General features: G+C 55.1%; 3 protein-coding genes and 1 long non-coding RNA gene across 7 annotated transcripts in view; all 4 read right to left on the bottom strand.

Annotated features, from left to right (window-relative positions):
• Positions 1-19,107: 19,107 nt before the first annotated feature.
• On the bottom strand, positions 19,108-29,935 carry ARHGEF19 (Rho guanine nucleotide exchange factor 19). The gene is made up of 15 exons (XM_035019702.1): positions 28,637-29,935; positions 27,949-28,230; positions 27,690-27,798; positions 27,537-27,613; positions 26,984-27,246; positions 26,052-26,212; positions 25,783-25,935; positions 25,384-25,513; positions 25,164-25,238; positions 24,922-25,011; positions 24,583-24,743; positions 22,504-22,662; positions 22,103-22,182; positions 20,367-20,471; positions 19,108-19,979 (listed from the first exon to the last, which is right to left on the bottom strand). Exons 1-15 carry the CDS (start codon positions 29,184-29,186, stop codon positions 19,822-19,824), a joined length of 2,553 nt encoding a protein of 850 aa, XP_034875593.1. The 5' UTR covers positions 29,187-29,935; the 3' UTR covers positions 19,108-19,821.
• A 282-nt stretch (positions 29,936-30,217) lies between these two features.
• Positions 30,218-35,977, bottom strand: LOC118019962. 2 transcript variants are annotated; one of them, XR_004681783.1, is made up of 4 exons: positions 35,825-35,977; positions 35,159-35,290; positions 34,719-34,932; positions 30,218-30,264 (listed from the first exon to the last, which is right to left on the bottom strand). It is a non-coding gene; the product is annotated as an uncharacterized LOC118019962 (long non-coding RNA). The 2 variants fall into 2 exon arrangements; XR_004681782.1 differs by lacking the exon at positions 30,218-30,264 and having other exon boundaries at positions 34,564-34,932.
• A 9,171-nt stretch (positions 35,978-45,148) lies between these two features.
• On the bottom strand, positions 45,149-49,154 carry CPLANE2 (ciliogenesis and planar polarity effector 2). 3 transcript variants are annotated; one of them, XM_035019699.1, is made up of 6 exons: positions 49,057-49,154; positions 48,500-48,649; positions 47,134-47,286; positions 46,467-46,603; positions 46,094-46,230; positions 45,149-45,864 (listed from the first exon to the last, which is right to left on the bottom strand). In XM_035019699.1, the coding sequence occupies exons 2-6, from the start codon at positions 48,609-48,611 to the stop codon at positions 45,615-45,617; spliced, it is 789 nt and encodes a 262-aa protein (XP_034875590.1). In that variant the 5' UTR covers positions 48,612-48,649; positions 49,057-49,154; the 3' UTR covers positions 45,149-45,614. The 3 variants fall into 3 exon arrangements, with proteins under 3 accessions (XP_034875590.1, XP_034875591.1, XP_034875592.1); XM_035019700.1 differs by having other exon boundaries at positions 46,479-46,603; positions 49,057-49,153; XM_035019701.1 differs by having other exon boundaries at positions 48,500-48,613; positions 49,057-49,111.
• Positions 49,155-62,228: 13,074 nt separating this feature from the next.
• Positions 62,229-64,777, bottom strand: part of FBXO42 (F-box protein 42) — a 100,001-nt gene continuing 97,452 nt past the window's right edge. Inside the window, exons 9-10 of the mRNA XM_035019696.1 lie at positions 64,454-64,570; positions 62,229-63,454 (exon numbers count right to left, since the gene is read on the bottom strand). Coding sequence (XP_034875587.1) covers positions 62,339-63,454; positions 64,454-64,570 — 1,233 coding nt within the window. The 3' untranslated portion in view covers positions 62,229-62,338. The remainder of the gene's footprint in view (positions 63,455-64,453; positions 64,571-64,777) is intronic.

Here is a 64,777-nt window from a genome sequence, read left to right as displayed (position 1 = left end):
CCCTCAGTCCTCTCTGTCCACCCACGCTCCCTTCTCTCCTGGGCAGGTCTGAGTCCCCAGACCCCACTGCTCACGGCAGCCCAGGGCCCCCAGCACCCCCCTCAGGGGGCCCGGGGGAAGGGACCTCCCACAGGAGGCCCTCTCTCTCCTGGGTCTGTCCCTGCAGCTGGTGTCTCATCTTCCTCTCTGCCTTCAGTGTGCTTTTCTGTCTCTGCAAGGGGTGTCTTGAGCACAGAGGAGCCTTGTTCATGGAAAAAGCCCTGAGTGGGAGCCGGGTTACCTGGATTCACACCCTGGTTCTGTCTCTGACTTTCTCTGTGACCTTGGACCAGTCCCTTGCCTTCCCTAGCCTTTGCTTTTCCCACCGTCACCTACCTTGCCAGGGCCCGTGAGGACTACCCAAGATCAGGAAGAGCCCAGCACATAGTAGGGAGTCCCATGGGAGCGCCTCCAGCCAGCATCCCTGGCCTCCCACAGCCTCCTGTAATCCCCCTAGATCTGCCGGCCTTTGATACTCCTGTCCGGGCTGAGCTGGGGCTCTGAATAGGAAGCTGAGGGCTCAGGGGCTGTGGGGAAGCAGGCAGGAGCAGAGCCTGCCAGGCCGGCCTGCAGGAGGGGGCTGCGGGCCCCTCGCCATTCACCACTAAGCCTGGATCCGGACTCCTTTGTGCTGAGAACAAAACCCAGGGGATCAGCTGTTCTCAGACCTGCCTCTCTCAGCTCCGGAAGGGACCGGAGTCTGGGCCTGAGGGTGGACTGTGCCCCCTCCATGGGCCCAGGAATGCAGGGGGGGTGGCCCCACACCCAGAAGCTCCCCACTACCTCGGGGTGTGGGGCTGTGGTGGGTGAACAAACCTGGGTTCAAATCCTGCATCTTGTGACACTTGGGTAAGGGTATGAGCTCCTCTGAGCCTCAGTTTCATGATCTGTAAAGTGGGCATTATAATGGCTCCAGCCTTGTGGAGCCTGAGGATTTGCTAAGATGATGCATTCGGGGCTTGGCAGGGCCCAGGGCCCAGCAGGTGTTCTAGAAACGGAAGCTGCTATGAAAGTACTTTTCTTCTTGCCCAGGTACATGGGGCTATAAGCCAGATCAAATCTTGGCTCTGAGTGCAAAATATATGTGGGGGAGGGGGGAGGAGATAATGGGGGGCTCTGAGCAAGCCTGGCCAGGCCCTAGATCCACACACCTGCCTACTCTGCCTCCCAGAGCACCCTCCAGAATGCCCAGGGCACATGGCTCCCTCCCAGCCAAGTGCCCTGGGCCTGGGGCTGCAGGCACTGGGGATGGGTCCCTAGAGAGGAGGGCTGGAGGGACTCTGAGCATCTGGGGGATGCCGGGCCCCTGCCGACTGGGCCCCAAGGTAAAGTCGAGCCTGAGCCTGTCCCTTCTCAGGCTTCCTTCTGGCCCTCAGCCCCAGGCCTCATGGTGACCAGTTGCTCCCAGTCTGGAATGGTCAAAATGCTCTGGCAGGGGCTGCCCCCTGAGGTGTAGCTGAGAGAGGCCTTGGGGGCTCTTCCTGCTCCGGGGGTCTCTCCCGGGACCCCCGGGCCTGAGCCGCTGTCAGGGGACAAGGCTCTGTCGGAGGTGGCTGGGATCGGGCCCCAGGCAGTCATTGCTTGTGTTCCCCAGGCAGGGGGCCAGGAGGCCTGTGGTCACACTCTGTCTGGGGCCTGGGCTCCGGCCAACCATCAGCAGCCAAGATTGTTGGTTCGGTTTTATTTTAAATAAGAACTTTGAGAGAGACATGTGTCTCTCCTTCTCCCCCTCTCCCTCTCTTTCTCCCCCCAATTCATTCTCAAGTATTTCTCTTTTTTTTGTGTGCCTCCTCTTCTGTTTTGCCCTATCGCTGTCTTCTGTTTCTATCTCTCTTTGTCTTTCTATCTCTTAACTTCTCTCTCTCTCTCTCTCTCTTTCTCTCCAGCTATCAGGGGTCTAAAGTGGTGCCTGACTTCCTCCCCTGGGGTATGGCCCAGGCCCCTGGCATCCCACGGCTCCCTGCTGAAGGAATCCCCAGTGGGTACCATGGCCCCACGCAGGCATTCTGCCCCCAGGGAGGACTAAGAGTCTCCTCCAGGGAAGAGGGGATTTGAGCCGCCGAGGCTCTGGAACCCAAATCCTCTCCTCCTTCCGAAGCCCCGGCGTCTCCCAGATCTGCCCCTCTTGTATCTATGTCTTATACTAGGCATCTAGGAAATAATTCTGCAGCTAAAACAAGTTTTCAACCACTGATCTGGTCCAAACCTCCCATTTTGCAGCCAGAGAGGCCGGTGTCAGGAGGGACAGTGACTTGTCCAAGGCAACACAGAGAAATAGGAGCAAAGCTGGACAGACCTAGGTCCCCATTTTGGGGGCAGCATCGCCTACACATCAGGAAGAGGAGTGTCCCACCCCCGGACTCTCAGTCACTGCACTTCTCAGGCCCCAGGTCTTCCAGAAGGGTGGTCTGCTTCCTAGGGGGTGAGAGACCTCCCCTGAGGGGTCACCAGCACAAGGGACCCCCCTAGGAAATGGTAGGCCTTGGCTGGTCACCCCTTCCCTCCAGGACAGCCCTGTTACTGGGCCCCCACCTTCCAGCCCCTTCTGCCACTCACCAGGTAGCAGAGAGATGAACATCCAGACACTGGGTCCATGTCCCAGCTCAGCCTGAGTCCTTAGTGTGACTGTGGACATGACCTTTCCCCTCACTGGCCTCAGTTTGCCCATCTTTGTAGCAGAAGGCTTGTTTTTGTCACTAGGCACCATTTTACCCTTATATTTTATTGTGTTCTCGTCTCTTTTCATGGAAAGAAACTTCTGGAACACCTGTTCTGGTATGCAGTTTTCCCTCCCAAAGTGGGAAGGACCCTTCCCAACATGACCAGCTCCCTTTAACCTCCAGGCTCACCGTTCCCTGGGTGCAAATGCCTTAGATGCCACGAGCAAGAGGAGAGATGCAGAGTGGGGACTGTCACCATACCTGGCACCCCTTGTCAAAGGAGTGCCCCTCTGGGTGCCTAGGGTCCTGCCAGAGCTCAGGTAGGAATAGGAGGAGCTGCCTGGGTGGCAGAGGGGAATTTCTCCCCTCTCCCATGGTGCCAGGAGGTCAGCCAGTGTAAATGAGGGGGATTAGCCAGCCGGGGGTGGGTGAGCTTGTCTTTCCAGATTTGGGCAAACTCTGTCATCGCCACCGGGCAACTCAGGAATCCCTGCCCAGGAGCCCTGGGTGGGAAAGAGATGAGGTGCTGGCCCCCCACTGCTGATGCTCCTTTCTGCCCCCCGGGACCCCACCCACAGGTCCCAACCAGGCGCCGAGAGGTACAACCTTCCACAGTCCCCACTATGACCTTCCACTGTCCCCACCAGTCTTGCGGATCTCCTCACCTCTGGGTTGGAATGTGGAAATGATTCACTCTACAGATGAGGGAGGAACTGAGGCACAGAGCGGGGAAGGGTCTTGCCTCTGTTGTACAGGCCTAGTGTTGAGCTGGAGCGGGTTCCTACCGCCTCAGAGAGAGGGGCTTGTTCTGTTCTCGTGAATTCTGCAAGCCCCATTTCATTGTCACCTTGAAGTCAGCCGTTGCTGGAAGTATCGATACCACAGCAATGGGCAAGCGACACAAACCAAGGTTTTGTGTTTTATTTCTGTTTGTTTGTTTGCTGTTTGTTTTGTATCTTCCTTTCAGACAGTGGGTGGTTAAACATTTCCCAGCGCACCACTGACTGAAGGCCACAGCTTTTATAATGTTTCTAGAAGGGTCCCTAGCTTAGAAAGTTGGAAGAGCTCCGCAAGACCACGCCCTTGTCTCCAGATCTGTCACAGATCTGAGGCTGACTCCAAAGCCAAAGAAATGCCTTCCTTCCCTCAGGATGCCAGGAGTTAGCTTCTTTCCGCTCCACCATAATAACATCCCATCCAGGGCAGTGGACTGTCCTGGCTGTCCCTTGGGGCAAGGATTAAAGCCACTGCAGGGTTCAGAGTGCCTGGCCAGCCCGCCCTGCCCTCTGACACCACGCAATCAATTCCATAAATATTTACCAAGCTCCTCACTTAACCTCCCGAAGCCTGTTTCCTCAGCTGGGGGTAAAAAAAAAAGGCTCATCAGCCTAAAGCTGTCCATCCGCTCATTCAGCCAGGGGCTCCCGTGTGCCAGGCAGGTGACATCTTGGAAAGATTTCTGCTAGGAGTCCTGGCTCTGTCACAGGCTTCTGGGGTCACCCTGGGCCCCGGCCTTCCCATCTCTACCTTGACATCGTCTGTAAGGTCTCCTTCTAACCTCTCCCCACCTCGGGGCTGTTGCAAGACCCCAGGGGAGGCCCTTGGTGAGAGAACTCTGGGAAATGCAAACATGGCCATCAGGGGACTACCAGGCTGGGGACACAAAGGATTAGCAGTGGCTCACACCCTGGAGACAAAACACACCCATGTGATTCACGCCAACAGTGGTCCCTGTTTCTGTTTACTTGAATGTAGAGTTCAGAAAGCAGGGAGGTGTGGGAGACTCAGACAGGACTTCCTGATGGGGTAATAAATAACATGGTAACAGCTAATGTTTGATGAGTACTTACTATGTGCTGGGGCCTGTGCTGAGCACACGCTTGATCTCATTCAGTCCTTTCAAAAAACTCCCGAGGCAGGGACTCGGACGATACCCATTTTGTAGATAACAACACTAGAGCCCAGAGCAGGGGAAGTGACCTGACCAAGGTCACTCATGCATTCAAAAATATTCATGGATGGGGAGTTACTGTTTCATGGGGACAGAGCTTCAGTTTGGGAGGATGGAAAAGTTCTGCCAAAGGATGGTAGTGACAATTGCACCACAGTGTGAATAAAAATGGTTATGGGCACCTGGGTGGCTCAGTTGGTTAAGCGACGGCCTTCGGCTCAGGTCATGATCCTGGAGTCCCGGGATCGAGTCCCGCATCGGGCTCCCTGCTCAGCAGGGAGTCTGCTTCTCCCTCTGACCCTCCCCCCTCTCATGTGCTCTCTCTCTCTCAAATAAATAAATAAAATCTTTTTAAAAAAATGGTTATAATGGTCAATTTTATGTTATGTATATTTTACCATGATAAAAAATTAATTGAAAAAGTTGCTATTGATCCCTAACTATGTTCTAGGCGCCGTGCTGGAGCCTGTGGACAGCAGTAAATAAAGCGATTATCTCTGCCTTCATGGAGCTGACATTTCAGAACCTTCTGTGGACGGAAGGATAGACGATGGCAGTGTTCCGCATCTGCTCTGTGCCATATGATGGCCACCAGCCACAAGCGGCTACTGAGCCCTTGAAACGTGGCTAATGCCCCTGGGGAACTGGCTTTAATTTTATTTCATTTAAATTAATTTAAATTTAAATAGGCACCTGTGGCTGGTGCTGAACTAGACAGTGCAGTTCTAGAAGGTTAGTCACATGACGGGGGAACCTAACCTACCTGTCTTATTCAAGCTTTCACCGCTTGAATTCCAGCAGCGTGGGCCTCCTGTGTTAGAATGGCCGGGGAAGCATGCTACAAATTCAGATCCTCAGGTTCCACCTCAAAGCCACTGAATCAGAAGCTCAGGGGGTGGGGCCCAGGAATCTGTATTTTTGTCAGAGTCCAGGACAATTCCAATGCACAGTAGTTCCAGTTTGAGACCCACCGCCTTTCTTTTTTTTTTTTTTTTAAAGAATTCATTTATTTATTTGACAGAGAGAGACACAGCCTGAGAGGGATCACAAGCAGGGGGAGTGGGAGAGGGAGAAGCAGGCTTCCCGCGGAGCAAGGAGCCCGATATGGGACTCGATCCCAGGACCCTGGGACCATGACCTGAGCCGAAGGCAGACGCTCAACGACTGAGCCACCCAGGCGCCCGACCCACCGCCTTTCTTGTTCAAGACTCCCAGCTGGGGCAAGTTTGACAGGTCTGAGCCTCCTGGGCGGGGGCCAGGCCTGCTTAGGGGACCAGGCCTGTGCCCAGCTCAGGGCTTCCCCAACCCAGCTAACCCAGCCTTGAGGATAACTAGTCCTGGCTACCAGCTGAGATTCCCTCCCACTGTTCCCTGCAAAGAAAAGACGTGGCTTTTCTATATCGTGTGCAGAGGGGCTAGGGAGGGCTCCTGAGCTCCTTGTCTCGTGTCCCACGGTCAGCCAGCTCACGGCTCTGGCCCTAGCCGGTGGGCAGCAGGAAAGAGAGAGACTTGGCCTGGCACCCCACCCTGCAGACCAGCCTGGCCCAGCAAGGGGAGGAAGGAAGCAATGGCAAGCCAGGCCAGGGACCAGTGGGGACAGAGGTGGGGGGTGACACAGGCCTCAGGAATTTGAAAACAAACATTTAGCCAATGAAGGAAGAGGCTGCTGTGGGTTGCTGAGCCAGGGCGGGCCCAGTTCCCTCCTTCCCAGGGCAGAGGGGCCCTGCCGACAGTGGCCCCTGGCTGAAACCAGTGCCTGGAGGGTTTCCACTCCAGTGGGATGGGAAGGCCTTTGTGGGGGGTGTAGGGACCCCGTGGGCTCTGCCCAGACACCGGAGCATCCTGGCGGGAGCGAGGAGAGGAGGCCACAGAGAGCAGGGAGCACCGAGAATACCCAAGAGGGGGCTCAGTAGCAACATTTTCCTCACCAAGCATTTATTGAGCACCCACGGCATACCAAGAATTCAGAGACAAAGGCACTGCCCGGCTAGGGAAGGAGGCAGACACAGGGGAAGATAATACTGACAGAAGCCCAGGAGCTTGTGAGCCCTCGGCAGAGGAAGTCAGAGAAGGCTTCCGGGAGGAGGTGGTACCTAAGCTGAGCCCTAAAGGACAAATTCTGCCAGGGCAGAACAGAACCTTATTAATCTCACTCCTCCCTCTCCTAAGGCCAGCATTCGGTGAGTGGATAAGTGAGCAAGTGACCAGCAGATACGAGGAATGAATGAAGGAAGGAAGGAATGAATAATGTGAAGTTTGAAGTCTCAGGGTCCAGACGGCAAAATCCATCTTCCCACCCTCAGCTATTAACTCTCGCTCTCTCTTTTTTTTAAGACTTTATTTATTCATTTGAGACACAGAGATACAGAGAGAGAGAGCGCATGAGCAGGAGGAGAGGCAGAGGGAGAGGGAGAAGCAGGCTCCCCGCTGAGCCAGGAGCCGGACGTGGGGCTCGATTCCAGGACCCTGGGACCAGGACCCGAGGCAAAGGTAGACGCTTAACCAGCTGAGCCACCCACGGGCCCCTATTAACTCTCTTTATAGCCCCGGGGCTCTGCTCCCATTTACATCCAGAGACCTGAGCCAGCCTGTATGGGTTCAAGTCCCAACTCAGTCAATTACCAGCTATGTGACTTTGAGTATATTACTTAACCTCTCTGTGCCTGGGGGTCCGTTCTCCATAAAATGGCAGTAACAATACTACTTCATAAAGTGTCTGTGAAGACTGTGTGCGTTCAGACAAGTGGGGTGCTTAGAACAATGTCGGGCGTGGAGTGAGAGTGACAGTGTTTGCTAACACGGTGCGGGCCCTGGCTTACTCATTCACTCGTTCACTCACTTATTCACGGATTCATTCCTCTGTCTGATCCACCACTCACTCACACACTCCTCCCTCTCCCCGTTGCTTGCTGAGCCCTCCCCCAGCCCAGATCCTCTCCTGCCGGCCTTCCCAGCCCCACTCTGACAGTCCTGGATGCCGCCCACCACACTGCTAATAACTGTAACACTTGCATTAATTCCCCCCAAACTCAAAACAAACCAGAAGAAGCTATCTGGAGCAGAGGTGACGTGCTACCACCAGAACCAGGGTATGGGCACGAAGCCTCCGGCATTGGGTCCTGGACCGGGGGCCCTCCCCGGGAGCTGCCCCAGCGATGGCCGGATTCTTCCAAATCCCAGCCTCGCCCACTCGGCACCCACATCTCAGGCCCCGTGAATGCCAGGAGCCCCAGACCCGGTCCTCAAGCCAGCTCCGCCGGAGCCAGGAGCCCATCTCACAAGTGAACGATCAGAGAGCTGTGTGTTGAGCAGAATGACGGAGTGCTGATTAATGTTAGATGAGCAAGCAGAAGATTCCATGGCTTCCTTCTTTCCCACGGGCCCCGGAAGAACAGGTCATGCTGGGGAAGAGTCCGGAAAGAACATTTCCTGATCACCTCCAGCATGCCGGGGTCCCTGCTCAGCACTTTCTATATTTTGATGGCACGACGTAGTGGGCCTGACCGCTTCAGTCATCACCGAGGGAAGTGAGGCTCAGAGAGGGAAGGGGACTTGCCCGAGGCCACCCAGCCAGAAACTCAGTCCTGGAAATCAAACCTCTACCGAGACTGGGGCTCCTGGCCTTGATGAAGCCTAAGGTGTGGGTGAGGAGTGGGCACCGCCAGGGGTCCTGACACCCCCGCCCACCCCAGGGATGAGCAAGGTTGGCATCTGGGGAGCTGGAGAGGGGCTGGGTCTGGGCAAGAGGAAGAGAAGGGGAGTGAGAAGGGCCGGGCCAGGTGCCCAGCAGGAACAACAGTACGGGGCGGGTAACGGGAGCCCGGCCAGGTCTGGGCTCTTGGGCAGGCCCTCCTGGGCCCTGGAAGCAGCAGGCTCATCCTGTAGAGCTGCCAGGCCGATACCAGCCTCGATCAGCCAACTCAGCGATTGTATCGGCCGTTTCCTGGAAGACTGCAGATGCAGTGGGGAAGTCCAGAAAGGAGGCACCTGTTTGGGAAAAGGGGGTGTGGGCACCCCGTCCTGCGCTGCCACGGCTCCACCAGCCAGCCCACGTGTATTTGCCTCCAGGCACTCCGCCAGTCGCCCCCTGCATGCGTGGACCCCAGAGCCACTGGATCAGGCCGTCAGAGCGGGCTGCGGGGGCTGCGTCCAGGTGCCACCCGGGCCTTGAGTGACCTCTGCTGCCGGCCACTACCTCAGCCAAGCCGTACAGCCTCCGGGGGCCCGTCCACACCTGCCTTCTACAGCACCTTGTTTCATTCGCCCCACCCTGGAAGGGGCAGGCACAGACGGGTGTGAAGACGAGACTGATGCGACACCATTTGGTGTCCTCCTTCTTCGGAGAATGTCAGTGTCGCTCTGCCATGGGTCGCAGCTGTAGGGGCACCAAAGGCCTCCACGGGATGAGGTCCAAGGCATTGCACTGCCTAGCTGGGCAGAAGACTTCGCCTGGAATCCAGAAGAAGGACTGGGTCAGGAGCAACCCCTGCCCCCTCCACTGCCCCCCCCCCAGGCCTGGAGGAGCACCGGGTGGGGGGGCAGGGAGCCCGGCAGGGCCCGTCACACACTTGTCACTCCTCATAGGGGATAACAGGATCAGGGGCTCAGCCGCTGCAAACTGCATCATCCCCACACCCAAGCCAGGCGTGAGCAAACAGACGGAGGGCAGAGGCATCAGGAGGGACAGGCAGAGGGGCCGAAGCCTGGTCAGGAAGCAGAGACGGCCTGTGGGCATCTCGGCATCATCACTTCGCCGTCGGCCCACCTCCCGGAGCTGCCGCAAGAACCATGGCTGGTGGACCGGCATGGGCTTCCTGAGCTGGGAGGAGGTGGTTGTTCCAGTAAAGGGCTTCGGGGAGTAGGCTCGGGGTCAGGTGGGCTTGGGTTCAAAGAAGCTCTGCCTCTTATTTGCTGTGTGACCTCAGGCAAGTCACTTCTCCTCTCTGAGCCCTAGTTTCCTCCACTGTAAAATGTGGATGCTACAAACAGAACCTGCTCAGAGGTTGTGACAGTGGTTAAAGGAGGTGATCAGTGCTGACCAAGTGGCAAACAACATTCAGTACTTGGTGGTGGTGATTTTTATTGTCCTTGTCCCATTATGTAGCCAAGAACTTGGCAAAAGCCTGGGACGTCACAGGCCCAAGGGGGTAGTCTCCAGAGCCTCTGGGGATAAGCATCTTTCAGTCGTAGGAATCCTCCCTTGCCCTTCTCCTCACCTTCCAGGCAGTCTCAGAGGGAAGGGGCTCTGGACTCGGTGCGGACACACGCTCGGACATGTATTCAAGACATCTTCAGCAGCCCTGAGTGCCTGGCCTGTGTGGGGATCCCTGAAGGGGTCAGAAAGCACTGACTGTCCGCTGGGAGTAGGGAGACAGCCACAAGCCCCGTGATGCTGATGCCCGGGAGGCGGGGCTGTGAGGAAAGGAGGGGGCTCCGCACCCAGCCCTGGAGTCAGCCTGTCGGCTTCCTGGAGGAGGTGGCCACGATCAACCACCACTTGCTTGTCAGACCCCTTCCTCTCAGAGTTGAGACCGGAACTGGGCACGTGCTCTTGTTTTCCGGAGGCTGTGTCCTCCCTTGCCCCCTGCCCGGCCTGCTGCCCCGTGCCCCTACCCACCCGCACGGCTAAGCTTCGGGAGGGCTCATCCCCCTGGGCCGGGAGGAGTAGGCGGGACGCCCCCCTCAGGACCCCTGCGTCCCAGCCCGGGGCTCTGCTGCCCCCTAGTGGCAGGACTGAGGAGGACGCTGCGCTCACTAGGGGAAACCAGTTCAGGGACAGCAATTACCATAAACAATAAAATGACGACGACAATGATGATGATGATGACATTCATCGCTTTACAGTTTGTAAAGCGCCTTCTCAGTCAATCACAGGCTGCATGGAGTAGGATGCAGGATACTGGCCTGAGATCAGAACCTGAGTCGGGTTCCAACTGGCTATGTGACCTTGGACAAGTGTCACCTCTCTGAGCCTCAGAGTCCTCCTGTGTAGAATGGGGGATAAAATAGGGCTGTTGTAAGGATTTGGTGACCTAACGCCAGGTGCACGGGTTTTTCTGGGAACAATACCATTGTCATTATCTTCATAACATGCCCAATCAGCGGGCCGTGCATCACCTCCCCTTTGAATAATGCTTTTCGCAAACTCTTTTTTCAAGGTATCCCCCTCTTTAATCGGCACTACTTTTTAAAAGTTCTTTATTTAGGGGCGCCTAGGTGGCTCAGTCAGTTAAGCATCTGCCTTCAGCTCAGGTCATGATCCCAGGGTCCTGGGATCGAGCCCCCGCATCAGGCTCCCTGCTCAGCGGGGAGCCTGCTTCTCCCTCTCCTGCTCCCCCTGCTGTGTTCCCTCTCTCGCTGTGTCTCTCAATGTGTCAAATAAATAAATAAAATCTTTTTAAAAAAAAGAAAAAGAAAAGGAAAAAGCCTTTAAAAAAATAAAGTTCTTTATTTATTTAAGTAATCTCTACACTCCATGTGGGACTCGAACTCACGACCTCGAGATCAAGAGTCACGTGCTCTTCCCACTGTGCCAGCCCGGCTCCCCTAATCTTTACTGTTACTCCCATTTAACAGATGAGGGGATTGAGGCTCAGAAAGGGGAAGTCACTTGCCTAGAGCCTCCTGACTCGTAAGTGGTAAAGCCGGACTCAGAGCCAGATTGGTCTGACTCCAATCCCAGTGCTCACTCCCCACACCCTTCTTTGGAAACCCCCATGTCCTCATGGCCTCATCTGAATAAGCAGGCACAGCCTCTGCCCCCTTCAGCCTTTTTCTCCACCTTCTCCTACAACCCCAAGCCCAGCAGCTGTCCCCTTCCCTCCTTCCTGACCAGGTCCCCAGCGCTCAGGGAGGCTCATGAGCAGAGAGCTTGGGAGTGTCTTCCAAAGATCATGCTGTCCATCCCCCTGCACCCCGCCCAAGGAGATGACTGTTCATCCTGTTCTTCATGCTGCTCAGGGAAGGAGATTCCATAAATCCACTTCCCCTACCTACCCAGCAGTGGCAGTTCCCACAGTCGGGAAGTTCTACCATCGGTCTCACCAGAGTCCCTCCTGCTGCCGCATCAGCTCATTTCCTTTTGTTCTTTCCCCCCAGGAATGTCAGAAACACAATCTGGGGAGGACCCTTGAGGCCTGGAGAGAGGAACTCTGGAATGGGGAAGGGTCACTCAGGGACAGCAAGTGAGAGCTGGGCCCAGGTTCAAACCCAGGTCAGGGTGGCAGGAGTGGCCAAGCTGGCCTCCTGGTGTGCAGGGCAGCCTCAGCCCAGGTGGGGCAGCCTCGCCCACGACTGAGGGCACCGAGACCCACCCCCTGCCTCACTGGCACCATGTGGCTCATGCGCCCAGCGTGGGAACTGAGGAACAGAGCGGTCTGAGGGCATGTGAAGCCCTCAGGCTCAGGGGCCACCTGGCTGGGTGCAAATCCCCTCAAACCCCTCAAGAAACATTTGCTGAGCTTCTCCCCTGTGCCAAGCACTGCATTCAGCGCTGAGGCCAAAGCCAAGGTCCCTGCCCCATGGAGCTCACAGCCCAATGTGGAGATGACAGGAAGCAAGTCAATAAATGATAAACAAGACATCCAGAGTGGCAGGAGGGAAGGTAGGGAGGCCACATATTTGAGAGTGATCAGGGAGGTCTCCCCAGGAGGTGGCATTTGGGTCAAGACTAGGATCACAAGAAGGAGCCAGACCTGAAAATCTGACAGGAGAACTCCCCAGGAAGAGTGAATGGTCTGGGCACAAGTCCTGAGGTTGGAATGAGCTTGGCATCTAAAGACCCACTGGAAAGCCGGCCAGGGCAGCGAGCCTGTATGGGGCTCTGGTGTATGGACTCACACACTGCCTTTCTCTCTGACTGTCTGTTTTCTTAGCTGTGAAATGAGTTCAACAACACCCGATTAATATGGAGATGAACATACAGTCCTTATATCAGGGCCTAAGTGGTCATTAAATACTTGATATTCTTTTTCTTTTCTTAGAGAGAGACAGTGCATGAGCAGGTGGGGAGGGGCAGAGGGAGAGAAAGGATCCCAAGCAGGCTCCACACTCAGCGTGGAGCCCGATGCGGGCCTCCATCACACAACCCCAAGACCATGACCCGAGCCAAAATCAAGAGCCAGACGCTTAAATGATTGAGCCACCCAGGCGTCCCTAAATACTTGATATTCTATCATCGCTCTTTTAACAGGTCCATCGGTGGTATACTTCAGGTTGTAATTTCAACACCATCCCCCAGCCCCAAACTACCCCCACCACGCACACAGGACTGCCCAACTACGTAATTGGTTACGGAATGGTTTTAGGCCTTGTCCAAGCGCACTGCACTTCAGTTTATAAAGCACCCCCTCCCACCCTTCCACTGCCCTGCAGAGCGGATTGTTGAGGAACTCCTTGGAGGCATCCATGGCAAAGGGTCCGGCAGCGCCTGGCCCACAGCAGATGCTCAGAGAAAGTCAGGTGCAGGTCCTCCCCCTGCCGCCCCCACCATGCATTTTCAAATTCCAAAGGCCTTTCTTACCAAAAGTTCTTCATCTGAAAAAAGGGTTCAGTTTCCAGCCACACAGATCCTTAAGCCCGGATGGTTCTGGCTTACAGCTAAACTGTTGGAATCAGATGGCAAACCCCCATCAAAACCCAGAAAAAATATGGGAGTAAGGGTCCTTGGGCCCTCCCACATGGAAGCAGAGCAGGAGTAGGCCAAGGCCAAGGTCCGGTCAAGGACTCAAGCCTCTGACTGGAAAGAGCTCCTTGTTCCCAGAGGAGGGCAAATCCTGGGTCTCTGCTCTGCTGCATCCTTGTCCTACCACCTCCATGTCATTCTTCAAGATGTAGCTTGAGTGGCGCTGTGTCCAGGAAGCCTGTCCTGGTTTCCTGCAAGAGCTAGCGGCTGCCTTATTTGCCCATCCACAGCCCCAGGGTTTCTCCTACTGGGACAAAGCTTCTGTTGAAGTTTAACTCACATACATCAAGGATACAGATCTTACATGTGCAGCTCAATGAACTGTCCCCAAGAAAGCAGCCTGTGCAAAGGGCGTCCTCAGACCCCTCCCCCACCCGTTACTACTCTTGCCCCGAGATAGCCCCACCCTGGCCTCTACCCCATCAGTGGGTTCTGCCTGCTTTCGTACTTGATGTGAATACAATCATCTGAGAAGCCGTCTTTGTGTCTGGCTTCTCGCACATTGTGTCTATAGATCGTGTCCTTAAACACACTTGCCGATGGTTTATTCTCCTTACTGTATAGCGTTCCCCGTGGGAATAGACCACACTTTATCCATGTTGCCACTGATGAGCATTTGGGTCATTTTTAGTATTTTGGTCATTAACGAATAGGACTGCTATGAACATTCTAGTTCGTGTCTTTCAGGGCACGCATGCACACATTTCTGTTGGGTAAATACCCCAAGAAAGAAGTGGATTTGTTGGGTCACTGGGTAGGCATGTACTCAGCCTTAGCAGATGCAGCCAAACTGTGTTTCCAAAGTCATTGTGCCCGTTTGAACCCAGCCAACAGTACAGGAGAGGTCCTGCTTCCCCCCATCCTCACCGATCTTGAGTCCATCTGGGAGCTTTGCGTCCCGTCACTTGTCTGTCTCACCTGTTACAGAGAGTGGATGCTTCTGTGCCCCACCCCCCAAAGGGGACACAGATGAGAGAGGAGAATGAAGGGGATCAGAAAGAAAGAGAGAGACAGGCAGAGAGAGAGAGAGAAGAAGGAAGGAAGGGAGGGAGGGAGGAAGGGAGGGAGGGAGGGAGGGAGAGAATCAACAAAGAAACAGGCTGACTCCATGCTGTGGGGCCCCACACCCCTGCACACCACAGTCACCCCAGAACTTAGTGCCTGCTGCCGGGACTGAAGCTTTGGCTCCTGGTTCACCCAGAAACTTCGGTGTGCTCTATCAATGAACAACTGATAAATTTCTTTCTCAACAGTTCCCTTTCAGGATAAAATCTTTGAAACAATAATAAAATCTGGGGCACCTGGGTGGCTCAATCGTTAAGCGTCTGCCTTCGGCTCAGGTCATGATCCCAGGGTCCTGGGATCGAGCCCCGCATCGGGCTCCCTGCTCAGCGGGGAGCCTGCTTCTCCCCCTCCCACTTCCCCTGCTTGTGATCTCTCTCTCTCTCAAATAAATAAAATCTTAAAAAAAAAATAGTAAAATCTTTGCAACAATAGCCTGGGGTCCACTGAGAGTGGTAGAGGACAGCAGGATCCCCTTGGTCCCTGTAGAGAAGGAGTGAGCCCTGGGTGGGAAGGGGATTCCAGGAAGCCTTGAGATTGCCTCCCAGAGGTACGGGGCTTGGAGACTGGCTGAGCAGACAGCCTCAGAGGCCAAAAGCCCTGCCCCAGACAGGCCCGCCCTCATCCTCATCTCCTGTCCTGCCAGTCTCACCCCCACCTTCCTCCTTCTCCCACAGCAAGCAGGGGCAGGACCCTAGTTCCCGGGCCAAGGCCAGATACCCAGGCCAGGCCTACGAGGCAGAGGCAGGTACCACTGAAAGAGGGGCTCCCTCAAGATGCCTTGCCTGGATATACCTCCCGGGTAGGTGGCAGAGGAGGGAGGCGGGCCTGGTGGGGCCTGGTGCAGCCCCTGCCTCCCTGCCTGACAGCATGGCCCCAAAGCCAGCCGCCAAGCACTGTCCCCCGCACCCCCACTCCGGCCCAGCCCCCCGCAGCCTCGCGCAGACTCGGGTGCCGGCCAGCATCCAGAGCGGCCAGGGGCAGCCTGAATGGGAGCTCGTTTCCTCTGCTTGGCCAGCCTAGTGCCAACTTGGCTCTCCCCACGCAGATTCAGCCCTGAAAGAAGCAGAGAGGCCTTCGGTCTTCACTCAGTACAGGAATCCCGTCCCTAGACTTTCTGAGTTCCTTACATCTTCAAGGAGAGAGGCTTCGCCACCTCACAGGGGCCCCCACACCCTGGCTATGCAGCTCCAGCACAATACAAGCCACCATTTTTGGCAACTTCTGATGGGCCAGACACTGTGTCGGCCTCATGTTCGTTCTTTCTCTCTTCCTTCCTTCCTTTCTTTCTTTCTTTCTTCTTTCTTTTTTTCTTCTTCCTTCCTTCTTTTTTTAAGCTTTTATTTATTTGAGAGAGAGAGCGAGCACAGGGAACAGCAGTGGGAGAAGCAGGCTCCCTGCTGAGCAGGGAGCCCAATGCGGGGCTCAATCCCAGGACCCCAAGATCATGACCTGAGCTGAAGGCAGACGCTTAACCACCCAGGCACCCATTTTTTTTTTTAAGATTTTATTTATTTATTTATTTGAGAGAGAGAGAGAGCAGGAGGAGGAGCAGGAGAGGGACAAGCATACATGGGGCTCCATCCCACGATCCTGAGATCATGACCTGAGCTGAAACCAAGAGCCAGACGCTCAACCCACTGAGCCACCGAGGCGCCCCGATCTGGCATATTTTCTCCCACAGCGGCTCCATGAAGTAGGCATTACTGTCACCATCCGCATTTTGCCGATGTGGTAACAGAGGCTTAGAGCCGTTCAGTGTCTTACCTAAAATCATGTGATATAGAGAGATTTCCTTCCTCCATCCAGTGGGAGGGCCTAGAAACAGTGACACCTCAAAATCCATGAGCACACCCAGTGCCCAGATCTGGGTTTCTTTCTTTCTTTTTTTTAAAGATCTTATTTATTTGACAAGAGAGACACAGCGAGAGAGGGAACACAAGCAGGGGGAGTGGGAGAGGGAGAAGCAGGCTTCCCATGGAGCAGGGAGCCCGATGCGGGGTTCGATCCCAGGACCCTGAGATCATGACCTGAGCCGAAGGCAGACACTTAACGACTGAGCCACCCAGGCGCCCCCAGATCTTGGTTTCTGAACACCATCTCCAATAAAAGCAACTACGCTCCTTAGAGAAGTGACTGATTCTAGCACTCAGGCAGGTAAGACACAAGGGTAAACACAACGCAAGCCTGGAGCATCTCATAGTGCCAGAAAGTAAGGAAATGCTAAAAAAAAAAAAAAAACAAAAAGAAAAGGGAATGTCAAACAGACACAGGAGGGACACCTGGGTGGCTCAGTCGTTAAGCGTCTGCCTTCGGCTCAGGTTGTGATCCCAGAGTCCTGGGATCGAGCCCTGCATCGGGCTCCCTGCTCAGTGGGGAGCCTGCTTCTCCCTCTGCCTCTGCCTCTCCCCCTGTTTGTGCTCGCTCTCTTTCTCTGTCAAGTAAATAAATAAAATTAAAAAAAAATAAAACCCCAAAACAGACACAGGAGTGGATAGGAAAAAGCTCCCAAGCTGGAACGATTTGAACAACGAAATACATAACTTAATATTGAATTCTAACCCAAAGGAAAGATACAAAAAGGCACAGGTCCTTTATGATAACTGACTGATTATGTAAGTAGGGAAAAGGAACAAAAATCTTCCCTTACAGAAGAATCCCAAATAATGGGATAAAGGGAGATATATCCACCAGGAAGCGGGAGTGTGCCTTGAGTGTGGGCTCCACTTGCTTCCAAAGAACAGAGTACAGACAGGGGAAGGTAGTAAACTTCACAGTGGGGAAAGCCTGGCAGCCCCCAGCTTCACCATGTAATCAAGGTTAACATCACCTGTAATAAGTCACGTGAACATCACGTGCCTCCTGAGGTCATGTGATGAGAGGGGCACTTGGCCTCTGAGGTATTCTTCCCCCAAACTCAAAACTTCTGCCCAGTCATCAGAAAAACATCAGAGAAACCCAAACGGAGGGACAGTCTAACAAAATTCTGACCAGAACTCCTTAAAATTGTCAGGGCCATGGAAACCAAGGGCAGACGGAGAAACTGTTGCTGACCAGAGGACACGAAGGAGACGTGAGAACAAGGCGCAATGTGGGATCCTGGATCGGATTCCTGGACCAGAAAAAGGACATTAGTGGGAAAATCGGTGAAATCCGAATAAAATCTGGAGTTCACTTAATAGTCATGTACCCGTGTTGGTTTCTTAGTTTTGACAACCATACCATGGTAATGGAAGATGTTACCAGCAGGGAAACGGGCATTTGGAACTCTCTGGGCCACCTCTGAAATGTTTCTGTAATCTACAATCATTCCAAAGTAAAAACTTTATTTAAAAAAAAAATCACATGGCGGGGGGCCCCAGGTGGCTCAGTCGTTAAGTGTCTGCCTTCAGCTCAGGTCATGATCCCAGGGTCCTGGGATCGAGCCCCACATCAGGCTTCTTGCTCAGCAGGGAGCCTGCTTCTCCCTCTTCCACTCCCCTGCTTGTGTTCCTGCTCTCGCTCTCTCTCTCTCTCTGTCAAATAAGTAAAATCTTAAAAAAAAAAAAAGATTAAAAAAAATCACATGGGTATAAATATCTGAACCAGGATTCAAATTCAAATGTATTTGCCCCCTTGGCCCATACGCTCCACCCTCCCTGCACCATCTCAGGTTAGAAAGTCATTCCCAAAAGCTTATTCATGGGTCTGAGCATCTCCCCATCTGCCCATGTTTGCCTTCTAGGACCAACCTGGCTCACATTTTCCTTGACCCATGACCTCCTTTTGAGGGATGAAGGATGCTCTGTCCCCCCAGATGTGTTCACATCTCCAGGCTCATTCCCAGGTGCTTCTACTCTCCTGGGTGATTTGGGTTTCAATGAATATTGGCCTCCCCAGCAGCTACCCCTCCTCTGCAGCAGCCATCAGACTCCACGTGGGAATCCATGGGGTTCCAAGAAATGTAAATCCCCAACCTGGCTACAGAGCTAAAGCACATGACCTGGGCTAGGTCTGTCAGCACACCCCATCCCCTGGCCACTGTGATCAGCCCAGAGGTAGCCACGTGACCCAAGCTGGTCTAGTCAGAAAGCATCCCCGGACTTTGACAGGGAATGCTGGGACAAAGACAATTCCCTCCTTCCATGTTGGATGTGAATGAAGAAGCCCCTGGAAGCCTTAGGATGAAGACAATACCAAGGACAGCCGAGTAGAAGAATGGAAAGAGCTGAGTCCTCAGTGACATCAAGGAGCTCCTGGATCAAGCCTTGCTTGAAGCCCACCCTGCCCATATACTTCTTAGTTATGAGAACTGTGGTAGGCTGAGAAATGGTCCCCTAAAAGATATCTACATCTTTTAATATCTGGAACTTGTAAATGCTATCTTCTATGATAAACAAGGGAGGGGAGATAGATTTTTCAGGTGGGATTTAAGTTACGGATTATGAGATAGATTATCTGGGTGGACCCCAAATGTAATCCCATGTATCCTTATCCTTGGGAGGCAGAGGTAGATCTGACACAGACACACAGAGGAGAAGGCAGTGTGACCACAGAGGCAGAGACTGAGTGGTGTGGCCACAAGCCGAGGAAAGCTGGTAGCCACCAGAGCAGCTGGAAGAGGCAAGGAACCGTTCTCCCCTGGAACACATCCCCGCTACAGGGCAGAGCACGGCCCTGCCGACACCTGGATTTGGGCCCAATGATACGGACTTTAGATTTCTGGCCTCCAGAACAGTCAGAGAATACATTTCTATTGGTTTAAGTCATCTCGTTTGTGATCATTTGCTACAGCAGCTGTAAGAAGCAAACACAAGAGCCAATAAAGTCTCTTCGATCTCCAAGCCTAGTTGAATCTGATATTTTGTCAATTGCAGCCCAAAGCTGTCTAATTCATACCCAGCACTGCTGTCTCCTCCTCCGGTTAAGAGGTGAACTCTCCCCACTGGGAGGCAGCCAGGGAGCCTCCTGACCTTTAGTTGGAGGAAGTGGGGCTGGGGTGGGGGCAGCATCAGACAGCCCGCAGACTCCAAGCAAAGGCATCATGGGGGTTTATTTACAGAAAAGTCACAGCCACCAGGGCCCATGCAGGCTCTGGCCAGAAGACCCCAGATATATACATCTATATACATATAGGTCCCAGCACCCATCAGCACGAGAGCTGTCCCCAGCTGGGCCCCTGCCAGAGGGACCAAGAGTCAGGCAGCATGAAGGGAGTGGGCTCCAGTCCTTGCCAGCTGTCACAGGTCACCTGTGCAGTCCCTCTGTGGGAGGAAGAAACTGATGTCGGCCCTGAAGTGTGGACCTGGAGGAGTGTGAGGATGGGCTGTACTCTGGACGCAGGCCGTGGAACACCAGCAGTGGCCTGGGGCTTGGGACACTACAGGTCCCTGCAGACCGGTGCAGGAGCTGGGCACGGAGCCGGCGTCCCAGGCCATGGCTGCCCATCATGGGGGGTGCTCTCCCAGTTTGCTGGTGGCACTTGTGATCCGCTTATTCTCTCGGAGATTTCGAAGGCGGGCACTGAGGCTGCTGATCTCTTCCACGTAGGCCTGGGGCACCCACCCCTTCTCGCCATCTGCCAGGCGGACCCCCTCCAGCCAGCCTAGGGGCACGCAGGCCAGGAGCAACATCAGTGGCATCAAAGGGACTCCAGGGCCAGGTCTGCCTTGTCTGCGCCCTTGGGCCAGAGGTGACATCATCCCAGCACCCCAGTTCCAGGAAGGACCCTGCCTCTAGCAGTCTTGTAGATGAACTTCTGACCTGTTTTTCCTGACATCCTCTAAGAAGGGTATTTCCCATTCTTTCCCATCAGTCACTCTGCATCCTCCAGCTTTATAAGCGGGAAGTTCCTCCTCTTGTCTAACTTGATTCCTGCATGCTGTGGTTGATCAACACTTGCACAACTTTTTCCTGTGATGTCTTAGACATCTAGCTACCTCCTGCCCACCCAGGTCCCATCAGGAAGGCCTTCCCAGGAGGCCCCTCTCACCATCACTGGTTTGGGTCCTCACAGCCAGGATGTCAGTCTTCTCCAGGGTCAGCTCGTCCGGCTGCAGAGCCTTGTATGTCCTGACACACTGAACCTGGGGGTGGTCTGACAGCCCAAGGGAGAGCGAGGGAGTCCCCAGGGGGGGATGATTGGGGGCGGGGAGGGGTAGGAGGAGGAAGGAAAGGGGTCGGAGGGTGGGTGGTGGCTCCTGCTGCTTCATTTGCTCCGCGCCTCCCGCTGACCACCCTGGCCACTGTCCTCTTACGCTAAACACAAGCCCTTGGTGAATCCAGTCCCTCCCAGCTTGGGTTATTGCCCAGGGCTCTCACCTCCCCAGCTCAGTCTAACACCTTGACGCTGACCTCCAGGCCAGTGTCCACCTGCCCCCAGACACCCCCCACAAAACAGTAACGGCCCCTTCCTATGCCCTTGCTACTATCCAGGGCTCCCTCTAATCCATCCTTCTCAACTGGGACTTCCCACTCCTCTGAGTAAAATCCAAAGTCCTCCCCACAGCCTACAAAGCCCTGCATGATCTGGCATTGCGTCCTCGCTAGCCTCCCCTCCTCCCTTCTTTTTCCCCTCCCCCTCCCCACGCCCCTTGCTCATGAAGCTCAGCAACACTAGCTGCCCTGCTGTTCCCCCAACATTCTGAGCTCCCTCCTGCCTCAGGGCCTTTGCATTGCCTGTCCTCCTTCCAGGAGTACCTCCCCCCAGAAGAGGCTGCCCCTCTTCATCCTGCAGGGGCCTTCCCTGACCACCTCTCTGAAGTGGGACGCTCACCCCACAGCCCAAACAGGACTCTTAGCCCAAGCCAGAGAACCTGCTTCGATCTACGCCCTAGGCTCTTTCTACCACGGTAGACAGGCTGGCAGTATTGCAAAAACCACAGGCTTTGGGGCCAGACCTGGCTTGAATCCCAGCTCTGCTCCCCACTGGCTGTCTGGCCTTGGGCAAGTTACTTAACATTTCTGAGCCTGTTTTCTCAGATATGAGAAAATGAGTCTACAACAGGGTTATCATGAGGACTGAATAAACTAAATGCGTATTAAAGCCCCTTACATTGGGCCTGATGCATGGCAAGCATGGGTAGAAACCAGTTCCTTTCCCTTATTTGTTAGCTCAGCCCTAACTCCCCCACTCAGAAACCCTCAAGAGCAGCCTGGTATCCACTATATCGGGGTCCCTCTCTGATTGGGCAGCACTCTGGCTTACCGGCCTCACTCACACCCCAGAAAGAAGCCTCCATATCAACAGAGCTGATCCCACACCCCCCCACCCCCTGGCCACTTCGGTTCCTGCCCTCTTTGCAACAGAAGTGAAGGTGGAGACAGACCCAGGCTCCAGCCGCAGCTCTGCCCCTTACTAGTTGGGTGAACTTGGACAAGTTACTTTAACCTCTCTGAACCTCTGTTTTCTAACTTGTAAAATGGGTTTCTGTAGGGATGAAATGGGAGGATACAAAAGGCTTTGCCATCTCCAAGGTGTCGCCTGAGCACATGGTGGTCGGCCTGGCCTCTGTAAATGTTGTCCCTCTTCCAAGGATCTGCACAGTGGCCCCTGACTGCCCCAGGCCAGCCCCTGACTGCCCCAGGCCGGTTGATCTCTCTCCCCGCTGGCTCTGCTGGTAACATGGCACCAGGATGGGAGGAAAGGGGAAGAGGAGTGAGGGACCCAGCTGGGGGGATGCGGGCCTTGAGGCGGGGGGGGGGGGGCAGGGGGAGGCAGGCTGCTACCTTGGCCCTCGCTGAAGACCTCCTTCTCCTCCTGGGAGCTGGAGGGGCACATGGCTGAGATCCATCGCTGCTTCTCACTTCTAGGGAGGGGGAGGCTGAGTTGTCACAATGTGCAAAGTGCAATCTCCCAGGGCCAGAGTGGCGAGACAGGGCTGGGAGAATTGGGGTATGATGTCCAGACTCAGGACCCACCCAGGGCCCGCCCCACAGCCCTGTCGGTCCCCAAGCTGGGGCCCCACCCAGCTCCAAGCATAAGAGAGCAGGCCCGGAAGCCTCTGGACACCAGCTCCGCCCGTGGCCTGCCTTATGCCCCTGTCCCCGCAGGCATAGGCCTTGTGCCTGCCCGGCGGGGGGGGGGGGGGGGGGGAAGTTCCTCTCTCCCCACACCCAAGCCCACTCACTCAGTCCGGGCCCTCAGCAGGAACTGGTGCTTCGCATGTGGCCCATGGAGGAGCTGAAGGAGGAACACGTGGCCGGGGATGCCTTGGAGCTTCAGGCTCAGATCCTTCACCTGGAGCTCGGCCATCTTGGCATGGACAAACACGGCAAACTTTCCTAGCCTGCGGGACCAGGGGAGGTGAGGTCAGCCTGGCTCACCCTCGGGACAGGGCAGTTCCGATCAGAAGGGAGTGGCTGCCCCTCTGGCTCCCTCCCCATTGGCTGCGGAAGGGCATCACCCCCCTAACAGCCAGCAGAGGCCCCACAAGGAATGGGGGACATCATTCCCGCAGGCTCCCTGACAGAAGTAGAAGGTGACAAAACCCAGTCCCTGACCCCAGGCATGCTTTCAGGTTCTCTCTGAACTGCTCCCTGCCCCCCCGAGTCCCTATTCTAAAGAGCCAACGGGCAGCCCCCCAGATGAGACCCCTGCGCTGCTTAGTGTTTGACTCTCAGACCGGTGTAGAAGCTGAACTTTGTCTCTTGTTTGCCGTTCTATCCCAGCGCTTGACACTGCCTGACCCATAATCTGGGTTCCATAATCACTTGTGGGAAGGATGGGCAGGTGAGTGGGTCCAGGAGGCCCCACAGATTCCTTCTTCTCAACCTGTCTAAATAGAAGTCAGTATCTCCCACTCCAAACCAGACACCTTCCCTGTTCCCCATTCCAGGGAAAGACTCCATCTGGTGGCCCAGGAGGAAACTCTGCCATCATTCCAGCCTCTTCCCTCCCTCTCCCCGCACACCCCACCAGCAGCCCCATCCTACCTAACTCCCTATTGTCCCTGGAGTCCACACAAATCCCGACCACTTTGGGGGCATCTACTCTCACCTGGGCAATTGTAATAGCTTCTGGTCTCTCTCCTTCCAGTCCATTCTCCAAACTGGCCAGGAGTAAAATGTCACTCATCTGCTTAACTCTCCATGCTCCCCATGGCCCTCAGAAAGCACAACCTCTGTACTATGACTTTCAACAACCCAACTTCTTTTTCTTGACCTTCCCCTCTACGAATCCAGCCGTATTAGGCTTCATCATCCCCCAAACACACTCTGCTGTTATACCTTACTGTGACTTTGCTATATCCTCCCAAACTCCTTCTCCACCTGGAAAACTCCTACGTATCTTTCAAAACCCAGCTCAAATGTCCCTTCCTCTTTGAAGCGTTACTGATTCTCACCCCATACCAGAAGTTGCTACAGTAGGAGTGCACCTTTCCCCTCAAAACACTGACCAGGTGGTTATCAGAATGTATCATCATTGTCCTGAGAGCTCCTGTAGGCAGAAATGTCCCTAGCACCCATCAGGGCCCGGAAGAGAATAGGGATTCGCTGACACTTTAGTGAATGAATGAATAAACCAGGAATGAACCCTTCCCATAGTCTAAGAAGTCCTTTCTTCATCACATCCAGCCTTAAGGCTTACCTCACTCAGAAAGACTTCTCCCTCATCCCAAACTGATACCAATCACAGCTAATACGGAGTGAGTGTTCACTGCGTGCCAGGCACTGTGCTAAGCTCTTTCCATGTATTATTATCACACTGAGTGTCCCTACATGGTAGCCTCTATGTTACAGGTGGAGGATAAGATAATAACAATGGTGAAGAGCCTGGGATCGGACACCGGACAGACCTGGCCTCCTGGCCCCTGCACTTACTAGATCCATGCTCTTGAGAATAACAAGGGAGCCTACTTCCCAGGGAGATGCTTAGAGGACTGAAGAGAATAGTGCACACAGGATGCCTGGCACAGGACAGGCGCTCAGTAAATGTTGGCCATTATCAGGATGAGTTGGGGCGGAGCTGGGACTCCAGGACGGTGCTCTTAATCTCTGCTCTGCAGACAGCCCAGCCCTTGGTTCTCAGGTCTGGAAAATGGGCTGGCCTCACATCTCTGCCTTTTCTGGGGGAACCTCCAAGGCTCGGGGTGCTCCAGCAGCCCAGACAGGGGCTCCCAGGCCTAGTGATGGACTGTTTGGGAGCCTCATGGTGGGGAAGAAGGGACCTGGCTCCGATCTACTTCCCGCACCCTGCCCAGACTCACTCCTTCCGCCGAGAGAGCAGCAAGCAGTCGTTGAAGAGGTGCAGGTAGACTGCCTTGCTGGACAGCTTCAGCTTGGCGGGGGGTGCTGCGGGCAGTGGTGCCAGCTCCATCAGTTCCCCGTGCCGAACCAGCCAGCGGGCCTGAGAGATCAGTGGGAAGATCTGGAAGGATGGAGGGGGCCAGGCGGAGGGCAGGTCAGGCCCGGGACAGCAGGGCAACAAGCACAGAACAGGGGAGGGGTGGGGCAGGGGAGCGAGGAACTGGCCTGCCATGCTCAGGGAAGGAAGGAACAAGAGCAACCCCTTTGTGGCCCCCATCCCGCCAGCAGCAGGCATGCACCTTGCCCTCAAAGTGGATCTTCTTGCTCAGATGGATGAGCTCCTCTGTCCTCTTCATGGACTGCACACTGGCATTGCACTCTTGCACCAGCTGGGGAGGCCGTGGGTGGGTCACCTGCGGCACCCCCCCCTGCTCCCAGAGCCTAGCCTCAGGCTCCCACCTGGGGACCAGAGGCTCTGATGGCTGGGGCTCATTTAGAGATATCCCGGGGATCTGGGGGCGCCCTGGGGAGCTGAGCTCACCTCCTTGAGTGCATTAAAGGCTTTGGTGGCCACGTCTTCGTCTTCAGAGCCCTGTGCTGTCCGCTTCAGGATGTTCTGGAGGGTGGGGTCGGTGCAATGAGGCAAGCTGGGACCTCCACCCATAACCCTGCCCGCCTGTCGTTACCCAGGAGGGGCTGTGGAAGGCACAGGACCATTCCCCCCTCACAGCCCTCACTGTAGCCGGGTGCCCTCCAGCTACCTCCACCAGCATCTTGAGGCGGGTGATCCTCTGAAATGGCAAGATAAGGAAGGAGGTGAGGGGCAGACGTTGGCATACGGGAGACTCCTCCAGGCGAGCCAGGATGCCAGGGAACTTGGGGTTCTCCAGGCTGGAAGATGGGGAGGGGCCTGGGGTCACAGATAGGCTCATAGATCCTATGAACCGCCAGGACCCATGACCCCAGCCACCCTCTTGATTTTTCAGGTACCTCTCGGCATATCCTTCCTGCCCCTTGGGGTTGGGTCTAACCTGATCCTAGGTCAGAGAGCCCTGTTCAGGAACCACCCCCCTCCCGGGTCACCAGAGGCTCCTCCGTACACCCTTCCGCCTAAGACTCCCTTTATCTTCCCCTCCCCCCTTCAGAGCCTCCAACCCTACAGCAGGCGCTGGTAGGTGCGCTCCTGGTAGGCCTGGTTGGTGACGTAGGGCAGGTACACTCGGCGGAAGGCTGGACAGTGGTGCAACACAATGTCGCACACGCTGAAACGCAGGACATCTGCCTCTAGCCGCTGCTCCAGGTCCTGCAGAAACCTGAGGGGTCCGGAGAGGGGTCAGGGTCAGGGCCAAGGAGAGACCCCAGACCTGGGAGCCAGGCCAATCACAGGCTTTGTCCCCGCCCCCCCCACCTGACCAGACCACTCCCTCACCTCTCGCTGGTGCTCTTGACCTCGGGCAGTTTGGAGAACAGCCATTGCTTGTCCTGCACCCCCAGACATTCGCTCAGCTCAGCAGATCCTAAGAAGTGGCCCACGGCCACCGACAGGCTGTGGATGTATGAGGCCTCGGACGTGATCAGCTCAAACTTGGCCTGAGTGAGGGCGGAGGCGGGGTTGAAAGGGCCCGACAAGCCCACCCCGGACACTGTGACCTCACTTACCACCCGCCCTCCCGACCCCGCCATTCCTTTACCCCTCCCCCTGCTGTCCAAGCCCTGGACACCATCTCCTCAGATACCCCACCTCCGATGACCTGGTACCTGACGGGTGAAGGGGACCACCTCTAGCCGCGCGCAATTGCTCAAACTCAACTGAAGACCTTGCCTGAGCCCCTAGCTCCACCCAACAGGCCTGCCCCTCCAGCGGGGAGCGCTTCATTTAGCCCCGCCCCCGCCCCCCGCCCCGCTCAGTCCCTCGCCCACCAGGCGTTTTCTCTCCAGAGGGCTCTGCCCCTCCGGGTCCTCGCTTTCGCGGCCCCACCTCGGCCGGCCCAGCCTGACTCCGCCCCTCCGCTGGCCCTGTTGGCCCCGCCCCTGGCCCCACCCCTCCGTCCGGCCGCCGCTCTCGACGGCTGCTGCCGCGCTCCCGGCCCCGCCAGCAGCCTGCCCCACCTGGTCAGGTCCGTGCACCCACCTTTCGCATGGACGGCCCCGCCTTCCCCGCTGGGTCCCACGCCCACCTCCAGCAGTGTGCAGTCCCGCTGGCCCGGTAACCCAGGGCCTGAGGCCCCGCTAAGTCGAGGGACCACCCCCCTACCGCGTCCTCCTGGCCCCGCCCCCTCTGTGGCCCCGCCCCCGCGGGCCCAGGGCCACCTCCCCGGCTGGCGGCCCCGCCGGCCCGCCCCGCCGGCCCCCGGCGCCCACCTCCTGCAGTTTGCAGTCGCGCAGGCTCAGCGTGGCCAGGACGCCGCTGCCGCGCACGTCGGGGATGTCCTGCCACAGCGAGAAGGTGGAGCCTCGCGCTGAGCGCTGCGCCCGGAAGGAGCTGCTCGGGGAGAGGTTGGCGCGCGGCGGCCCGGGCCCCTCCTCCGCGCCCTCCGCCTCGTCCCCCGGGCCCTCCTCCTCGCGCTGCTGCCGCCGCAGTTCGCGGGCGCTGGCCACGTCGCTGTATTCCTGGTAGAGGACCGCTGGGCGGGGAGAGGGGCGGGGGAGGGCCGTGGGGCGCCCGCCTGCCCGGTCCGGCTCCTGCCCGGCGCCCCGAGAGCCCGCCTCACTAAACGAGCCTTTCGGACGGTTCGGGTAGCGGGACACCGTGAACTCGTTCACTCACTCACTCCTTCCAGAAACACTGCTTGCGCACTCACTGCGTGCTAGCCACTGTGCTTGCTACGGAGATTCAGCTCTCTTGCCCTCTCGCAAGATCCCAACCTCTCAACTCTCCAAACCCGCAGCCCCCCAGCCCCTTCCTCCCACGTACTGTTAAGGAGAAACCGTGACTGGCGCCGCTCGCTGGCGCTCCTGGACCCCGGGGCCAGCTCTTCCGGCGTGTCCAGCCTAGGAAAGGGACAGGGTCAGGGCCCTTCTTGGCCGGCACCCCTCCTCGGACCAAGCGCGGAGTGGGAGATGGTACCTGGGCTCGGGCCAGCCGCTATGGCCCCCGCTCGGGTCAACAGGGGTTGGCATCGCCAGACCGTCCACCCTCATCTCTACACTGCGCGACTCCCTTCCAGATGCTTTTCCTAGAGAGGGCGAGAGCTGAGGGTGGGTGCCTCCAAGAATGGCGCTGGGCACTGGGGTGCCACACTCCAGCTGTGGGTCGGGTGTGGGCCGTGCCCCATGCTGCCTCTGGCTCGCGACCTGCTCTTAGGGCCCAGGGAAGAAGCTGGTACCTTCCCGAGCTGCACCAGTGCCTGACCCTGGGGTCAGCACCCTGGCTGCTGAATTCCGCCCCAGGCGCAGGGAAGAGTGCAGCCGGGTCATCAGCTCAGAGGCGGAGAAGCGCCTCCGCTCGGGCCCCTCCAGGCCTCCTCGGGAGGGTCCAGACAGCTCCAGTGGCCTAGGCTCCTCTGTGCTCAGGGCCTGCTCTGCCGCCGGGCCAGGCTCCAGGAAGACAGCATGGGCTTCAGGGCTGCCAGGGAGCTCTTCACGCTGGTACACCCGCATCTTGCGCCCTGCAGGGAAGTGGGGCGAGAGCACAGTCTGCATCCGCTGGGCGCTCTCTCCACTCCCCGCTGCTGCTACCCTGTGGCCCTGAGCCTCTGAGGGAAAGGTCAGTGTTTTTGCCAGGATCTGGTCCCCCCGTCCCCCGAAAATGGGATCCACAAGAGGGGTAGCAGAGAGAGCACAGTGCTTGCCTGCAGTGGGCAAAGGGCCAAGGAGCCCAGGACAGCCACTCATTTGCAGTGCAACCTCCAACAAGTCACCAGTCCTCCCTGATTTCCCATTCTCTTCTCACTAGAATCTACCACTTGTCCTGCCTGTTTGGGGAACTCTGGGGCTTATGAAGCTTAAAAGAGCCACCCGACTTCTCCCCTGTCTGTCCCACTGGGCCACCACCCCTCACCCAGAGTGACTCACAGGCAGACTTCTTTTCTGAGCCGTGACTGGCCCGGCGCTGTGGCTGTGGGTGCTGGGGACTCCAGGGTCCCTCCAGAGCTGGGGGCTGAGCACTAGGACAGTGTGGCCAGCTGCCAGCCCTGCTGGGCCGCATCGCCCCACCAGTGGAGATGTCGGTGTCTGGGACTTCCGGGGATGGCGGCCATGGCAGCCCTTGGAGAGGAGCAGGGGTCCCCAGGGACCAGCGGCTGCCAGGAGCCCGCAGCTCCTCTGGGGCCACAGGGAAGAGATCCAGACACACAGGGCTCGGGGGCTGCAGGGCGGGCAACTCTGCAAAGGACAGGCTCTCCTGCTGGCACACGGCTACCGGGTGGCGGGCAGAGCCACGTGGCCCAGCCAGGTGGGACTTGAGAGTGGCAGGTGGCCCACAGTCCATTCCTCCTCTGCTCTGCCACCCACCTGGGCCTGCACGGGAAAAGGTATGAGAGGCAGACACAGAACAGTAGGGCTGGCCAGCAAGCCACCTCCGTCTCGGAGGCCTGGACAAACCCTTGTGTACATGCGTGCGCATACTCACACACCTAACTGCATAGTAACAGCTAATATTGGGCACTTACCGAGTGGCAAGTGCTGGGCAAGTGGCAAGTGCTTTATATATACTATTTCATTTAATCCTCACAACCCTGAGTTGATGTTATTTTTATCCCCATTTTATAGGTGAGGTAGGTGAGGCACAGACGTTGTTTGGCCTATGCGGGGAGCCAGGATTCAAACCCAGTCTGTCTCGCTTCTGAGTCTGCGCTTTTAACCACCTTGTGCATTTTCAACTCTCACTGACCTATGATCAGACACACATACATGTGTTGTCGCACAATCCATGTATGTTCCAGGCACATGCACACACGTTTTCTTCCAAGTACACACCTGGACATACACACTCTCATAGGTACACTCAGGCACTTCAAAGCCACAGGCTCACGCATTCACGCACTTTTCACACAACTACATATATTCACACAGACTCTCTCACACACACACACACACACACTGACCCATCAGATATTTATGTACCCACTCAAGCTTTCTCACACTCCTGTTCCATTCACACTCACACACCGAGATACAGACACAAATACACGGGCCCAGAAGTCCTTGCTTTGCTGTTACCCAACCTCCTCTACCATGCCCAGAGTTGCAGCCTTCTGCGCTGAGTGGTGCCCACACCCTGCCAAGCTGGCTGGGAGGGTCACAGACTGGCAGGCGGGCCACCACCCAGATCAGGCTAGGCCCTCCTGGGAGAAGGGCAGGGAGATGTCCTGGATCCCCCACTTGGGGCGAGAGAGGGGTTCTTCCCTACCCGGGGTTCCCAACCCCAGCGATCGAGCCAGGCTGACCGGGTCCTCTCTGGGCAGGGAGTCATCCCCAAGGAGTCTGCGGGAGCCTAGGGACAGGCCTGATGATAGAGGGATCCGAGCCCCCACAGCCCTTCCCCCTGGCCCTCCACCGGCTGCCCTCCTGCAGCCTCTCACCTCTCCAGCCGAGGGCCGCTGCTGATCTTGTTCTGCTCCTGCTCCGGCGGGAGAAGCCCTCTCTCTGCCCAGCTGGCTGGGGGAGATCCCACCCAGACAAAGAGTTTGATTCATCAAACCCTGTGGTGAGGCAAGCGGTAGGGAGGGAGGGAGCAGGCAGCGGGCTGGGCGGGGGCCTACCCTAGCCTGGCCTCACTGTGGGCAGGCGGGGCAGCAAGGACCCCCCCAGAGGCCCCCTCTGGCCAGAGGAGCAGTGCCCAGCCTGGCAGGACAAGGAGACCCAGGGGACAGAGACAGAGATAGAGACCCAGAGATACGGAGACCCTTTAGGCAGCATCTCGGAACGGGAGACCCCAAAACACTCAAACCCAGAAAACCACAGACGCCAAGACATTCAGGGACCCAGAGATGGAGACAGAGACAGAGACACTGAAAATTTCACAGACCAGATACTCAGAGACAGATGCAAAGCCCAGAAAAAGCCCGGGAGACAGAGGGACAAACGTTTTGTGGCCCACAGGGTTGCCAGTCTAGTGAGGGAGCTGAAAATGAAAACAGTTACAATCCGGGTTGGCAGGAGCCAAGCCAGAGGAACCATCAGCGCTGGGCTCAACTTGACCTGAGCATTCCAGGAAGGCTTCCTGGAGGAAGTAATGGCTAACTGTTCCGGCTGAAATAGCCAGGGACCCAATAAACATCGATAGGGAGAAAATCTTGACCTGAGAGAAACAGTGACAGCGTCAGTGACCAAGGGATGAGGGGGGGATGGAGGAGAGGACCCAGGGGGGGACCACTCCATGTGCAGAGCCACCCAGCTGCTGCCCTGCTCTCTTCAGTCCCTGCCTGGGATGGGGTGGGGCTGCTCCTAAGAGACAGTTACCCTCCCTGTCCGTGTGGGCAGCTTAGCTTGTACCTTAAACCTCTGTCCATCTGAGCACGTCTCTTTTTCCTCATCTGGTAAATAGGCTAGTCCTGCCAGCTTTAAAACACTAACACGAGAATTAATGATAGCACACGTAAAGCCCCTCGCACAGAGTGGGAGCTTTGTAGTTGATAGTCATTCTCCTGAATATTGGGATTAGTCTTTCTCTAGTCAGCAGGTGGCTTGGGTCGTCACACGGATGAGGAAACTGAGTCAGTGAGGATGAGGCCCACCCTTCTTTGTAGGAGCATGTGGAAGGAGACTTGGACCACTGCCGGCCAGAGAGGTCTCTTTCTCTCCAGGAATCTGAAGTCCTCAACATAGAAGTCCTACTTGCTTCTGTGGGGACCCATGTGCAAGAATATACACGTGCTTCTGCTCCCTTGTATTCTGGGAGATCCTCTCCACTTGGATTCAGGGAGCCCCTGGAAGGCAGGGAGCACACCCCCCCCCATACCCTCCTGAGTTACAGGGATAAGTGAGCAAAAACATGGAAGCCTTGGGGCAGGAGCACCCCCTATTAAAGGCTTAGAGGAGAAGCCTGGGCGGATGCCAGGGGAAGGTGGTAGGTTTTCTGTAGAGAGGAGGCTGGAGGCAGGTCCCTAGAGGGAAAGTCAGGGGTGAGTCAACCTCCACCTCTGTCCAGACCAAAAGGCAATGGGAATGACCCATCTAGCTTGGATACCAGCCCTGTGGCCTTCCCAAGATGTGGCCTGCTCAACCTCAGTGCTCGGGACCAAGGAGCGGTTGAGCTGTGTTCATACTGTGTGCAGCTCATCTCTGCTAGAAAAAAAAAAATAAAGGAAAAAAACCTCAGGAAGAGAACTGGCCCCAAGTAGCAGGCTCATTCCCTGCTCCAGACAGGATCACCGGATACTCTAGCGGCAGTGGTCATTCTGGAACCCATAGGGGAAAACCCCTGCCCAGGTTCAAGCCCAGTGTTGACACTACCAACTGTGTGGTCCTAGGCGAGTCATAGCCTCTTCCTGGGCCCCAGTGTCCCCACCTGTAAAGTAGCATGGAAGGTCCCTCCTGGCTGCCCCCTCTAGGAAACTCGTGTCATCATGAATATCTCTGCGGGCAGAAGGACAGGCAGGGACCAAGGAGGGCCCCATCCAGTGGACACTGCTAATCACATGGACAGTGGGCCCACTTGGCAAGGCTGGCAGAGAGGGTCTCTGGATACTACTATGGTTCAGGGAGAGCACCTCTGGCTTCCTGTGCCCAGGATTTCCCTGCCTCCCTCCCTGGTCCCCCTTGCCCCGATGCCCAGAGGAGTAGGGCCCTGCCATGGCCCCTGTGCCCCTTCAGGGACAAAGCCGAGTGGAAGGTCATGGCTGGAAAGGGGATCCAGGCCAAACAGGCTATGGAGCCCCAGGAGGCCATAAGTGGGTGGGAGCCAGGATCAGAGGCCAGGCAGGCAGCACAAAGGACTCGCTCTGGGAAGACTGGCGGGAGGAGGATGGGACGGCAGGCAGCAGGGTGGGGCCCTACCTCAGCCAGGGAGCTCTGTCCAGCCTCCGACACGGTCCAGGGCTCCAGACCACCTGGGGGCTCTGGGGTTGCAGCTGGGTCCTCGGGGGGCTATGTCAGCATGGCCCCTGAGCCGGGCAGTGCACGATCCTGGGTATTGTGTGGGGCGGGGAAGGGGGAGGCGAAGGCGGAGGGAACCTCGCAGGCGGGCAGGCGGCTGTCTCAACGTGCCTGCTCCCCGCCCCCCTTCCCCAGAACCGGTTTGGCCAGTCTGGGGTACAAGAGGGGGGCTGGAACAATGGGAGTCCTATGCCCGGGAGAGGCTCTGAAGGACCCCAGACCGATGTCCTAAAGATGGGGGAAGCACTGCTTTTCTGCCCAAGAAACAAGTCACCCCTCTTCTGAAGCTTCCCAAATGTAAGACATGCTGGGGGAGGAGAGGCTTCACAGAGAACCTCCCAAGCCTTGGACTTCTCAGGTACCCTGAGAACTCTGCAGTTTGCTGACACTCCCGGAGCTGGCTACAGCACCTATAAAATAGGAACACTCGTTTCTATGGTGGAGAGATGGAAATCATGAAAGTTGGTGATGTGCGTCCAGGACCATCCTGGCCAACCCTCCCAGCATCACTGCTCCCATGAATGACCCATCCTCTCCTGCTGCCTGGAATGACCCACCTTGCCATTTCCAATGGCCTCCTCCACCAGGAAGCCTTCCCAGACTCTAGCCCACACCGAATAAGCCCTCAATAAACCAATAGCCCCAGTAGAACCAGCCTCCAGTAAGGAGGCTGCAGCAAGCATGCAATCTTCCCAAGCCCATGAAAGGGAAAGCTGTTCTATTCCCAATACTACCTGCCATTTATTTAAGCACTTGGCAATTGCCAGACACTCAGTGTTAATATCAATATGTACACAAATACCAATACTCATGTTGCTCATAACTTATTGTACACTATGTGCCAGGCACTGTTCTGAGCACTTCACATCTGTTTACAAGTTTCCCCCACTACCCAAAAGTAGAGTGTTCCTACGAAAGCTTTCCTAAGCCAAAATGGCATAAAACAAAGAAGCAATTACCATTAATGTATATGGAAAAATGTTTTTAGCATTTCCATACCCCAAAAATAACCTCTCTTAGGCTTTTCCGATACTTGAGGACACATCTTGCTAACAGATGCACAAAATAAATCGAGATAAAACACAGATGCCCCAGGACATAGCTCAAAGCTCTGTTGGCTTGATCCTGAGATGCTGAGTGCCGGGCCAGGGAAAAGCTTGGTGTGGCAGGCTCTCTGCTCAGGGTGTGTGCTGCCTCTATAAAGGATTGCTGCAAAACAAATGTTGAACGCTATTTTCCCTTTTTCACCTTTTTCCGTAAAAGCAAAAATTTTCTTTGGATTTCTTCCGGTTAGTGAAAACAGGTACTAATAAATAGAAGTCTTCGGTGAAAGCCAAGTGGTGTAATGCAAACTTCTGAAAAGCAAGGGATACTGTATTCATTCAATCTCCACCACAACCCTGTTACTGCTCCCACTTATCAGATGAGGACATGAGGCTTGTACGTGTTAAATCGGGGGAGGGGGTTATCCCATTCAATCTCTCATCAGCTCTATGAAGTCTCTATTTTATAGATATGAAACTGAGGTCCGAGGGATTAAATCACTTGCCCAAGATCATACAGCTGATAGGTGTCAGAACTAATATTCAAACCCAGGTCTTTGACTCAACCACCAACCTCTGTCCTTAGCCACTGCCCAGGACTGCGTCACCAGGCTTTTGGGAGAATCTGGTGAAAAGTGTGTAAACGTCCGTTGGGAGGTGTCTCAGCTCTCCTGACTAAACCGTTTTACTATTATTCATACACTGCCGGCCTCCATGAGCATATGGGGCAGGTATCCAGGGCCCAGATCCCAATGTACTCTCCCCCACCAACTGGTGACCGCTCAGTACTGAGTGATTAGGGTCCCTCCACTCCCTTGGCCTCCAGAGCATCCAGACAATGAAGAGACACTGCACAGTGTGTGTGGAAACCAGGTGTCCATGGACAGGTGGCACACTGGGGGGCAGAGAGAGGTTTATTGCCAGCACTGCACACAGAGCAGGAGACGGGGACAGGGAGAGGGAGGCAATGCAGGACTAGCGGTCTTCAGAGAGCTTTAATGCTCTAATCCTCTCACCCCAGTTCCGAGGCCGACCTTGGGGTCGCTGGCCAAGGTACTGCCCAGACCCCCGGCCAGAGGCAGAGGACCCCAAATGGAAGGAAGCATCTGGGGAACCTAGGGTTCTTGAAGGGCAGTCCCGCCTCACTCGTGCCTGGTCCTGGGCTCCGGGGACAGCGCCCCTGCTGCAGAGGACAGGAAGCATGGCTTGGTCAGGCTGAATAGGCTGGCCCTGGAGAGCAGAGGGGACTCCGGTGGGGATAATGTCATAGAGGGGGCGGGGGAGTGGGCGGAGTTTGGTGAAGGGCGGGGCCAGGCAGAAAGGAGACGGAAGGGGGCCAATTCTCCCTCTGGGAGAGGCCAAACTAGAGGGCGGGGCAAGAGAGGGCTGAGCTAAGGCGTGGGGGCGGGCCGGGGGCGTGGTCAGGGAGGGGCCAGGGTCCGTTAGCAGTGCTGACCTAAAGCAGCGCCTCTCCGGAGTCCGCAGGCTTCTGCAGGGCCAGATAGCGCTCGCGCTTTATTTTGGTAACCAGGGCTGCTGGAACGTCGGGCACGAGCCAGGCGAGGAGGCGCACGGAGACCACCACGTGCTGGGGCCAAGGGGGAGCCAAAGAGAGAATGAGTCCCTTAGCTACCTTAATTTATCGAGCGCTTACTAAGTGCAAGGCACCATTCTGAGGTTTCCCGGGTATTAATTCACTTAATCCTCACAACAACACTAGGAGGTGAGTACAGTCACTATTCCTGTTTTACAGGTGAAGAGACTAAAGCATAAAGCGGTTGTCATTTGCCCAAAGACACGGGCATAATTCGAAACCCGTAACACTAGGGACCCTGGTAGAGACAGAGCTGGAGAAAGGATCCTAAGCAAAGCCGGAGGGAGCATGCCTCCTCTCCTTCCTCCAGGTCTGTTGCCCAAAGATAATAGTCGTAGTCGTAGTGCTATTAATTTATTGAGCACCTACAATGTGCTGGACACTGTGCAAGTGCTTGGCACCGAATCTTCATAACGACCCTATGAAGTAGATCCTATTCTATAGCATACCCCCCGTTTACAGCTGGTCGGCGGCAGCGCCTGAACTTGAACCCAAGTCTGTCCCCCACACACAAATAGCTGACCCTACCTCGAAGGCGACGATGAAGCCCAGACGCACGGCCAGCAGCTTCCAGTAGAAGAGGGTGAGGTTCCCCTGTGGGTCGAGAAAGGCCACGTACCTGAGCTGAGGAGGGCGCGGGGTCCGGCGAGTCTCTCCCGCCCCTCCAGGCCCTGGTGCCTGGCCCCGCCCCTTCAGCGGTTCCCCCACCCCCCACCCCCACCCCAGCTCCGCCCAGCTGTCCGCCGCGCAGACTCAGCTTCCTATCCACCTAATTGGGCTCCGCCCCACCCTCCCACGGGCTCACTGCTCCGCCTCCAGATTCAGCACCCCGCCCCCTCCAGCCAGGCCCCGCGCGTCCCCAGGCTCAGCGCTCCACCCCTCCCAGACAGGCCCAGACCGCCTCCTTGAGGCTCCCATTTGCAGGGCGTGAGGTCCTCCTGGGCAAGGTAGGCTGGAGGTGCGAGCGCAGTTATGCAGTTGACAAAGCTGCACAGTAGGCTGTGTGTTCCTACTGGTACAGGAGACAGGAGACACATTAGGTCCGAGGTAAAGGCGAGGAGGAAAGCCTGCAGGGTCAGAGGGACTCCAAGGCCCAATCTCCCAACTACCCCGACCTGGGTCCAAACCCATTCCCGTGGGCAGGATGAGCCTGCGCCCAGAATCCTAGAACTCTACCTCTTATTTCCCTACCTCTAACCCTGGAATTCAGCCTCCATTTCCCTATTCCTAAGCCACCTTTCCGGGTCTCTGATCTCTATTTCCTCCTCTGACCCTGTATGCCCCTCCTTTGCCTCATGCTCACATTCACAATGACCAGAAGGTGGGCCATGGCCTCAAGCAGAGGCAGCCAGATTCCAATGCCCTGTGCCCGCTCAGCCACTGGCCTCCAAAACTCGTACAGGAACTTGTGGGTCCAGTCGGATCTCTACCCAGTTGTTGCTGAGCAAAGCAAGCAAGGGTGCCAGAGCAAGGGCCCAAAGCCCCCTCACCATGAGGAGGATGGCTGCAGAGCTGGTGTGTAGGTGAGGAAGGCAGTGTGGGAAGTAGGACTCCTTCAAGCCTGTCACTGGGTTCTGGGCCATCTGTGCGCCCAGAGTGGCCAACGCTGGACATGCACACTCCTGTTCAAAGAGGCAACAGATGTGCCTCCTGGGGCCCAAGAGACTGGGTGTCACAACCCTGGGGTTGGGGGAGCCCCCCATCTTTTTCTGCCTGTGCAGGGAGCTCTGGAAATACAGGAATGAGGTCCACATCATTTTTGTTTCTGCAGGGCCTTTCCCCCCAAGGTCCTGGCTAAAAGCCTGTGGATGGATGCATGCATGCATGCATAGATAGGAAGGTAAACAGAAATGTAAACAACAAATGGATGCACTTCTGGGAGAGGGCTGGATAGGCTGATGGATGGGTGGGCAGTAGATGGACAGATGGGTGGGTAAACTGGACAGGCAGACAATTGGCAAATCTCGATAAGTGGGTGCACAAGTGGGTGAGTAAAAGGGCAGATGGGTGGATAGATGGATGGATGGCTAGGTGGATGGACGACAGACATTAGGATGGATGAATAGATAATGGATAATGGGTAATGTACTAGTTCACTCAATAACTGTTAACTGACTGGGGCACCTAGGTGGCTCAGATGGTTGAGCGTCCAACTCTTGGTTTTGGCTCAGGTCATGATATTGGGGTCATGAGATCAAGCCCCACGTCAGGCTCTACACTCAGCGGAGAGTCTGCTTGAGATTCTCTCTCTTTGTCTGCCCCTCTCCCTCTCTAAAATAAATCTTTAAAAAAATAACTGTTAACTGCAGGCGCCTGGGTGGCTCAGTTGGGTTAAGCGACTGCCTTCAGCTCAGGTCATGATCCTGGAGTCCCTGGATCGAATCCCGCATCGGGCTCCCTGCTCGGCAGGGAGTCTGCTTCTCCCTCTGACCCTCCTCCCTCTCATGCTCTCTGTCTCTCATTCTCTCTCTCTCAAATAAATAAATAAAATTAAAAAAAAAATAACTGTTAACTGATTGCATACTATTCTGCAGTAGATACTGGATATGATGGGGTGAACAACCTGGACAAAGCCCAGTTCCTGATGGAATCACAATCTAGTTGGGGAGACAGACGTCAAATGAATAAGCACAAATATGTTATTGTGAAAAAGTCTGATGAAGGAAATGATGCTAAGTAAGGAGAGAGTGGAGGATCAGTCTGTGCAAAGGCAGGGCCATTCTTTAGGGCACATGAGTTATACACCGCACTATTCTAGAGGGCACCATTCGCATTGACTTTGCTACCTCAATGTTCCCTTTCTGCTTTCTCGGTCCTCCCACATCTATTTAACCTCGTGCATCCTATATGGCATAATACAACCCCCTGGAAGGCTTTAAGGAGGGCAATGCATGATGTGATTTGTGTTTTCAAAAGATCACCCTGGCAGCTGAAAATGAATTAAGTAGGGCAAATGTGGGAGTAGGGAGACCTTGGGAAGGCTACAGCAGTGGTCCAGGTGAAGCAATATGGCTTGGACTGGGGTTGGGGGTGGGGGAGGAGCAGTGGTGGAGATGGAGACAAGCAAACAGATTCAGGATCAATGATTAGGTGTTTGGATAGGCTGGTGGGTGGCTGGATGGATGGGTGAATAGAATGCTTCTCCCGTTCCTCCCTGTTCCAAAGTTTCTCTTTGAGATCCTAAATGTGCCCAGTGTTTAATCTCACCAAACCTTGTATCATATTCTGATATCAGGGGAGGGTGGAAAAGTAATCCAGGAGGTGTGGGGAGGAGCCAGATTTGGATCCTGGAATGATGGACTCCAGTCTGGGCTCCTCCCAGCATGCCTTGTGGTCTCTGAGAACTCTGGGAAATGGAGTTCTGGACTTGGCGGGCTGAGCTGGGCATCACCTCCTCTTCCTGGAAGCCACGGAGGTCCTAGGGGTGAGCCAAGGGGATGCTCCTGCACTTCCAGTGCTCCAGGAAGGCCGTGGCTCAGAAGGATATGAAGATGCTGAAGAACACAGTTGCCAGATAGTCAGAGAAGTAGCCCTACCGCAAGGGAGGGAGAGAGGACATACTACAGGGCCAGCACTGCTTTCCCTGCAGCCAGGCCCAGGTGTCTCAAACACCTACCCATGCCCTTGCTCTTGTCCCTGACTCACCTTGCCATGGGGCAGATCTTGGAAATATTCCACATGGCACAGGTGTTGCAGAGTGGGCACATGAGGAAGGCACCCTCACGGCCCAGATCTCTTCCCTGGGAGCAAAAGATGTCCATCGTGGGAGGGGCTGTTCCTAAGCAGCAGCCGATCTGGCCCACCCAGCCCATCTCTCTGCGCCCAGCTCCAGCCACTCATGGTGTGTTGGTGCCCATGGCAATAAAGCCAGAGATAAAGACCAGGGTGCCCACAAGGGCGGCAGACAGGCTAGCAGCCAGGCTGTGCAAAAGCCTCGTGACAAAGTCCGCGAGCCTCCAACTCTGCACTTGACCCCAGCTCCCGGTCCCCACCCCCGGTGCCCCACTCACCTAGCCAAAGTAGATGGCCACCTTCTCCCCAAAGCACTCTCATACGAGGTACAGGGGTTGGTGCTTGTGCTAGCATTTCCAGCAGGCCCAGTATGAGCACAGCAGTTGGCGAGGGTTGGGGTCTGCACCAGGCACCTGATACCTGGGCAGTTCACAGGGGCCCTAGGCACATGAAAGGAGGGAGGGCTGTATTCCCTCCTGATGCCACAGCGGTGGAAGAGAGCTGAGCTTGTGTCTTCTCCACTTCATGCAGTGGGAAGGCTGCAGGGTAGACTCCCTCGGCCAGCAGACCCGCAATGGCCATATCTGTGCGTTTCTGCTCCCTATAGACCGCCACCTGCCAAGAGAGAATCCTGACATCAGCTCCCTCCCCTTAAGGTCCCAGCTCCACCCTCCTCAGGAAGTTGTCTGCTTGTGTGTCTCCTCTGTCTCTGCGTGTTGGAGAAGTATGAGTCATGGGACTCACTGCCTAGCAATCGGCGAGCAGAGCAGGGGTCAGAAGCCCTCTGCCCAGTGCGAGACCTAACACAATGGGATTGCAGGGTCTAGTCTCTAGGCTGGTGACAGAGGGCGGAGACGTGCCAGTTGCTAAGCCCGAGAGCCCATCTACCCACAAAGCTCAGCCTGGGCTGGTGTGTTCCAGCCAGAGGAGCATCTGAGGGGGACTGAAGAGGTGGGACTCAGGCACCGGGAGCCGCTAGGACACAGACTGGCTAAGACCTAAAGTGAGCGAGGCGACAGTTGCCTCCCTGCGGAACCTAGGAGCAAAGCGCCCCGCCCCTCCGCGGAAGGCTCCGCCCCGCCTCACGGGGCTCGCGGGGAGCTGCGGGCTGGGAGCGCGTGGAAGTCCAGCGGCTGCGGGGCCACGTGTTGCTGCAGAGAGTTGCACAGGCGCAGGCGCCGCAGCGGCTCCCCCGAGCGGTCCGAGGCCAGGTTGGAGGGCCACCCGCACCAGGCGACACTCTGCACCCGGGCCGACCCCTCCCGGGCCCACGACTCGGTCTCAGTTCCTCCGCGTGGAGCCAGAGCAGCGCCCAGGGCGCGCTCAGCTTGGCGAAGGGCACGGTCCGGGCGCGGCGCTGGGAGGGACCGCGCCCCTGGGGGGCCAGGGTCTCCCGGTGGGCCAGAGCCCGGAGCCCCTCCCCTTGCGACCCCTGGGGGTGACAGATCCCGTTCTGCGCGAGGGTCCTTTCGGCCTTCAAAAGCGCTGTGACGCGCGTTTTCTCGTTTGAGATTCCAACGAGGAGGGAACTAGCACCCCCATTTTATAAACGTGGATAGACGCTGAGTGGGCCGGCGTCCTAGAGCAGTGGCTGCTCTTCCCCAAGTATTGGGCGCCTGCAGTGTGCCAGGCCCTGGGCTGAGCGCCGTACACACTCCGCCCACTTAAGCATCACAGCCCCTCTGGGGGGCTGACACGACGGTAAAGCCCATTTTTACAGATGAGGTGGTGCAGTCGCTTGCGCAGGTCACAGAGCTTGTTAGGGGAGCCCGCGCAGCCCGTCTACACCGCGCGCGGGTTCCGCTGGAACTCACACTGCCAGCGCCGCCGCGGGGGGCGGGGGGGGGCACAGCGGCTCATCCGGCAAGAGCACGAAGCCTGCCCCACCGCGGGGGCGGGGGGGGGGGGGACAGTTAGGACCGGTCTGCCTCACTTCCCTCCTGGGGGGCAAGGGATTGGGTTTATCAGTCCCAGTGAAGCCAGAAAGAAAGGAAACGGTGAGCTGCAGCAGAGGGATTGGGTTTAGTTCTGAGGAGGAACTGCCCACCGCCCGTTGCAAGCAATGGACCAGAGATGCCACGGGATTGCTCGCGGAGGGAGAGGGGATTCAGGAGAGGGACTGTCGGTTGGCTACTCTGGCCTCGGGTGACGTGGGGCAAGAGTCCCGTCTGGCCCAAGTCTCACCGAGTGCGGTTTTCCCGCCGCGGAAAAGGTTGCCCCTGGATTCTGAGGCACAAATGCTGACGCGGGACGCGCAGAGATGGTCGCCGTCCAGGTCCTTGTCCTCGGTGCCATCGCGGTCCTGGGCTCAGCAGACGGGAGTGAGGGGGCGCGGAGCCCGGCGCAGGCGCAGGGCAGGTGCCGGGAGTTTCCCGGTTCTCGGTCGCCCCCAGCTGGGCTGCGTGCAGCAGCCCGTGTGCCGACCCGACGACCCGACCCGGACCGTCTCCCTCCTCTCCAGCCGCGCTCAGCCCAAGAGCGGCCACCACTACCGTAAGAACAACGGGGAAGATAATAGCCAACGTTTATTGTGCCCCTGCCTTGGTGCCTGGTGCTGCGCTGAACATTTTACACACATTTACTTACAACTCCAAGAAGCGGGGGCTGTTATCTTCATTTTACAGACGAACACACAGGAATTAAAGTGAATGGTCGGAGGTCCTAGTTCTCCTTCACCTTCCTTCTGGACGCCCTCCCCACCCCCAGCCTCAGTCATCTTTGCTCCCAGGATCCACCCCTACTTTCTAGAATAGAGTTGAACACCAGCTTCCCCCACCCCCACTGCCCCAGCCTCTGGGTCTGAGGTCACAGGGAGGGGACAACCTCCACCCCCCCACCCACCCACCCTTCACTCCCCACCCGCAGCTTGGCCCCCTCGGAATTTGGCTCCACACAGCTCCAACTTGTCCTGGGCCCCTGAGCCTCCTTCCTCCGTCTGGGCACTTCCCTCCCCCCCAAGCCTGTGCCTGGCACATGGGGATTACAGCTGGCACCAGGCTGCCCCGGTAGTAAGACGATCCACCGCAAGACAGGAAAAGCCCACCCCCACCCTGGACTTGGCCTGGGCCCAGTAGCCTTTGCAGGTGGGTTCCTGGATCCCCTTCCTTATCCTGGGGCCAGGTTCCTTGCCAGGGGTCCTCCCAGTTGCCCAGGTGCCCAGCCAGATTTGGCTGGCAGAGGGAAGAACTTGTCACTGACCAGCTCAGTGTGGCCTGGGAAGGGAGCGGGGAGGAGAAAAAGGGAAGGAAAGGGAGGAAGGAGGTGCCAGGAGGTGCCAGTATTCCCTTCCTATGGGCAGCCCCAGGCTTCACAGCTGGAAAAGCTGGGAGGACCAAGAGAGGAGGGCCTGTGAGGAGCTGGACCCCAAGACAGCATTAGGGGATGGGGGGAGGGGTTCAAGGGAGGGGAGTGCCTAGGGCTGAGAGCATCGGAGCTGCTTCGTGGCTCTGCAACCTTGGGCAAATGCCTGTCCCTCTCTGGACCTCAGCTTCTCTAAGTCTGTTCAGGCTGCTATAACAAAATACCACAGACTGGGTGGTTTATAAACAACAGAAATTTGTTTCTCACAGCTCTGAAGGCAGGAAATCCAAGATCAAGGCACCAGCAGGGTCCTTGGGGACCCTCTTCCCTGGTTTGGAGACTGCACTTTCTGTGTCTTCACTGGATAGAAGGGGCTACAGAGCTCTGTGGGGTCTCTTTCATAAGAGCACTGATCCCATGCATGAGGCTCTGCCCTCAAGAGCTAATCACCTCCCAAAGGCTCCTAATATCATCGCATTAGGGATTTGGATTTCAAATTATAAATTTGGGAGGGACACAGTCAGTCCATGGCACTCCCCATCTGTAGGGAAGGGGGTTAGGACTCCTTGAGAGCCTGTTTGGGGTAAGGAAGGGGGCGGGCTGCTAAGTCCAGACTGGGAACATCAGCAGCAGGGCTGGACCACAGCACAGCCCACCCCCACCCTCACCTCAGGAGATGGTCCCTCCTCCTACAGGCTTCCCTCCAGAGCCCCAAAGTTCAGTGGCTCCAGGGCCCTGAGCAGCAAGCATGGCTACCCTTTTCCCAAAGGTCCAAGTCAAGGCCCACCCCTGAACCAGTCTGGGGCATAGTCACTACCCCTTCCTTCCACAGAGCCTCGGGGCCCATGGAGGGGTGGGGTGAGTAGAGAGGTATTTGCCTTTGAGCTATTGTGATCTAATGGTGGAATTTGGGGCACCAAAGCAGGGGGAAGGCAACTTCTTCATGGCCTTGCAACAACTTCACTGAAGCGGCCTCTGTCTCCAAGCCCTGAGAGGGGAGCTTTATCTGGAGCCCAGACCCTCTCCCTGGACAACACACACAGGACCTGCTGCATAATCTGTGGTGTCCCACGTGGCAGGCCCACAAAGCTGGCCTGAATCCACTCATATGTGTCCACACATGCTTCTGGTTCTCCATGTGACCCTGCCCAGAACACACACTGTGGGCCCAGCCACCGGCTATTACAATAATGGTTCGCGGTTCCTTCCTCCCTCGGGCTCCCAGTTCTGCACTACCGTGGAGTAGTAGGCTGAAGTGGCACAGGGGCAGGGCTCGCAGGGGCTGAGAAAGTGGGGCTGGGATGGCAGGCGGCTGGGCTTCCAAGTCCCAGGCCCACTACCCTCCCGATCTTGTCCTTACACAGGAAAACAGCAAAGGGAATTGTTCACCTCTTGGTTTGGGGTGAAGGAGGGTGACAGGGTGATTCTCTGATGGGAGCGGGGCTAACCAGGAGAAAACCGGCCTGCTGGTGCAGAGCTGGTGCCCAAGAAGGATGCAGAAGCTTCCTTTCTGGGGGAGCTTCCAGCCCAGAGATAACTGGCTGGACAGGGGGTCGCTGGTGCTCACAACACAGGTATGGGTAGCTGGGGGGAGGGGTCACATTCAGGCCCAGAGGCTACCTGGGGTCCCACTCCCAAGCTTTGCTATTTCCTGCTGGGGTAAGGTCTGCTGGAGCTAAAAACAGAGAACGGCCTGAACCCACTGCCCAGGAGCAGAGGAAGCCGACAGTGGGAAGGTCTCCAGCCCAGGAGTGGAAGCTAACCTACCAGCTGTGCCACTGTGAGGCATGGGGTCCTGCCCAGGGACATTCCTTCTCTGCGGCATGGGATAGGCTCAGGTCTCAGCTCTGAACCAGAGTTGGGGGTAAGAAGATGCTAAAGTCAGTCCTTTAGGCCCTGGAAGGGGTGACGAACCTATGGGTAGTGCCCAGGGAGGCAGACATGGTAGACGCCGTGCAGGCAATCAGGGTGCCCCGGGGTGTGAGCCAGAGTGGGGAGGTACGAACCTCCTGTGTGTGCCAGCAGGCGTATGTAGATGTGTGGAGGAAAGTGTTTTAGAACAAGTGCTAGAATGTGATCATGCATGCTGAGTATGGGGTGCACAGAGCTGCCGGCGCTGCCTTCTCAAGAGGGGCCTCAAGGGTCAGGTGGCTCCTGGGGTCACACACCTGGGCCCCCAGGCCCCTCCAGCTGGCTCAGACTCAGGCCAGGCCTCAGCCCACCATTGGGGGTGTCAGAACGCATAAAGGCCCTCTTCATCAGCACCCCCCGCCCGCAGACTTTAGCCTGTCTGGTAGATGGGGCAGATGGGAGACACAAGAATGGACAAGTTCACTCTTGCGGGCTTTCCACGGGTAGAGCTGCCCAACAGGGCAACTCACTCCCTGACCCCACCTGGTCCAGTCCCTGGCCCTGTGTAGTGAGCTTTCTGATTCCCCAAGTTGGCGGGGCCCCTGTCCTAAGCTCAGCCTGACACCTTCACGATGGAGAAAGGTACTGCAGAGAGGGGGCTCGCCTCCTCAACACGATGGTGGACTACATTTCCCAGCATGCCCTGCAGCTCCATGTAACCATGTGACCACGTGTTGGCCAATGGAAGGTGGGCAGAGGCCAGGTCCTCGGAAACCTCCTAGGTAACCTTCCACTTGCACTCATTCCCAGTCCGCTGACTGGAGGTTGATGCCCCAGGGCAAACTGGGAAGCCATGTGTTAAAGACCTCAGAGTCAGGGTCTCTGCATGAGTTCATTCCCCAGAGCCCCCAGGCCCACCTTTCACTTACACCTGAGGTGAGACAGAGCAAGGAAAAAACTTCCATGGAGTTAAGCCACCGAGATTTCAGGGTTTATCTGGTACAGCAGATGGTGTTACCTCGACTAATACAGGCTCTTGATTGAAGTCACTTGAGGTCTAGGGCCCAGCTGGGACAGCCCCTCTTCCCACTCACCCTCTCTGGGAGGACAGCAGGCAGTTGGGGGAGAAGCTTGAGCCCTGGGGCCCTGCCCCTACAGTTCCTCAGCTTCCAGAGCCTAGACTACCCAGGTCAGAAGGAGAAGGCCAGGGGGCACCCAGATGCCCTCAGACCACTGACCCCAAGAGCCTTGCGTCCCCATCTCACTGCCATGAATTCTGCCAGGAAGGCGCTGCTGGGGCAGGAGGCTTCTCAGGACACCATCCTCCTGGCAGCCCCTCTGGCCAGTCCTCAGGATGAGATCCATATTCCTGCCTCAGCCTTAGGACCTGGGTGTTGCCCTCTGCCTTGGGTCACCTGAGGGTTGGGACTAGTGATCAGCTGGGGGTGTTCTCAGAGGTGTTGGGGAGCAGGCCAGCTGCCACCTGGTCCTGGTGCCACAGCTGTTCCGCCAGGCCATTGAGCACGTGGGCAATGTCAGCCAGCCCAGCCCGCCCATCCAGTGTGCGTCCATCTGCCAGCCGCCGGCCTGGCACACTCTTCACCCGCAGGAGGGGCAGTTTCCAGGCCTGCCGGAAGGCTGTGAGGTCCCGCTCAGGCACATCTGTTTGCATGTACTGGTCAAATCTGGAGGAGGGTCAAGGAGCCTGGCCGGATGCCTCAGCTTACCGCCTCATCACACCTAGCCTTAGGCCTCCTCGCTGGGCTGGTGGGGGGGGGAGGGCCCCTGCTGCCTTTAAGATAAAGTCCATGGGACTAGACCCCACAGCTGGGCAGAGGCAGGGTACCTGATCCCCTTGCTTCATGCCTTGCCAAATGTGGCCTCTGACTGCCCCAGGGGCCACCCAAAGGATACTTGGAGCCAATGACCATCCTGACAACACCAGGGGCCTCGCCTGCTACTCGGGCCAGCTGTCCAGGGAGGTCTTCAAAGGAGGCACGGTCAGTGAAGGAGAAGAGGAAGAGGAAAGCATCTGTTTTCTCCTTGCAAGCCTGGGGATGGAGAGGCTGATGTGAGACTTGTAACCATGGGCCCTGAGAAGTCTTAGCTCACTCCCTTCCTCCACAGGCCCAGTCCCCACTGCCAGCTCAGAGCTCTCCCACCTGGGGCAGCACCCTCAGCCCATACCCAAATCTGGCTCCTGCAGACCAGGCAGGCTGGGCTCAGACACTCAGACTCAGAAACCCATCTCAGACAACCAGCCCCTCCCGGACCTTCCCAGGCCCACCTGCCTGCTCACCGGCAGCATGTGATCGAACTTTTTGAGTGCAGACTCCCCACAGTCCCAGAACTCAAAGCGGAACATGACAACACGGTCGCTGGCCTGCAGCTTGGCTGGCCAAAATACCACGGTGGTCTGGATGCCTGGGGAGGGTCAGTCATTCAGCATGGGGGAGGCAGAGTGGAGAGGGTTAAGGGGACCAGGAAGGAATAGGAAGAAGACACGTCCTTGGTGGGTCACCAGCCTGACAGGGAAGGCATATTCGCTGACCTGGGAGAATTCTCAGTCTGATGGGAGAAACTGACCTGCCCTAGATGAGCCTCCAGTCTGCTGGGGAAAGGAAGCCCTAACCCTAGCCATGACAAAGCAGTTTCATTTGTACGTATAGGGGGACCCAAAGATACTGGATACTGGACACTGCTGCAATCTGCTGGCCAATCAGCATCCAGCGGAAGGAAACAAGAAAGGAAGAGTAGTACTCCCTGAGCACCTTTCTTGTGCCAGCTCCGTACTAGTTCTAGTACTTTGGGGTTGGTACTATTATCTGTGCTGAATGGAGGAGCCAGATGTAGGCTCAGAGAAGTGAAGTGACTTTCCAAGGTTGCACAGTAAATGGTGGGACAAGGGCCAGTGTCTCCTCCACCACAGGGAAGGCCTCCCCAGCTGGACTCACCAGTGGTCTCATGGTGTACCACGGGTACCTCTAGGCCAGCCAGCTTGGCCACCAGGGCTGTCTTGCCCACGCCACTCTTGCCAGACACGAAGATCTTGTAGCTGGCTGTGTCAATGGCCACGGGTGGGGGCAGCACTGGTCGCTCCAACAGCCCTGGGACAAGAAGGGAGCCAGGTGGGGTCAAGAGGTCAACCTGCACTTGCCCCATCAGACCCATCGACTCTAAGAGCTTTTCAGTGCCAGCCAGCCATGGTTCTCTATGCTCATTACGGAGGCCTGGGACACAAGCAGGGTCCCTGGGTGAGCTCTGCTAAGAACACCTGTGCTCTGGGGCGCCTGGGTGGCTCAGTTGGTTAAGTGACTGCCTTCGGCTCAGGTCATGATCCTGAAGTCCCAGGATCGAGTCCCGCATCGGGCTCCCTGCTCGGCAGGGAGTCTGCTTCTCCCTCTGACCCTCCTCCCTCTCATGCTCTCTGTCTCTCATTCTCTCTCTCTCAAATAAATAAATAAAATCTTTAAAAAAAAAAAACAAAAAACACCTGGGCTCTGCACCAAAGCCTACTCCAAATAACACCGAATTACTTTTATTTAAAGTTTGGTGCATGAGATTATTTTTACTGATACTTTATCACATGTTCTAGATTTCCCACATGTAAAGGCAAAGTTTTTCATAAGTCTTTCCTCAATGGAGAAATATCAGCAAAAATATTCTCAATTACTATAAATAAACTCAGAAGAATCAATATATCGAGATCTTTATGAATGCTTTTAACTAACTTGAAAAAAATTTAATTATGATACATCCATAGGCTTAGGACCTGAAAGTCCTAAGTTGTGGGTTGCCCTCTCATTCTCTGGTCTTAAGCCTTCTGGTGCTTTGTTTCTTCTGTCCAGAGCTGAGCCCCCACAGCAGATGCCAGGCCCCTCTGCTGACCTGTCAGCCCAACCTTGGGTGAGTTGGCTTCATCCTGGGAAACATGAATGTCTTGCCTTAGAGACAGCAGGATATAGAGGAGGCTTGCCTCTACTTACTAGGCTGGATCTTGGAGAAGTCTGTAAGGTGTACTGTTGAGGGTAATTGGGAGTCTGTTGTATAATGTGCCCAGCAGAGGGCCTGGCACCCAGTGAGAACTCAATCAACAGCCTCTCTGGTGACAGTGGTTCTTGGCAGGGTTTCCACTGTTTCCATGTTCCTGGTCTGATGATGGAATTAACTCTAAGGTGATTCGGTGGCGGGGTCCCCAGGGATAGGGCTTCCAGGGGTCCCCAAGCCTGAGGAGTGCAGCAAAGCAGGCCCTCACTGCCCTACTTCTTTGCTTCCCCCCCAGGGAACAACAGGCCACAGCCTTGGGGGGCAGGCACTTACCAAACACCCGTCTGCGGTTCTTGCGCAGGATGCAGGCCAGGTACTCCTTGCCCTCGGCGCTCTCGTGCCAGTCTGGAACAATCACCGAGCCCGGGGCAGGTGGTCTGGCCATGGCTGGGCGCCCCGACAGGGTAGAGAGATGGCAGAACGCTGAGTAGGGGATGGGAGAGGGTAACTGTCCCGAGCTGGACCTGTGATCCCTCTCAACCTGCTCTCTGACTCTCCCTTGGAGCCCCAGCTCCCTCCTTGGGGTGGGGGATCAGCTATGGCCCCCCAGCCTTATCTCCATTAGCGCTATTGGAGCCCGGGCTTCCTTTCAGTCCTGGAGAGTTCCACACTCCCCGTCTCCCCCTTATTACCCAGAAGGTGCAATCCCAGAGTCTCTTCTTCCCCATATTGTTCCCTGGGGAAATACTTATCCCACTATTGCCTCGGGGGGAATTTACACAGCCCTCCCCTCCTTTGTCATCTCGGGGCGGGGGGGGGGTGTGTGCGTGTTACACAGCCCTGCTTTTCCTCTGCCTCGATCCCGACTCCCTGGGCCACCCAGCCCTCACCATCAGCAGGTCCCGTCGGCGAACGGGCCCGGGCGGAGCTGGTCCCTTTAAAAGCCCAGCCCGCTCGGCTTGCTTCCGCCCTGCGGGGATCCGGCTTCGGAGCCCGCCGCCCGCCCAGGCGCGGGTGCTTGAGGCGCATGTGCGGAGGCCGTTGTCAGGGAGACGCCGGGGGCGGGGCTGGCCCCTCTGAAGTTCGCCGCTACCACTGCGCAGCGACACCCCCTGGACGGGGCCTTCCCCTCTGGGCCGTGGGTCTTACGCATCGCGCGGTCCGACCCCCCAAGCTTTCCTCCAAAACCTGATCAAGTCCCTCGTCTCCAGGAGCCTTCCCCGCCTCTCAGCGCTTAGTCTCCTTCCTATAAAGTGGAGGTAAAATACTATTACCTGCTAGGGGTTGTGGTTTTGGTTCGTTTCGTTTTTACAACAGCGCTCGGCCCATAGCAGTGCTCAGTAAGTTACTGTCGCTGCTGTTACTATCTATCAATTCTGCTCGGCAGGACCTAAGAGATGAGTTAAACGCCTCTGGCTTCACAGGTGGGGAAACAGCAGCTCAGAGGGACTCGCTCAAGGTTTTAAAAATGAGTCAGAGGCCCACAGGATTGTACTGGCCAGTCATTCATTTATTGATTGATTCATCCCATTCATTCAACAAATAATTACTGAGCACCTACTGTGTGTTCCCCCCCGTCCTACGTGCTGACAATACAAAAGACTACCCAGAAGTACTCCCCTCCTGGAGCCGACATTTCAGCACTGAGGCCTTGAGCCCCTCTCCACTGTTCCAACAACAGGCACCGGCCTGTTAACAGAAGGCGGGTGCTCAGTAAATGCCTGTTAGTGGGACAGGATGCAGGTGGGTCCTTCCTCAGAGGTTGTCTATTATGCTTGATTTTCACCAGTATCTTCTTTAGGGCCTTCATGTAGGACAAATCCCTGTTTTGTAAGGAATCTATAAGTTAACTTTTATTGAAGGCTAACTAAGTGCTAGACCGTGGGCCTTTATAGAGGTGACCTCGTTTAATTTCGTAAACAAGCCTGTGTAGGAAATATTATCCCTCTTGTCTTTTACAGAAGAGGGAACTCAGAGACATTGTGATTATCAGAGGTCACATCACACACATGGTCAGTGGGAAAACTAGACTTGGAACCCAGGGTTTTTGGACTCTGAGCATCTATCCTGCCAGACTGGGTCTCGTGTATTTTACACTCTGCGCCCAGCCACTAGGAGGGCTCTTCTTAGTAATGCTGAAAGCAGCCAGAGGGCCATGAACCCACAAGTCACTGCGGCCCATTATGTCCAAGAGAGTAGAAGGGATGCGGCTGTGTGAGACAGGGCTCTTGCTCTCAACTTGCTTCCATGGCAGCCGGGCAGAAATACAACAACTGAATACCCATTCCTATGGGATTCTGCCCCTTGAAACCCTTGCCCACACTCCCAGGTTGCTCAGCTCCCTTTCCTGCAGTTCTTACCGCGTCGGCCCAGAGTCAGGATTGGTCACACTGTGTGGAGCGCTCTCTCTCCGTGGCAGGGCTCAGATCTGTGAGTTTCCAGGCTTCACATTTAGCCCTGCTCTGTCTTGGCTCTTGGGAGGGCTCAGGGAGAGTGTGAGGAAACGAAGCAACTTGGCAGGATGAGCTTGCCGGTTCACCTGGAGGCCAGATGTGAAGGCCTCTTGGACAGAGAGGGAGGCTGGTGATCAGAGTTAGTGGCCAGAGGTTTTAGGGGAATCAGCCTTCACTGCCCTCAGGAGCCCCTGAGAGGACACTTCAGTGAGCATCAGGAGGCTGTTCAAAACATGGATTCTTGGGGTCCATCCTCCAGAGATTCTGCTTTAGGGGGCCAGATGGGTCTGTAAGCTTGCACATTTAACAAGAGCACTGGGCAGTTTAGAAAGTAGGTTCTGCATCAGCCTGCAGGGGCTGCCGTAACAATACCACAGACTGGGCTGCTTAAACAACAGAAATCTATTTTCTCACAGTTCTGGCAGCTGGAAGTCCAAACTCAAGGTGCCAGCAGGGTTGGTTTCCGGTGAGGCCTTTCTCCCTGGCTTGCAGGCAGCCGCTCTGTGCACACACACCCTTGGTGTGTCTTCCTCTTTAAGGAGACCAGTATTATTGCATCAGGGTCCCGCCCTGATTACCTCATTTAATCTTTATTACCCTCTTTAAGGCCTTATCTCCAAGTAAGTCACATTGGGGGTTAGGGCTTTAACACATGGATTTTGATGGGGGGTGAAGAGGGAGACACAAGATTCAGTCCATAGCAAGTCCACAGATCTCACGTAAACACTGCTGCTGGCGGCAGGAAGCCAGTCAAGGGTTAGAGCCTGGGAGTGACGTGGTCAGAATTTCATTTCAGAAGGATGCTTGTGGACCATTTTGGTCTGGTGAGTTCCGCTTTCCTGTGCCCCCTCTGACCATTAAATTGAGTGTCCCCCTGAGCAAGATGCTTTTCCCCTTAAGGCCTAAGGTGAAGCAGGTGGACCCTCTATCTAAAGGCCCTTCTCATGTAAAACCTCCTGATTAATCCATTTCTTCATGGTTTGGTCTCTCTCCATTCCCCAAGCTGATTGAGCACCTTCTGGACAAGGCCCCATAAGGCCTGGAGAGGATTTATCAAGGCAGGAGGGACAATCACCTGCCTGAAGTAGATGGCCCAGGTGGGCAGACACACAGGCCTGAGGATCTCAGGGGCAGGGGTGGGTGGGACACCCAGGGAGTGTAAGTGGAGAAGGGACAGTCGGATTTATGTTTCTCTTCTCTTCTCTGCCTGGACACTGCAGCTGTGTCCTGCAGGGTTTGCCAGCTTGATTCTGGAATGCCACAGAGGCACCCGAGTGGTCTTTAGGCAACATAAATCTGGCAATGTCACACCCATGCTTATAGTTTTCCAGTAGTTTTCACTGCACTCAGAATGAATCCAAACCTTGCAACTTCAAGGCCTTTTGCGACTGGCCCCTGACCACCTCGTGCTTTCAGCGGTCACTCTCTTCCCCTTGCCTACCGCACTCCAGCGAGCCTGGCCTTCTCCTGTTCCCACACAGGGCCGCTGCACTGCAGTGCCCACCACCTAGCACTCTCTGCGTGGCTGCTTCACCTGCACAGAGGCCTACCTCCTCCCCCATGCAAGGACATGCCCTTACCCGCTAGGCTCACTCCTTCACGTCATCCTGTTCATGATTCTGAAATTTTACTTTTTTAAGATTTTTAAGTAATCTCTCCACCCAACATGGGGTTTGAACGTACAACCCTGAGAGCAAGAATCACATGCTCTACCAACTGAGCCAGCCAGGCGCCCCTTGATTCTGAAATTTTAAATTTATTGTTGGTCTCTCTCACCGAACATAGGCTCCATGAGCATAGGGCCTTGTCTTTTTGTTCTCTTCTATCCCCGTTACCAGTTTGCTCGACCTGCAGTAATGAAGTACCACAGACTACGTGGCTTACACAACACAAATGTGTTTTCTCATTTCTGGAGGTTGGAAATGATAGATGGAGGAGTTGCTAGGGGCGGGAGGGAAGGGTCTGCTCAGGCCTCTGTCTCTCTGGCTTGTAGGTGACCATCTTCTCTCCACGTCTTCACACTGCCTTCCCTCCGTATGAGTCTGAGTCCAAATTCACTCTTCTTAGAAGGACATGAATCATACTGGATCAGAGCCCACCCTAATGGCCTCATTTTAACTTAATCACCTCAGTAAAGACCCTCTCTCCAAATATGATTACAATCTGAGGTACTAGGGGTTAGGACTTCAACATAAGAATTCGGGGAGGGGGAGCGGAGGGACATAATTCAGCCCATAATAATCCCTACGGGCTAGAGTATGTCTGACACAGTAAAAGCTCTATAAAGAAACGTGTTGGCTGGGGGCACCTGGGTGGCTCAGTCGTTAAGCGTCTGCCTTCGGCTCAGATCATGATCCCAGGGTCCTGGGATCGAGCCCCACATCGAGCTCCCTGCTCCGCGGGAAGCCTGCTTCTCCCTCTCCCACTCCCCCTGCTTGTGTTCCCTCTCTCGCTGTGTCTCTCTCTGTCAAATAAATAAATAAAATCTTTAAAAAAAAAAAAGAAACGTGTTGGCTGACCAGCTGTGGCTGCAGCTTGGGAAATGGCCTCAAGAGGGTGCGCCTGGAAGAAGGACCAGTTAGGAAGCTGGGCAAACATTCCAGGCCTGGGTGGATGAAGACATGTACTTGTCAAGTGTGTACAAACACTCCCTGTGCCAGGCCAGACACGTCGAAGACCACTGTGAGTACATACAGATCCTGCCCTTGTGGATCCGCCACTGGTGGGGACTGTGATCAAATAACCAGGCAACTGCACTTAGAAGCAGGGCAGTAGGGTAGAGAGGAAGGGCAGATTGGAAATGTCCAGATTCTGTTTAAATAGAAGATTTGGGGCTGAAGCTGCCAAATCATCCCCAGGGAGTTTTGAGCCTGGAATGTGCCAGGCCTGTGCTTGGCAGCACGGCTAGTGTCCTTGACCTGGACAGCCTCATGCATCACTTCCTGCTTACAACCCTCTACACCTGCACCTAGAGTCATGTCCATCCCCCCACCCCCCCAGCCACAAGGGCCACCCGCACCCTCTGCCTTCACTCACATACTCCAAACATGCTGGCCTTTCCTCTGCTCCTAGAACTTGTCAAGTTCATGCCTGCCTCAGGGCCTTTGTTGCTGTTCTCTCTGCACAGCTGCTCTTACGTTCAGGTCAAATGTCAGCTGAAATGTCACCTCCTTGGAAATGGGAGCCAAGCCCATCCCGTTTTTATTTTTCTCATGGTCCTCATCTGGAACGATCCTGCTCAGCTCTTTACACATCTGTCCCTTCTCCCTCACCCCCACTGAAATGTCAACTCCACAGGGAGGGTCTGGCACACAGCATTACATTAACGCAGGGGTGAGCGCCGGCCTCCTCTTCTCTCTATCCAGTCAGCCATCAGGGGCTGAGTTTTCTCCCTATACATTTAAACATCCTCTCTGGTCCAGACCCCACTCCTGCCTGCCTCTCATCCCCATCTCCAATGCATTCTCCAGTTCTGCCCTGTGCACTGACCTTCTCAAGGGTCACACTGACCTCAAGGTTCCGGAAGGGCTGGTCACACTTGGATTTCCGTGCCTTTGCGAAGGCTAGTCCCTCTACTGGAATACCCTTCTCCTTTCTCCCTCTGGCACTGGCCACAGCACCTCTCACCCTTAGTTCTTGCGATTCCCTAGCACTTTATCTGATTTCTTTCCTTCCAACTGGAGCAAGTACAAGCTTTTACCTTCACTGAAATAGAACTTTGTTTCCTGACTTGATTTAATCTGTCTGCAGTCATTTTAATCCAATAATTTCCCAGTGAACTTGAATTCAGTTGACTTCTCATTCTCTACAGTTTAAACTCAATCTCCTCAAGGTTGTTTCTTCTCATCTCCCCCTCCTCTGGCCCTGGGGCTCATGTTCAATGTGTAGGAGGGCCTACCCAAATGCCAGGAAAGCATGTCTGGGGAGGGAGGCACCCATTCCTTGGATGTCCTCTGTTCTAGACCTTTGTGGGCCTCCTGTTCCAGGGAGAACTCTCTTCCATAATTCTGCCACGGCCCCATCTATGCTGGCCTCTCCTCCCACTGTGGCTTCTGGTCATAAGCTTCTTTCCCTACTACATCTGAGGGGATGACCCCTGGTCATCAAATCCATACGGATCACTCTGCACTGCCCTCGGCTCCAAATACCAGCCCTTCTGGATATGCCAGACCTCCCACAGCTTCTCTGCACCTTTCCTGGACCACAGAGAGTCAGTCTTTCCCAGTGTGAGGCCTAGAGGCCTGCCAACATCCTGCATTATTGATTGCCCCAGGCCAGGCGTGGGATCCCCCAGAAAGGCTTTATTCTCATTTGCCCTTTGCCTCAGTTCAGTGGGGTGAGGCTGGGGCACGGAGAAACCCATCTTTTAGCTCTTTCTGGCTTCTCAACAACTCTCCTGCCTGACTGGCTATGTTGGTTACAGTTCTCGATCTCCTTCGTATCTTTTTAGTCTGGTACCTAGACCGTCTTCGGCTTCTGAAGCTCAGGATTTGTCACCGTTGTTCAGCCTAATGTGATACCTCTCTGGTTTGTGATGAGGCTGTGAGCAACTCTAGGGGCAGGGCTTTTTTCAGCCATCTGTGTCCCAGCACCTCAAGGGTCAGTACCTGCTCAGGGAAAGGTGTGCTGAGAATGAATGATCCTCAGGGTAGTGCTGGGCTCTCTTGGCCTTGCTGATGGGTGGGCAGGAGCTTCCTTCTTCCTTCCAGGTTTCTGCCTGGTAAGGCCTGGCTCCCAGCCCTTTCTCTTCCCTGCAGTGGGTGGGCAGACAGGTTCCCTGGTGGGGAAATGGCACACACTGCCAGGCCTCTTAGGCATTTTCTTCTAACATCAGCTCAGCTTTGTGCATGCTGACAGGGCCTGGGCCCAGAGCCCAGCCCGGTGGGGAAAACTGGCTTTCCCACAGCTGGGGGCTGGGGCAGAGAGGGAAGGGGGCCAGCCCGGGGGTGGTGCTCAGAAATGTGGCAGAGGCCAGGGATGGGGTCCTACCCAGGTTTTACCAATGGAGGGAGGGGAGAAATGGGCATTTTCCTCCTCCAGCCCATTCAGTTTCCCTCTGAAGACAGTTTCTCACAAAGTGCCCAGGACGCAAAGCCTTTCACAGGGTGCCCCCAAGTGGTCTTTTGGGGAAGTGCACTCATTCCACAGTTACTGCGGATCCAGCTAAATTGCTAACCTGTGAGGCTAGCTGCATTGCTGCCATGTTAGTGATAAAATTAAGCCTCGGATGGGGTCAAGGGGCTCCTACGTGCCCTTTCAGCCCTTGAGTTGTGGGATGACTTGTCTCAGCCCAAAGTGACAGTACCAGCTTTTGAACCAAGGTCTTTTCTGGTTGAAAGTCAGTCCATGTCCCTGTCCTGCAGCCTCTCTAGGAAGCCCTTTCCGAGTTGAAAGGGCATGGAGGGGCCCCTTGGTCCCATTCTTGATCTGACGCTTACATCAGTTCTGTCATCCCTTCCCATGCAAGTTATCAATCTCTGCTTGAGCACTTCCAGCAACGGTGGAATCACGACCTCGCAGAGCATCTACAAGAGCTCTGGACCGCTGTTGGCAGTGGTATATCGTAGCGGGGAGGGGACAGTTATGGCCACAGAGGGCAGAAGGTGGACCGGAGCTGGGGATGCTCCCCGGTCTCTGGGGAGGTGGGAAGGCACAGAGGAGCAAGGGTGAACACCGGTCCCCCGTGGCAGCACCACCAGCTGACCAGCCTGCAAGACTTTGAGGTGACGCCGCCTGTCCTGCTGGAGGCTAGCCTTTCACGGGTTCCCAGATGAGGGTGATGGGAGGCAAAGCCTCCGGCTGCAGGGTTCACTGAGGGTAGTGACAAGTACAAGGCCTTGGTCTCCTTGTCTGAGTCAGTGATTCCTGCGCTGCCTGCCCACAGAGCCCGCTGAAGAAGAGCGGTAAAGGCCTGGGAAGGAGAAAGGGCAGTGTGGAGCTGCCCTTCCCCTGGCTAGGAGCTGTCATTTAGACTAAATGTGCAAGGGCCTCTGGCCCGTCAATACCCAGAGGAGTGGCCCGGGAATCTTGTGCTAGGCCTGCATGGGAAGGCAGTGGCTGCCGCCTCCTGCCAGGCCTTGGGGGAATCGTGGATCTTCTCTGAGCTGTGTTCTCCTTGACTTTAAGGGTTCTCCCGAAATCGGCACATCCCCTCTTCTCTGCTCCCACACACCCTCTGACCTGAGGCTGATCATGTTGCTGCTGTCTTCACGTTCAGGTCATCTCTGGAGTAGGAGCATGCTCATCAGTGGTTAGGAGCATGGCCGGTGGCAGGGACAGACTGCATCAGGACGCTGTCTGGGAGGCTTACAGGCCAACCCATCCTGAAGGCTGGGCATGTGGGGGCCCTCCCCAGGCACTGATGCTTGCCTCCTTCCCCAGGACCACGGATCAGCCCTGGCACCCGACCCACCAAACACTGCCTCCTCTACAACATTCCACAGACTGCCCAGGCAATGCCTGAATTCCCCCAACAGTGCCGAACTGGTTCTATCTGATACATATAGCTCTGACCATAACAGAGTTCTTCCCAACAAGGCGAAATCTCTTTTCCAGAGCTTCTACCCACTGGACATTGTTCAGCCCAACAGACCCACAATGAGCACGGCCAACCCTTCCACAAGGGCAACTGTAAAAGAATACAAAACAGTCATTCTACCTCTTGCCAACTCAGTAGCAGCCAGCACATGGCGCTGCACCCTTTGCACCCAGGACCCTTCCTCAGGAAAGTTCTAGTTTGCTGTGTCTCTCAAAGTATAGGAAACGGAATAGACAGCATCAGACTACATGCTGTTAGAAATGAAGTTTCATGCCACAGCTTGGGAAACACAAATGTGCAGATAGGATGAGAGCTGCAGGCTCACAGCACCTGAGCCTGGGACAAAGTCAGTACACAGTACGCACTGAACGAAAAGAACATAGTGGTGCTTGGCACAAAGACCCATGGGTATAAGAAACTGGCACACAGTCAGCAAGTGGCTTCAGCACTGGGGCAGCCCCCTACCCTTGTGGTGCCTGTCTCCTCCCAAGCCCCCACGCCACTGGGCAGACTCATGTCATCAGTCCCCAACTGACACTTTCAGACTGGGAGCCAACTAAGTGTGCCCTTGAATCCAGGCAGAAGAACACCTTATGTGCCAGAGGCAGAATTCAACTAGCAAACCAAGGAATTAAAGTCCAAAAGGGAGATTAAACAATGAGACAATTCTGACCTGATTTATGGCAGCAGCTGCTACTTACTGCTCTCGAGAGGCAAAAGCCTCAGAGGTTCTCACGCTGACATCTAAAAGATGACCCAGACAACCACAGACACGCATGATCCTTACCAGGGGCATGCCTGTAACAATGTACACAGTGAGCCCAGCTCTTTCCTTCCTGATCCTGTCTTCAAGGGTTCATTATAAATAATAGCCACCATCTACTGAGCACTTACCATGTGCCAGGCGCTGTGCCTAGCGCTTTCATATACAACCTCAGTTAATCCCCATAATCCTTTAAGACAGAAACAACTATATTTACAGATGAGGAAACTTGTATCCAAGGTTAAGCAGTAAGCAGGGGAAGGCAGGATTAGAACAGAGGCCTCTAAGGGCTTCAGGCCTGTTTCCAACCACCATTTGCTATGCTGTTTCAAGATCCTGGGGCCCCGTGACCTCCCTGCTTAGGAGGCCAGGGATGATGTGGTTGTTGTCCTGGCCCCTGGGCCTCTGCTCCAAGCTCATCACCTCTCTTGGGTCTCCACCATAGGTGGTACCTGAGGCTCTGAAATGCCAAGTCCTTCAAGCATGACGGAGAGTTGCTTTATTATTAAACAGAGCTGCCCCCTGGGAAAGCGCAACTCTCCGCCTCTACCCCAAAACACAACCCTCCTAGAGCAGGAGGGCAAGTTTTCCAACTACCTCGCTTCCAACTTCAATCTCCAACCTCAATGCTCTCCATCAAGGTTGTTTCTTCTTTTCTACTAATAAAACAGTTAAGACAATTCTGTCCATTTTGTTTTATTTGTTAAATTGCTAAAAAGTCATTGGGGAAAACCTTAACAAAAAAATGAAATTGACAGATTTAAATATCAATGAAGTCCACTTTTCATTCCTACACTGTTACGTGCCTAAAATGACCATCTCAGGGTAAGCCATCAGGGACCCCTGAGTTGTATGGGAAACATCACTCACAGCACCAGCTTTGCCAGGGCACGACGGGTGTGCACTGACAAGAACCCTGGTTGGTGGGAAGGGAGCAGAGCGAGGAAAGAGAGCAAGGGTGGAGCCAAGGCCTAAGGGTTGCTCTCATATGACAATGAACAGTGAGAGGGAGCCACTTACTGGTGACCATGCAGAACATGCCTTCTGCAGTTCGTGGGGAGGCTGCCCGGGACGCAGGCCTCAAAGTTCGGCTTCCTTGCCCCTGGGTGTGTTCAGATTCTCCCCACTGACTTGTGCGCTGGTAAGAAAGCACAGACAATGCAAAGCAGAGCACATCACCATGCCAGGATCACCACAAGGACAAGGACAGACAAACCCACAGGAACATCACTTTTAAGGGGAAGCAAAGAAGCAAAGCAGAAGGAAACCCAGAAAGATAGAGGAAAAGAAGTATCCTTCTGTTCTCCATCAGCTGGTGGCTTTCTGTTTTCCAAGTCAAGACTTCTCAAGTTGGTTTTCTTTTGTTGTCTTCTTCTTCATTTTAGAGAGTTCCAACACAGTTCCTGGGATAGTTCGTGGTTTTAGCTCTTGATATAAAATTCAGACATTAAAATCAGATCAATCCACAGAAGGCTGGGAGGAGAGGAAGGCCAATATTACCCTTACAACTAAATTTAAGCTTGTTTCGACATCTAATTTGTGCTCCTAAAATACAGAACTGTGTGTGTGGGGGGGGGTGAAGGGGTGTTTATGCAGCGCACCACCCATGTTTAGAAGAGTAGAAATGTGAACGGAAATACAGAACCCTCTCTGCTGCCCAGCCTGCAAGGTGAGAAAACAGAAGCTCTGTCCAAGATGGAAGGAAGACACTGAGACTCTCACAGGAGGTCCCCAAGGTGGCCGGGGAGGTCCATGTGACAGTGGGGCTCTCAAAGGCACACTTGCAGGAATGGAAGGGGTTAAAGCTTCAAGTAGAAACAAAATTTATTTTAAATACTTCAATACTGACAAATATTTGCTAATTTAGGTGCTCCTGAAGGCCAAAGAAATTTTTGTCTCATTTTTCTCAGTGAATTGTTAAGACAAAATTGGTATCCTGTCCAAACCAGAGCTGTAGTTAAACGTGCCCTCACTGAAGCATCCAGGGTGCTGGCGGATGCTCTCCGCACGTGGGACACCCGAAGTTCCCCTGCACGCATGGCTTCACAAGGGTCTGAGGACACGACCACCTTGACTGTGTGGAGTCGTTCTCCTAAGGTATCTGCCCACAGCACCCAGGAGCCACCAAGACCAAAACCACCAGGTGCAGAGGAGGCAGATTTTTCCTAAGGAGCTGTAAACCCAGTCTGGTTCCAAGCAGTCTCGGTAATACTGGGTGCCACGGAGTTCCAAGGAGCCAGTTACTTCCCAAGGGCATCATCATCACCTCCACTGCCTGCCCGTCTGGGGCAAACAGAGGGAATCCACAAGCCAACAGCTGGCTGAGGGAGGACACAGGACAAGGGGAATGGTCACAAAGTTGAGATTCTGAACTCTCAGGCTTCCAAATATTTTATATTTAAATAGGAACTGAGTTTGGGGATGCTGTCCATGCACAGATGCAATGTCATAAACAAGGTTCAGCAATAGCAATAATGTAATACCTAATTTTACAGGCTAAGCTTTCTCTTGTGAGTAAGGACCCCACATGATCTAACAGTCTTTGCCGAAGAAGGACCAGCAACAGCCCAGGAGCAAGGTGTCTAGCAAGCTAAGTGCTGAGCTAGGAGTAGGTGGACACCATAGTAAATAGGCACATGGTAGTTTCGTCATCTAAGGGAACAGTTTCTGGAACACAGACCTCTCCCTGTGATCTGGCCCTTTCCTGGGCTTGGCACCAGGGGGGCTTTCCCACCAAGACCACATTGTAAAAGCTAATGGTTAGGGGAAAGAATTCAACATGATGTAATAGGAGAAAACACACTTATCAGACAGACTGCTAAGTGTTGGCCGGAAGCCAGGACCCAAGGCCAGCTGTAGGCAGGCTTATGCTTGGGAAATGCTAATAAGAAAAACGGGAGTGTGAAAGATGGGAAATGCAATGTTTTAAAATTCAAATCCTAAAGTAAAAATCTTTCCACGGATGAGAAATTACCAAAAATTAAAGTGGTGCCATTTGACTTACTCTAACATCTTCTAGGCTCAGGCCATGGTTTAGAGACTGGTAATTTGTAACTTCCTATACAACCAAAGAAATGCTCTAGTTCGTTGCACTTTATCTCAGAAATGGCATGACATAAAAACCCAACCCTTATTTGGGTCACATGTGAAAGAGACAATCACAAAGGAGGGGCCACTCCCGAGGTCAGCCTTGCATCAAAGAGCTAAGCACCCGACACTCAACCCAATCAGTAGTCCACAGCCAGGCAGAAAAATGCATGTCACAACAAGGGCAGAAATCACTTCTAGAAGGAAGTATTACTGGGATTCCCTTTCAGGATCACTTTCCACAGTATATAAATATGGATGGGTGTGCCCAACGTGCTTTGGAAGTAAAAAGAAGCCCAAAGGGAAAAAACAGTATTTTTTGATGCTTTAAGGATTTCTCATGATACTGACATCTTGGAATTCCCTACCAGGCCCCTAAGTGATACCAGAGAAAGGGTTCCAAAAATATCTCTAGGAGATTTCCCTAGGCACCTTAGCTTTGTAAAAGAAACAGAAAGTGAGAAAGCTTTTAGGGCTTAAAAAAAAAAAAAAAAAATCCACATATGCCAAAAAAAAAAAAAAAAAAAAGGAAAAGGCAGCTTCTGAGGATCAAGTTTTAAGGGAACAAATGTGGTTTTTGGCAACTTGCAATCAAATACGATTGTCAGAAAATTCCAAAATCAGACACCAATATGTTTTCTGAGACACGGAGGGAGCACGCTAAAGACCAGTGGACACTAGGTGGACAGGCGTCTCTGTGTAAACGCGGCCTCACGGTGATCCTGGCACACACACGTGGAACAGAATTCCTGGTTGGGTAACTTTCCTCAGTCCCAAGGGCAGACGGCATGACCTCAAAGAGAAGTCTGCACCGGTCCTGTGTGGTTTTAAAAGGAAGAGAGGAGGAGTTCTCTACAGGCTCCTTTCACCCTGCCAGCTCCTGGAGCTCGTGGGTCGGGAGGCCCCACATGCGCACCTTACACATGCTCTTTCTCTAACTCCAAGAAGGCCACATAAAGATTTACGGGGGCTCTTCAGTCGCTTTAGGTAAGTTCTGACATTAGTCTGTTCCCTAAATTCTCGGTCTAGTTACCAGCAAAGGAGAAAAAGGCAGCACAGCCTCTGCTAAAACACAGCAACAAATTTACCTGAACCAGGACGGAGACCGCTCCCTCTCTGTAAACAGAGCCGGCTATAGAATATATATTTATATATTTATAGATAATTTTTTTCTTAATGGAGATTTGATCCCAGCCTGGAGTGAGTGAGGTTGGGAATTGGGGTTTTGGTTTATGGGAGTAATTCTGTCCTTTGTTTTCCCAATTCTCAGTCCAAATGCTTGCACGCTGGAAAATTAAAAGCCACAGAAAGGGAAAGGGGTTTAGAACACATTATCTCTTTGCTCGCACAAAGTACAAGGCGTTTGTTTTTGGATAGTACTTCACATTCTGTTTCTTGTCCATGAGTCCTCCAAATATGATGAGTTCACCCCTGCCTTGGACCACTGTATGCAGGCTGGTTTCAGGAGGTCCGACCACAGAACTGCTGTTAAATACTTTCCATTTGACCCGCCCCTTCTCCTTGGTGTCCTTAATGTCTAGCACGTACATCTGCATGGGCTTGCAGTTCATACTCTGGTACAAAGGTTTGCCAACATTTAGGGACTGAGGAGGGTGGTGGCCCAGGCGGCGGGCAATGGGAGGTAAGGAATGTCCATCTCCTTGGGCAGGCCCTGGGCGGGGAATGGGCACTGTTTCTCCACTGCTCAGGTTCTGGCTCCCGGGAGAGCCTGGAGAAGACCCCAGAGGAGGACTTAGTGCTGCGGAGGCTGAGGGGCCTTTGGATGACATTGCTTTGATGGCTTCTAGGCTCCGACGCAGGGCACCTGGGGAGACAGCTCCTGCAAGGGCACTGGCCACGTGTGGCGGGGTGTGCACACCATTTGTCTGTTCAGGAGGGTGTCTCATGCTTCCCCCAACTGTCCTGTTGTCCATACCATCCATATGATTGCTACTCGATGCGGGTTTCAGATCCCAATTCAGATCTATTGATCCTAACCTCAGATCTTTCTGATCCGGTAGTGACCCTCGTCGGGGGGCCAAAGAAAGTCCCATTTTGAGGTCATATCCTTCAGTGGTAGATGGAGTGCTAGGAGATACAGCCTGCACAGGGCTGTCCAAGGAAGAGCCACCTAGAGCTGCTGTTCCTGGAGACAAATTCCCACCGTTGAGGATGGGAGAGCCATCTCCTCTGGCTGGGGAAAGGCTCCCTTCCCGGGAACTTGAGGGGGTCTGCCTTTGAGCTCTGGGCCTCAGTGTTCCCCAGCGGCCGTTAACACAAGGGGCTTCATCCATACTCCTTACTGGAGACTGAGAGCGGTACTCTCGGGTTTCAGGAACCAGGGCCGGAGGAGTGGCACTGATAGGTGATGGGCGGGAGTTCAAACTGGGGCTGAGTGGGGCTCTCCCACTGGGAGCCTGGCTGAAGACCACCACACACTGCCCCACCTGGAAGACAAAAGACCTATGTTCAGTTCTGATCATTCATTTAATATCAAACATTTTATTATGAGCACCAGGGCAGGCCAGGCATTCTGTAGGTACTGGAGATACAGAGATGAAAATAATGTAGTCTGCCTTCTAGGCTAGAAGGGGAGACAGACATAGGAACAATATATGGCTAAAGCACGACAAGTGCTATCATTAGAAGTATGTCGGCAGGATAGGGGTGGGGTGGAGGGAGGAATCAGTTTTTGTTTGGGGACCCTGAGGAAAGGTTCACAAAGAGATGCTTAAGGCTGGCACCGAAAGATCCATAGTGGGGGCTCCTTGCTGACTCAGTCAGTGAAGCGTGCAACTCTTGATCTTGGTGTCAGGAGTTTGAGCCCCACCGCTCGGCATAGAGATTACATAAATAAATAAATAAACTTGGGGCTCCTGGGTGGCTCAGTCGGTTAAGCCTCTGACTTTGGCTCAGGTCATGATCCTGGGGTCTTGGGATCGAGCCCTGAAGTGGGCTCCCTGCTCAGGAGGCAGCCTGCTTCTTCCTCTCCCTCTGCCCTACCCAACCCCGCCTCCCGCCCCTGCATGCTCTCTCAAATAAATAAATATACTTAAAAGAAAAAAAAAAGGGATCGGAGCGCCTGGGTGGCTCAGTCGTTAAGCGTCTGCCTTCGGCTCAGGTCATGGTCCCGGGGTCCTGGGATCGAGCCCCACATCGGGCTCTCTGCTCCGCGGGAAGCCTGCTTCTCCCTCTCCCACTCCCCCTGCTTGTGTTCCCTCTCTGCCTGTCTCTGTCAAATAAATAAAATCTTTAAAAAAAAAAAAAAAGGGGGATCAATGGGGCTCACATAGGTTTCCCATCTAGAGGTTCACATATGAGCAATGCCCAAGGAACAATGGTTAATGTCCACTTCTTTTATGATATCAAGGTGTTTTTTATTTCCATACAAATTTGCTTGGAAATCTGACAAGCCAATTTGGCTTTACAGTCAGTGCCCTGCTTACCCGACAAGCTGGGTGGCACCACAGTTCTGGGGCCCCATGGTCTTCATTTTCTACCTTGAGTGGCTGCCAGGCCCAGGGGCCCGAGTGCATGTGCAATAACCAAGCATCCTTGAAGAGCTAGAAGAGAAGGACCAACACCAGGACTCAGGTGAGGTACACTACACAACACATACACATAGTGGGAATCCCAAAGCTGTGCTGTCTGGTCTAGAGAATGTGCAGGCTCTTGAGAAAGAATGGCAACATTTGTGGTCACTCATTCACTCATACCCTCGTTCACTCACACACTACCACTGGCCCAGAACATGCGATTGTGCTTATAAC

The sequence above is a fragment of the Mirounga leonina genome, unplaced genomic scaffold (genome assembly GCF_011800145.1).
Source record: "Mirounga leonina isolate KUSES-001 unplaced genomic scaffold, KU_Mleo_1.0 Mir_173, whole genome shotgun sequence".
NCBI lineage: Eukaryota > Metazoa > Chordata > Mammalia > Carnivora > Phocidae > Mirounga > Mirounga leonina.
The sequence above is the reverse complement of the archived record's forward strand: the minus strand, read 5'-3'. Positions and strand labels throughout refer to the sequence as shown.

What these genes read in the sequence shown, in the direction of transcription:
- ARHGEF19 (XM_035019702.1), bottom strand. Translation starts at nt 29,186, where the DNA reads ATGCGCACGCATGTACACAAGGGTTTGTCCAGGCCTCCGAGACGGAGG. An exon ending in AGCGGCTGGCCCGAGCCCAG is followed by an intron (nt 27,614 to 27,689) that starts GTACCATCTCCC and finishes TCCCTTTCCTAG; the next exon opens with GCTGGACACGCCGGAAGAGC. An exon ending in GTCACGGTTTCTCCTTAACA is followed by an intron (nt 27,247 to 27,536) that starts GTACGTGGGAGG and finishes CTCCCCGCCCAG; the next exon opens with CGGTCCTCTACCAGGAATAC.
- CPLANE2 (XM_035019699.1), bottom strand. Translation starts at nt 48,611, where the DNA reads ATGGCCAGACCACCTGCCCCGGGCTCGGTGATTGTTCCAGACTGGCAC. An exon ending in GGTACACCATGAGACCACTG is followed by an intron (nt 46,604 to 47,133) that starts GTGAGTCCAGCT and finishes GACCCTCCCCAG; the next exon opens with GCATCCAGACCACCGTGGTA. An exon ending in TGCTGCCGGTGAGCAGGCAG is followed by an intron (nt 46,231 to 46,466) that starts GTGGGCCTGGGA and finishes CTCCATCCCCAG; the next exon opens with GCTTGCAAGGAGAAAACAGA.